General features: G+C 39.7%; 3 protein-coding genes and 1 pseudogene across 3 annotated transcripts; 3 read left to right on the forward strand and 1 right to left on the reverse strand.

Annotated features, from left to right (window-relative positions):
- Window positions 1–343: 343 nt before the first annotated feature.
- LOC141348532 (major histocompatibility complex class I-related gene protein-like) lies at window positions 344–28,151 on the forward strand. Its single transcript, XM_073852816.1, has 8 exons — window positions 344–440; window positions 2,835–2,984; window positions 3,162–3,437; window positions 3,566–3,853; window positions 3,957–4,079; window positions 4,235–4,245; window positions 14,448–14,564; window positions 28,137–28,151. Exons 1-8 carry the CDS (start codon window positions 344–346, stop codon window positions 28,149–28,151), a joined length of 1,077 nt encoding a protein of 358 aa, XP_073708917.1.
- Window positions 28,151–43,960, forward strand: LOC141348533 (DLA class I histocompatibility antigen, A9/A9 alpha chain-like). Its single transcript, XM_073852817.1, has 5 exons — window positions 28,151–28,394; window positions 28,577–28,852; window positions 28,963–29,253; window positions 29,643–29,765; window positions 43,872–43,960. The coding sequence occupies exons 1-5, from the start codon at window positions 28,151–28,153 to the stop codon at window positions 43,958–43,960; spliced, it is 1,023 nt and encodes a 340-aa protein (XP_073708918.1).
- Window positions 43,961–48,553: 4,593 nt separating this feature from the next.
- Window positions 48,554–56,883, forward strand: LOC141348534 (major histocompatibility complex class I-related gene protein-like; annotated as a pseudogene).
- On the reverse strand, window positions 56,438–60,478 carry LOC141283574 (major histocompatibility complex class I-related gene protein-like). Its single transcript, XM_073816874.1, has 7 exons — window positions 60,375–60,478; window positions 59,487–59,744; window positions 59,006–59,284; window positions 58,615–58,905; window positions 58,368–58,490; window positions 58,184–58,228; window positions 56,438–58,066 (listed from the first exon to the last, which is right to left on the reverse strand). The coding sequence occupies exons 1-7, from the start codon at window positions 60,421–60,423 to the stop codon at window positions 58,035–58,037; spliced, it is 1,077 nt and encodes a 358-aa protein (XP_073672975.1). The 5' UTR covers window positions 60,424–60,478; the 3' UTR covers window positions 56,438–58,034.
- Window positions 60,479–60,824: the final 346 nt, after the last annotated feature.

Raw genomic sequence — 60,824 nt, forward strand, 5'->3', positions numbered from 1 at the left:
AAGGATTTAGGTCTTGTCTTTTTTATTTGGAACTTAATTTTGAATTTCACTATTTTTACAAAATTTCATTCTTAAGATCTGATCTCAACTTACTGATATATCCATTTGGATGGCTACTTATCAGCTTAACCTAAACATTGACAACATTAAATTGCTTTCTTTCACACTTCACAGCATGCAAATCTCTCTCGATTTTCACTTCCTGAAAAAGTGGAAACTGTGCTGCTGACCTACACAAACCATATAGTTACTTTATACATATATAGTTTGTCTTAGTAGTAGAAGGATATCTCATATGGACACGTTGTGTATTCCTTGTGTATCCACAGATGTTCACTCATTGATGACATTTGTAACGCATATAGTTGGACAAACACCATTTCCTGAGTTCAGTGCTATGATGATGCTGGATGATGTGCAAATAGGATATTACGACTGTGGTGATTTGTGAACAGGTATTGTGATTGGCTGTTCTGTGTCTGGGTCCAGGGTTGCTCGACAACGGGGGCGGTTCCAGCTCAAGCAGGCTGACACAGAAGGTAGAGAGTTTGTCTATCAATGCATGCTTTAATAAAGTACAACTCTGAGTTCAACGAAGCAACGAACTGCTCTGTGTATCATGACATGGTGTCAGAATGAAAGTTCTCCACGCACTCCTATAATCTGAGAAGGAGGACGGAAGGAAAATGTCGAAGTTTCACACGCCCGGAGGTTTTGATTTCGCACAGCCATCAAGTTGGCCAGCGTGGAGGCAGCGTTTAGCATGATTCAGGATTGCAACGAAGCTTGACAAGGAAGACAAAGATGTACAGGTGAATTCACTGCTCTATGCAATGGGCAAGCAGGCTGAATCCATATTCAGCACATTTTCGTTCTCCTCAGAGGAGGAAAATGATTACTACAATGCAGTAGTTAAAAAGTTTGACGAACATTTCGTGCCCAAACGCAACGTGATTCGTGACCGTGCTTGTTTTCACAAACGGAGTCAACGGAATGGTGAAAGTGTCGAGGCATTCATCAGGAATCTATATGAGCTTGCAGAGTTTTGTGATTTCGGTGCTACTAAAGACGAGCAGATTCGCGATCGCATCGTGATCGGAAATGCAGATATCAATGTGTCTGAAAAGCTGCAGTTAGAGCCCGATTTGACGCTGGGGAAAGCGATACAGATTGCTCGCCAGTCGGAACTGATTAAAACTCAAAGTGCTGATATTCGAGGAGCAGGTGATGTAAGTGAAGTAGGCTACAAGTCTAAACATACGAGACAATTCAAGAAATACACAGGCGGTAAATTCAGAAATCCTGACACTAAACAAAGAAATGAAAGTAGTAAAGTGACCTGCTCAAGGTGTGCACGTTCGCACGAATATGGGGCCTGCCCTGCTCGGTGTAAATGATGCCGCAGGTGTAATAAAACTGGCCATTTCGAAGTCGCTTGTAAAACAAAAACTGTAAAAGAGGTGACCAGCGAAAAACAAGATGATGAAATCAAGGGAACGTGGACAAAGAAAAGGACAAAGTGTCAGTTTCTGGACTTACGTTGTTAAAGGCCCATACACCAACAACCTCCTCAGTCGTAAAACTGCCTGCGAAATGAAACTGGTTAGCAGAATTGATTCTGTTAACATGGAGGACTGTGTTTTCGGGGACTTTGGACTGTTAGATTGTGAGCCGATCAAAATTGAGCTCAGAAAGGATGCCATACCATACAGTCTTTCTTCCCCTCGTTGAGTCCCTTTTCCATTGCTGCCAAAAGTGGAAGAGGAGCTGCAGCGAATGCTAAAGTCAGGAATCATAGAAGAAGTCACGGAAGCCACAGACTGGTGTGCTCCAATGGTGCCTGTGATAAAGAAAAACGGCAAGATTAGAATTTGTGTTGACCTTAAGAAACTGAACGAAGCAGTAAAGCGTGAAAGATTCATTCTGCCTACACTTGAGGATATCTTACCACAACTGTCTGGTGCATGCATATTCTCCACATTAGACGCATCTAGTGGATTTTGGCAGATACCATTGGATTCAAGCTGCAGAAAACTCACCACTACTCACCTACTAATCTGACTGAACTGCGACAGGTCTTAGGGATGATAAATTACCTGGGCAAATTCCTTCCAGGTCTTTCGTCAGTTATTCATCCAATGACTGAGCTGCTGAAGGGTGACACTGAGTGGACCTGGAGCGAAGCACAGATGCAGGCATTTAACAGGGTGAAGAGCATGCTGACTTCAGCACCAGCGCTAGCGTTCTATGATGCAACCAAGACCACAGTAGTCAGCGCGGACGCAAGCAGTTATGGTCTAGGTGCTGCCCTGTTTCAGCAGCAGGAAGATGGACTGCGTCCGATTGCTTTCTACTCAAGGACTTTAACTGAGACTGAACGCCGTTACTCACAAATCGAGAAGGAGTGCCTAGCCAGTGTGTGGGCATGTGAGCGGTTCTCACGGTACTTGCAAGGTATGGACAAATTTGAACTCCAGACTGACCATAAGCCACTTGTGCCCTTGATTAACACATATGATGTTGACAAAGCTCCCTTAAGATGCCAACGGTTACTGATGCGCTTGATGAGATTTAATGTCAAAGCAGTGCATGTACCGGGCAAACAGCTCGTGGTGGCAGACACTCTTTCCAGAAATCTGGAACTCTTGTGAACAGGTATTGTGATTGGCTGTTCTGTGTCTGGGTCCAGGGTTGCTCGGCAACGGGGGCGGTTCCAGCTCAAGCAGGCTGACACAGAAGGCAGAGAGTTTGTCTATCAGTGCATGCTTTAATAAAGTACAACTCTGAGTTCAACGAAGCAACGAACTGCTTTGTGTATCATGACAACGACTCAGTCACATGGAAACCCGTCTATCGCACTAACAGTGCTGATTCCCAGTACCATGAAGAAGACCAAACGGATGCTGATACTCTATTTCGTGATATGTATAACATCTTCAAAGAAAGAGAAGTTTATCTTAAGGAGCACCAAAATCACACAGATGGTGAGTGCAAAGCAAAAGAATTGTAACAAAAGACTTAATAACAAATGTAACTTTTAAGTGCTTATGCAAACAGCATGTAAAACATTTGATGTAGAAGCAAGAAAGCTACATGTGCTAGAGAGAGTAACTCTAAAATAAATTAATAAGTCTTCATAATTTTTTCCTATTCATTTGAAGGTGTACGAGTTCACCAGAGAATTGCTGGATGTGAATTGTTAAATGATGATAAACCAGGTTTACTTCAGAGATGGGATGCTTTAGATGGACAAAATATAGAAGAGTTCATTTTTGACATAAAAAACAACAAAACCCAGACAAAAATGACATGGAGACCATGGAACCAGCAAAAATGGCTTCGTGTCAAGTATATGTATGAAAATGTTTATCATCCTCTTTGCACAAAAGTTTTGCGGAGGTATCTGTATATGGAAAAGAACAATGTGCTGAGAAAAGGTGAGAAAATCAAACAGATTAACAGAAACACCCAGAGAGCAGTGCTGACAAAAATGTGTTTCTCTAAATGCTTTATGAAGCATTACAAAAAATTTTGCAACAGTAACAGTACGCATTCTTCTCTGTAGTGTCACCCAGAGTCAGACTCATGAATAAGATGCTCCCAGACTCACAAGGGCTTCAGATCAGCTGTCTGGCCACTGGTTTTTACCCGCGTCACATTAACATGAGCCTGTTCAGAGATGGTCAGCCTGTGGATGATGATCAGATCACAGGAGGAGAGATTCTGCCCAACGGAGACGGAACTTACCAGATGAGGAAGAGTTTGGTGATCAGTGCAGAACTATGTGAGGGACATAAATACAACTGTACAGTGAAGCACCTCAGTTTCAAAGAAAAACTGGACATTACATTTGGTAAAGACCATTGCCACATTCATATTTATGCCAAACTGATTTCCTTGTAGCTTACTGTTATCAATTTTCTTTTTTTTTTCTTTTTTGTTCACCCTATTTTCAAATGTGAATGATTGTGACACAGGATCTTTCAGTCAGTCTGCAGTTCTCTGTGTGCTGGTGTTCATATGTGTAGCTGTTCTCATCATAACTGCACTGATCATATGGAGGAAGAGACGTGCTGCTGGTAAATGTTCTGTTCAGTCCAGTTCATTACATCTAATGATCAATTAGAAAAATATACCAGTCATCAGTTCCTTTAGAGACACTCTTTTAAAAATAATTGTACACAGTTTTATGTGTTACTCTCTATCATGGTTTAACTGTCTCATTCTTGTTTAGGACAAGGATCTGTAATGTCACAGACTAAATACTCTTCTACTTCATGTGAGTAAATTGTTTTTAAAGTAATATGAATTTAACAACATATTCCTCTTATGGTTATTTTTGTAAGCTTTCTAGAAATGACAACCAAAGTATTTTTTTTCTTAATTTCAGCTTCCATGCTTGATAAAACATGAAGAATTAGTCTTCTATATGACCCCATATTAGACAATACATTCAAAAATGTAAAAGTCGTAGCATTTTCTCTGTGGATGCTATTTAAGTTATGCTATGATGACCTTCAAATGAAATTAAAAAAGGACAAAGGAACGTAAAATAGGTAATGTATGACACAAACACACTGCTGTGAGCATTTAAAACAATTACCCGTAACAGATTAGTCTCAGCCTCAGACGTCACGCCCACGGAACGTTGGCTAAAAGTCTGATGCATATGGTACACTTAACTGGAAACACTTCAGAAATGTCGAAGCTGTCATCTGATTAGCTGAATTTGATCGGATTTCCGGGAGACGCGAGTGTCGCGTTTATTTTCGGTCCGCCGGAAACAAAGCCCAGACTGATTTACTCTGCATTTTGCTAAAATGTGCTTATGCAGACGCCATTGTTGTTATACACATTTGCGACGTTAACGAACAAATTACTGACTTACTGCTTGTTCTCCCTCTTCTTATTTAACGTTCAATGCTGGTTATTTCTATGACTGACTTGTTGCATGCCAGTCCGAAACGCACCGAAACGTGACGCTGAACGAAACGAACTGTGATTGGTTGTTTGACATGTCGGTCAAACGGCCTTATGGGCGGGCCTTGGCCAATGAAAGCTGGCATGAATTCCAGACCTTCAGCTGTCAGTCTGAAGGTCTGGCTATGCGAGACTAGTAACAGATTGATATAGAGATTTTCTAAAAACTCACTGCAATGCTGCTGAAAACCCTGACCAAGTGTTAAAATTTCAGGCAGCAAGCTCATTGGCTGCTGATACAACAGAAAACAATCATCTGTGCAATGTAGAGAACAATGTGATTGGTAGCAAATTGAATTAAGGGCCTATCAGTCTGCGTCATATTGAGTTTCAAGACAAAACTTTGTACTTCTGTCATGACAACTCTTTAAATGTTTGGCATGGTAATAGATTTAACAGTGTTTGTATTTGGCAGAATAGATCTGCTATATTGCTGCTGCTACTGCAGAGCAAGTACAGAGATACTGCCAATACATACACACACTGCTGTGCATTTAAGATGTACTGCTGCAGTTTAGAGGTGTGTTCTTAGTGATCTACAGATCTGGCCATTAAAAATGCGTCTATTTTCACGCGGCAGCCTGCAATTCGGCACGCGTGGGCACGCGTCCTGCCGCAGCGGCTTTTTTAGATTTTTTTACAACGTTGTTGCACTTCATATAATATCCACCAGGTGGCGCAAGGAACAACATTCTGTAGCCAAACACCATGGCCAGCTCTAGGGGGCGTTGGTCACAAATACCAGTACAATAGTTCAATGATTCCTCTTTACTGAAATTATGGTTCAAACCAATAGCAAAAAGATAGCCTATTCATAAGCAGGTGCAGTTGTATTGTTATTTTGTTTTCTTTCTTTGTTTTCCTGACGAACATTTATTAGACTGCATCGGAAACAGAAATGTTAATTTCGGTTATTTTATTTCTCCAACCGACAACTGACGTAAACCGCTAAATTCGTTTTCAGGGATTAATTATACACAAGCAAGAAGCAGCATAAACATCAGAACCTCATGTGCAGAGTTTATGCACAGAGAAAAACCCAATAAACCTATATATAATAATAAATAAAATAGGCCCACATAAGAAATATATGTTTTTCTTTTCTGAATGAATAATAATTTAACAAATTAATAAGTAGCAAGCCTATATGCAGAATTTTAGGCAATTTCTGTGATGCGCCCTTAAACCAGCATCTTGTTTCCATTTTTTTTTTTTTACAAATAGCCTACGCGTTTTTTTTTAATTTTTTTTTATTTTTATTGTGATTGTACACAAATAACAGAAATATGTAAAATATCATAGTTTTAAGCAATGCCGTACTCTTGAACGAGTATTGTAAGCTGTATCCACTTTATTAAGGGGAAAAAAATCAAGTGATCCTGACGGCGCCGCGGGCAGTTAAATTACTCGACAACTTTCACCTTCAGAATAAAATACATTAGGCTATATATTTCAGCGTTTTAAAGCAACATCAAATTAAGATATGCATGTTTAAGAGGTAGTTCGTCTTTTTCTTTTTCTAAGATACACAATTTTAGATACACTGACAATTAATTTGAGTAGAGACAGATAGAAATGGGAAGGATAAATAGAAACTACAGTATTTTTGCGATTTTGGTGCTTAGAAATTTATTCTAAGCGGGCCGCGGGCGAATAATATAGTTAATATAGCGCGGAGCGGGTGGATGCGGAATAAAACCTCGTGGAAGCGGGACTGGAAAAGCACTTTGTTATATCCTATAGACTATTTAGATACTTCATCATCAAGCAAAAATTTATTCATAAGCAGGAGCAGTTTTATTATTATTTTCTTTCATTTTTTTCCTGTTGAACTTTTATTAGACTGCATTGAAAATAGAAATGTTAATTTCTGTTTTTTTTTCCAAACGACAACCGACGCGTTTAGTTATTATTAACGACAAGATTGTGTTAAATTACATTTAAATTGAAACGTGGCTGTGACACATTAATAACAGTTAAATTCGTTTTGAGGGGTTAATTGTACACAAGCAAAAAGCAGCATAAACATCAGAACATCATGCGCAGATCTTATGCACAGAGAAAACCCAAAAAAGCTGTATGTAAAATAAATAAAAATGCCCATATGCGAAATATAAATTTCTTAATGAATAATAATTTAACAAAACGAAATAAAATAAAATTAATAAGTAGCAAGCCTATATGCAGAATTGTAGGCAATTTCTGTGACGCGCCCTTGAACCAGCATCTTGTTTACATTTTTTTTTTTTACAAATAGCATACACATCTGTTTTTTCGTTGTGATTGTACACAAATAACAGAAATATGTAAAATAGCATAGTTTTGAGCAATCCCTTACTCTTGAACGAGTATTGTAAGCTGTATCCACTTAATTAAAAGGGGAAAAAAACGTGATCCTGACGGCGCCGCAGGCAGTTAAATAACTGGACCACTTTCACCTTCAGAATAAAATACATTATATATTTCAGCGTTTTAAAGCAACATCAAATTAAGATATGCATGTTTAAGAGGTAGTTCCTCTTTTTCTTTTTCTAAGATACACAATTTTAGATACACTGACAATTAATTTGAGTAGAGAGGAATAGAAATGGAGAGGATAAATATAAACTACAGTTTTTATAGAGTTAAAAATTAATTAATTTATTTATTAGTATTATTACTATTATTATTTTGATTTGTTTTTGCGATTTTGGTGCTTAGAAATTTATTCTAAGCGGGCAGCGGGCGAATAATATAGTTAATATAGCGGGAGCGCGTGGATGCGGAATAAAACCTTGTGGAATCGGGACTGGAAAAGCACTTTATTGTTATATCCTGTAGACTATACTTCATCATCAAGCATGGGCGTCGGAAGCAAAATAAATGTGGGTGGGTCCTCCCCCAGAAAAATAAATACTTTAGTATATGCCATTTTCTGTAGTCTGGTGCCTTTTATTTAATGTTTTTACACAATGCAAATACTCCATATTTACAAATATTACAAAAGACGGCTATACTGCAACATTTTCAGTGGCGTTAGTGATAATACGAGTAACATATCGTTTTTGACGCGGGAGACCCGAGTTCGCATCCGCCTTTTGGTGAAATCATTTTCAAAATCGTCTCCCTTTTCACTTATATCATATCGGAAAGGCATTTGTTTATTAGTTAATTAATGAAATAATTGAAAAGTTGAAATAAAGTATCAACTAGGGTTAGGTCACCTACCGTAAGTGTATCTGAGCACTATACTGTACTTTTAGGAGTGTTAATAATTAATTTTATTATTATTATTGTTATTATTATTATTATTATTATTATTATTATTATTATTATTATTATTATTATTATTATTATTGTCTTTAGATTTGTTCTTACATTTTGATGCCGTACATTATTATGACGCACTGCCCATGCAGTTTTTTTTTTCTTTTTTCTTAAAAACTAATTGAAGTGAAAGGGAAGAAACCCATGTAGATTTGGCCTAATGTCCATAAATACTAGCCTAGTATTATATCCTAATATAGAAAATAATTTAGACAAATAAACAGAAGGCTCACTTTTCAAAACAATAAAGCTTAGCCTATATGACTGACAACGAATACAACAATTGTTAAGTATCAAAAGTGCTCCAGTGAGTTATGCAATTTTTTTCCACCTTTTTTTCTTTTTCTTTTTTTTTTAAGTGGAAAAGTAGTTCTTCTATTTCGGAGAAGTTCATTAAGTCTGTCTCTTAACAGCTTCCAGTCACGAACTGCGGGTTGAATCTCCGACCAACGATCAGTAAGTTTTTTTTTTTTTTCTTCATCTTTAAACAGCTCCGATTTACATCATTTTAGCCTGGAACTAGGCTTAAGTCTGTTCTGGGAAACCAAAGGGAAGTGTATTTTTTTTTTTTTCAGTTTTCTGAAAAGTAGCCGTTAATGAGGCATCAGAGTTAAGCGGCATGCAGTATAAAGAGCGAAATGTTTATGAATGGCAGAGTGGAGGTGGGGTGGGGTGTTGAATGCTGTCTGTTGCCTTGTTGTAATCAACATTTGGAGACTTGGGGGTGCTGGGGGCGGATTCCGACTGCATTCAGTTGCATTTCGAATTCAGCATTCAAATGCATGCCAGGGAGAAGGGGAAAGCTTTCCTCACACGCTCCACTTTTTTCAAAACATTAGTGTCCAACCTGACACGCGGGTCAGTGGATAAACAACCCGAACCCGACCGTTTTCAAATAACCCACCAGCAACTCGGACCGCAGAATAAAAAAAATAAATATTGTACCCGACCCGCCTCCTGACCCGTATGTTTAATACTAAAGTGATTAAGCTGTGGAGATGCAGTCTGAAATATCCCGACATCAGAAATCCATTGGTGTACAAGCTAAAAAATAAAATTAAAATAAAACAATGTGTCCTGTTGTAAAGTCGTTGCCGTATTGTTGTGTATGAAGTTCAGATGTTATTATTTTAAGAAATATATATGTTTTAGGATTCTCCTTATTTTTGTTTTAGACATCCATCAATTACGGTGAATAAAAAAAATTCCGCGCTGGTGGAAACAAGACTTTCGCTTCTACTTTTGAGACCGGTGTTCTGACGTTTTTCTAAAAAAAAAAAAATAAGAATTCAAAATTCAAAATGTATTGTCATAAAAACAGAAGGTGAATATAATTCAAAAATGTTAAGTATATGCTGATTAAAGAAAACATGAAGGATGCCGCTTAATATTTGGCTTTTACGTGAACTTTAAAGCTTATCCCTCATTCCATTTGTTTTCTTTGTTTTGTAATCTTTATATTATTTTCGTGAAATGTATTTTTGCTCAACATGCATTTCTCGTGGCCACGAGTTTAATGAATAAACCAACCTGTGTGACATTAGTAACCCAGAATTATTTGAGATATTTCGTTTTGAGTTAAGAAATTGTTTGCCTATATTAATTGTTATAGAAATTAATACAATATTAAATAATTATACAGGCGATGCTGTATATGCTAATGCTGTCTGTGCGCAATGTAGACAGCTTTCACAAGTGTTTACATGTATTACATGTTGGCCAACTTCAAATTAAATAGCCCTGCAAGAAACATTTCATGCATCCCACAATCTTGTCCATTGACTGACCTTCTTTTTTTCCCATTATATTTGTATTATTCGTTTGTATTCGTTATTTTTTCCTTCATTTTGATCTCGTTACATAACATTCTGAATGTAAATGATACTGTAAAGGTGCTATGACTGGGGTTTTTACTGGAATGCAGTTTAAAGGTTAAATTTAACATATATTGTATTTTATTTAGTCTAACTAATAGACAAATAACTGAAGAGTGAATCATTCACATAGTTTCATTTGGAAATAATTTATCGTCACACAGTAAAATAGGCCTACATTCCTTCTCTTAACTAAAGAATTGAACATATAAAATATGAATTGAACATATTTTATTTTGTTTAGTCTAATTAACAGACTAGACTATATAAATATTAAACTGTTTTACTGAGAAATGAATCATTCACGTAGTTTCATTTGTAAATGAAAACATCATGTATCGTCACACACGGGGATAAATACAATCAAAAAGTCAAAACGTAATTGGCATAATTGTCAGGCGTTAAAAATAAATAGCCCTAACCAGGTATTGAAATAATAATAACCTATAATAAGAATAAATAATAAGTGATTTAGAGCTATCTACTTTTTTCTTTATTGTGAATCGCTTAACCTAAATAACTTTATATATGCTATTTGGCATATATTTAGCAAATATTGTGAACTACAATTATGCCAATAAAGTTTTGACTTTATGATTGTATTAATGCCCGTGTGTGACCATACGATTTACAAATGGAACGTGAATGATTCACTCGACAATGAAACACTATATAGGTTATAATTAGACTAAAAATGAATATATGCCATATAGTATAATCAAAGCTTTCATGGCATGTCAGCATTTATCATTTAGATTCGGAATGTTAAGAGATCGAAATTAAGGGGGACATACTGAATATAAACGAATAATACATTTATTACAGAAAAAAAGGATCAATTAATGGATAAGACTTAAGGATGCATAAAATGTTTCTTGCAGGGCTATTTAATTTGAAGTACTTATATGTAATAAATTCTTGATAAACTTTTGAATGCTGTCTACATCGCGCACAGACATTCGCATATACAGCATTGCCTATTGTTAATATATAACTTAATATTGCATTAATTTCTATAACAATTAATAAAAACATTTCTTAACTCAAAATAAAAAATATTAATAAACCTATCTCTGATAATCCTGGGTTATGGTTACGCAGGTTTGTTTATGCATTAAACATAAGGATGTCATTACCTCGACAAAATAATCTTGTGGCCACGACATAATATGACATTCCCAGGAATTAATATCTCGTGGCAATGACAAAAAGTAATATGACGTTCCTACGAATTCATTTGTGTGGCCACGACAAACATAAGTGAACCGAAGGTGTCCCCTCCAGGTTACCGTACCTTTTAGTTTGCAGCAATGTTTTCAGCCTGCTCCAGTCCAGTGCGTTACATGACTGCCCCCTACTGATCATGTCTTTCCTATGTCATTGTATTTTCCGTGTTCCTTTGGAATACACCGGCGTCACGCGAGACCACTTTACTTCCCGCGCGCATTTTAAATGGCCAGATCTGTACCAGTGTGGTGTTAGCTACATATGTGCCTACATACCAGTGTGAGCATGCATGCCACTAAACTAAGAAGGTTTTGGGCTGCGTGTTTTAAAGCTTGTGAGCTATTGCTGTGTGTACCTGGGGTCACCTAATCAGATATCTTAAATCTACACTGTAAAGAGATATTGTCATTAACAGTATTAGTACTGTTCAGTTTATTGTCATTTTCTTTGCCTGTATAAAACAGTCCAATGATACAGCAGTAAACCATATAAGTATTTATATCTTAAATGCAACCACTTCGCTTTGAATAAAAGCATCTGGCAAATGCATGAATGTAAATTTAATGTAATATCAAATGCATTTTGGGTTACCTAATTTTGCATTTCAATTAAATGGATTATGCCCCTTTTTACAAAACGTAATAAAAGGTATCCCCAGAATGTGTCTGTTAAGTTTCAGTTCAAAATAACCCACACATCATTTGTTGAAAACGCTGTTTTCGTGCAAGACTCTTTAAATGCAAATGAGCAGAATATTGTGCCTTTACAGCTCATACTTCGGATATCCTGCTAAAAAAAAAAAAAAAACATCTGTTTGGTTTTGATTATGTTTTATTGTGCTGAAATCATGCATTTAAACCATATCAGTTTAAACTTCTGATATGCGGTTTTCTAAGTGCACATATCCGAAGAACACGCACAGAACGTGGCTGCCACACGGCATGTGAGTACTAAACTAAGTTCTCTTTCATGTCTATTTGCTCTTAAAATGTCAAATACACACAAATGTATGTTAAAAACACACAGGAGTTACAAAAACAGTTATGTCTGTGAAAGTTAACAGCTGGGAAAGAAACAGGGGTGCATATCTGCAAGTCATCTGTGTTAGATCCTGTTAGAATGCAGCAAACTTGCATGAAACTTTTACTTTCGCTTTGCACGTCAGGAAAGAAAACAAGGAAAGAAAAATGTATACCCAGAGCTCCTCCTTGTGGCCACCACATAAAATACAAGGAGGAACAAACCTACATGAGACACTACTTAAGAATTTAGCAGCTTTTAACAAAAGGGAAAAAGGGGTCATTTATATTAATTAATTAATATATGTGACCCTGGAGCACAAAACTAGTTATAGGTAGCATGCTGTAAAACCCAAAAGTTATGGTAACTCAAACCGTTTGAGGAAACCGATTGCCTTAAACCATTTAAGTTTTAAAACCAATAAATATGAGTACTATAAACTCATCTACATTGAGTTAAGTTAATTGATCTCAATCTAACAAGTTTGCACCCTTGAAGAAATCTCATGTTTATATTAGATCTGTGTGGCAGCAGCGTAATATACAGTAAATAAATCAATAAATCCACTGTTCTCTTGTCACCTCTGAGGCTGGGATTCGAAATAGTGTTCTTTGCCATGCCATTACCTCTGTACACCGTTGTCGCTTGCAAAAACAAAATGATGGCGCCGTGGGTAAAAACGTCCAAAAAAATCTGAGCGGCTTGGTTTTTTTTTTTTTTTTTTTTTTTTTTTACCTGATTGCAGAAAAAGGCTTACCTAAATAAAGTTGGTAAATATAAATAAAACTAGGTTGATTTCATGTTTTATAGGCTGGTAGATCCACTGATTGCCCGATTATAGCACTTAATTATGGAAAAAGTCCGATTTTCATGATGTGTCCAACAAAGGCTCCAACATAAACTCCAAACATAAAAAAACAACACAGTGAATAATGTGTTTTTTTGCTATTACATGTGAAAACATCTAAAAGTTGAGCATAAAACAAAAATATAATAATATTTTTGTTGAGTTGCTGGTACTACATAAATCTCTTGGATCTAAATGGATTTACAGTAGAGAAAAATTACAGTTGTGACCATATATCCCCTCCCCACCCCAATCCTTTTCTTTCACATTTTACAGTATTATTGTACACATTACAGTAAAAAGTACTGTTCAAAGGAAAAAACTCAGCTACAGTGTAGTTGCTTGACTTACAATGTGTATTTGGACTAGTTGTTGAGGTGATTGAGGAGGGGCTTTCATATGCCTTAGCGTCATGATCTCCGCTCCAAGTTTGTATATTTGTTGTTTTATTGTGTGTTTGTCCTGTGAAAGTTTCTGAGTTCTGTCTTTTCAAGGACTTATGCATCGCAGTAGTGTACATTGTGTAACATTTACAGATGTATCAGTTTTGTAGAGATATTTTTGTGTCCTGGTTATTCTTGGTGTAGGTTTTATTTCCATTCTGTTTACTTGTTATTCCTGCTGTGTAAAATCTGCTTGTGTTAAAAGTTTAGTGCCTTTTAAAAATAATACGATGGAAGAGTACCAGAACAGAAAATTTATCTTTTCTGTTTTCAGAAAATAGATTTACTAACAAATTATTAATATTTTGGTAGGCCTTTAAGGTTTAATTATAAATAATAATTATTAAATGCTGTAAAAAAATTGTAAGAAACTGAAAAAGCCACCTGTTTGATAAAAACAGTAAATGTTTTGTATGAGGATACTGAACAGTTATTCCATTCTCTAAAAATGACTGTTGTGCTTTGTACTTTTATGCCGAGGTAATGCAGTATGTGTGAATCTGACTTTGCCTGTCTCTGTTTGAAGAGAGATTTCAAATTTGAATTCTGTCATGCAACCTTTTTCTATAAACATAGCTCATGCCAGGCTGGCTCTGAATTCAGAATGGGTTGCAAGTGTTTGTTAGGTCGGTGTAAGAATTTGACAAGTTTGCACTGGTTCCCTCAAGATGTTGACAGATCTAGATTGTGGCTGCAGGCGATGGGTTGCCCATCATCTCCTGACACATCAAGAATGTTTGTGTGTGACAGACTTTTTTCATGGGAGAGCTTTTACATGAGGACATTGGCATTGCTCATGGAGGTAATATCCGGAGAGAAGACGCTGAACGAAGTCCCAAATATCTTTCCATCCCCACAGGGCAGCCAGTAAGTGTCTTAATAACCATTATCTTGTCGGTCTTGCTGTCCTTTGTTGTTTAAAGATCAGTAAGATTATTCAGTTTAATTATTAAAAATGAGATTATCATAGACCTGTTCGAATAAACAAAAACATTTTTTTTTTGTCTTTCAGTTTCACTTTAGCTGCTGGCTGAAAATACTGGAATTTTGCCCAGTGACTGCAAATGAAGGAGGAAGTCTTAATATGGTCATTGGTGAGATGAATTTATCGTGACGTCAAACAACATGCAGCAGTTACGTTTCCGGATTCTTCACACAGTCAGAGTAGAAATGGCTATAAATGTATTTCTAATCAAAGTTATAGTTATCTTAAGCATTTGTAACAATTGTAACAGTTTATGTTCAATAAATGTTATTAGAATGTGATACCTATGTTTTATAGTGAAGAAATGCACTTAGTTTTGAACTAAAAAAAAAAAATTAATTCAACAGTTATATTCAGTTGGTGAAGAACTACAGGAACCGTTTGACCTCTGTAATTTGTTAACAAAGGCTTCTGTACCAAATATTAAAATGTTTTGACTCAAGAGATCAAATACTTATTTGACACAGTAATTCACAAATAAATTGTTAAAAAATCATTCAATGTGATTTCCGGATTTTTATTTTTACATTCTGTCTCTCACAGTGGAAATGCACCTATGCTGAAAATTGTAGACCCCTTCATGATTTCTAAGTAAGAGAACTCACTGTATGTTGATGCATCAGATTACAATAATAAAAATACTATGATTGTTGCGAAATTTCACATGAATATTTTAATTCATATCTGGCATTCACAGAGGGTTTTTTAAAAATTGACTGATGCCCACAACTGGTCCAGAAATTATTTTAATGAGCCTAACATTGCAGATTCATGATGTGTGAAGACCTTCGTTCATCTTCAGAACATAAATTAACATATTTTTGATGAAATCCGAGAGCTCTCTGGCCCTCTTTAGACAGCAAGTGGTTCAATCATAATTGTGTCGTGAGTATTTGCAGTCTCTTAGCCATCGTAGAGGGTTTTTCCATGCCAACTGTTAGGGGTGCGTGCAAGACGAGACAAGACAATATTAACAATATATTTAATATAAATATCCAAGAGGAACAAGGCAGGAACAGGCAGGAACACTGAGAGCTTACACACACATCACATAACGTTAAAGACCGACAGGGAACTGAACTCAAAGACAGACTCTTAAAGACAAACTAATCAAGACACACAGGTGACATAGATGACTGATAATCAAACACAGGTGATGGGGATGACGATAAACGAGGGTTAAACCAAATCACACAGATCAACAGGGTGAAACCAAAGACACAAACTGACATAACTATGACATTACGCCCCCCTCCGGAAAGGCGCGTCCTCGCGCCGTGGAAAAAACAAGAAAAAAAACGAGAGGGGCGGAAAACCAGAAACAAAGTCCATGAGGGTGGGGGCTTCGGCGGAGGACGCAACCAAAGGAGGGGAACCAAAAGAAAAGTCCAAGTGACAGACACAACAGTCCAAGGGGGCGACAACGGTGGGAGGAGCCAGGGAGAAAACAGGAGGGACCTGAAGCAGGAGGAAATCAGCAGGACCCAGACCACAGCCATGATGACGGCCCACGGTGGAGCCGACGGAGGGAGGAGCCATGGTGGAGGAAGGACCGCCGACTCCATGGGGCCGACCGACAGAGGCGGAGCCCGAGGCAGAGACGGAGAGCCGCAGATCCAGGGTGACGCCGAGGATCCGGAGGGCCAAGGTGGAACAATAGGCTCTGGCGCCCGAGGCGGAGGCGGAGTTCCGGAGGTCCGCGGCGGAGCCGGAGCGACAGAGGATGGAGGAGTCCGAAGGAGCCGGTGGGATGGCGCGACGAGGCACAGCCGGAGGAGCAGAGTCCTGAGGTGACGGAGGGACGAAAACTGACCAGGGCGGAGCCGGAGAGACGATGGAGCCAGTGGAGCTGGTGGACCGACGGGCGACGGTGGAGAGGAGGGCGTCGAGAGCCGTGGTGGAACCGCAGGGTCGGAGGGCCGAGGCGGAGTCCTGGACTCGGAGGCTGGAGGCAGAGATGAGGGATCCTCCAGCCGAGACGCCGTTGGAGACTGGCAGCACCGCGGCGAGCCCACTGCACAGGTGCTGGGCTGAGGGTGAGCTGAGGGGCTGTCAGGGGACAGCGGTGGCCAGACAGACATGGCAGTGGATGACAGAGGGTGGGTGGGTGGGAATTCCGGGCAGACAGGAAAGTCAGGACAGACGGATATTTCAGAAAAAAAAATCAATGAGATCCCCAGAATGATACTCAAGCTCACCCCCAGTGGTGGTGCAGTGGGCAGGGCTCTCTATCGCCCTCTCTTGCTCCACGTCATACTCCACCGTCGCGGATGTTGAAGTCGGCTCTCGCACCTGGTCCGATGGGTCCAGCTCTGGCTCTGTCGCTCTCGGCTCTGGCTCTCCATCGTCCGTGGGCTCGGGCTGCAACTCCGCTTGTCGGGGTGATGTTGGGCTGGGTTCTGGGTCAGGTGTGAGGCTGGTGTCATCCTCCGCATCCAACAAAGATCTGCTGGACACCAGCACCCACACCCATGTAATCAGCGATGCTCTCTCGAGGACCTTCCCCGGACAGCTGCCTCTTGATGGTGTGACTCAGTCCCTTTCGGAAAAAGGTACATAGACAGCTGTCCGGGTAGTGCGTGTAAGGCACGAGGTGGATAAAGTCTCTGGTGTAGTCCTCAAGAGAGCGATCCCCCTGCTCCAGGAGAATGATGCTAACAGCAGGGTCCATGATGAAAAAACAGAAAAATAAACACTGGGAAAAACGGAAAAATAAAGCAGGGGAAACACGCTGGGAAACTGTTAAGGTCGGTCTTTCTGTTAGGGGTGCGTGCAAGACGAGACGAGACGAGACGATATTAACAATAACAATATATTTAATATAAATATCCAAGAGGAACAAGGCAGGAACAGGCAGGAACACTGAGAGCATACACACACATATCACATAACGTTAAAGACCGACAGGGAACTGAACTCAAAGATAGACTCTTAAAGACAAACTAATCAAGACACACAGGTGACATAGATGACTGATAATCAAACACAGGTGATGGGGATGACGATAAACGAGGGTTAAACCAAATCACACAGATCAACAGGGTGAAACCAAAGACACAAACTGACATAACTATGACACCAACTGGATTCAAGCTTTTTTTTTTGGCCAGTGCTCTGAGTGAGTTGGATACGAGGCAATGTTTGCCAGGGATAAATACTACTAGTACTCAGAGGAATCACTAAATTAAATATAAATTAATGTTAAAACACAATGCAATTTAATTAATAATTATTTAAGTAAAGTTTAAATTTTTATTACATTTTTTACATTTACATGTACAGTACATTTTTTATTTACTGTTTAGGTACAACGCATTTTAATTTAATCATTATTTACTTTTTTTATTGACCTGTTTGTCAGCACTGTGCAGTGTTAATGTTCAAACTGTCTATTTACAATATTAAAGTAGCTGACAACAATAAATATTCTTAATAGGAATAAAACTGCCACGCTTTTGAACTGTGCAGAGCTTTAGCTGAATAGTTAGGCTTACTTAGCTACTGTATTTTAATTCTGGTCATTTTGGTGGTACTTGGAGAGCCAAATAATTTCTGAGGTGGTACTTAGTATAAAAAGTTTGAGAACCACTGATTTAGGCCTATAGCTTTATTAAAGCAATAAAATGCAACCTTTCAGAACAAATAAACAGAATTAACTCTATTTTGCCATGTCAGCCACAGTGCTGATTGCCAACACTAAACAAATAAAACCCCTTAACCTATTCTACATCAAATTCTTGACCTATCCACCCTATTATTCAATGCAGAAGTAAGCCTATGGCTGAGACTTCTGGTTTATTATCCACTATAATGAGAATAATAACAAACTGTTATTCAGTTAAAACTGTGGTCATAATTAAGATAATACAATAAAATAATATGGTAAGACACACCAATTTGTAATATCAAGCAGCAAAACGAGCTGTTTATAGCTAAAAATAGCTGGACACGGATGAGACCGGAAGTCAGACCCATAAAATTACAAATGACAGCACCCGAAAAAGGTGGTTAGCAGGGGTGTCAAAATCCCAGGAGGGCGAGAGCCCTGCAGAGTTTTGCTCTAATCCTGCTCCAATACACATGCCATGTAGTTTTCAAATAAGCCTGAAGTACTTGATCAGTTGGATCAAGTGTGTTTAATTATGGTTCAATCTAAACTCTGTAGGGTTTTGGCCATCCAGGAATTGAGTTTGACACCCCTGACCTTTATTGATAGCACAGTTACCCAGCAGTCACACAACATCATAAGACATTGATATTTTTTTATTTTATTTAATCATTATTTAACCAGAAAAGTCTAGATTAAAAACCTCTTTCACAGGAGTATCCTGGATAATTCAGGATTATAATTCAATTGTGTATTATTTCTAAAAATAATCAAATTGATTTTACAGTTAGTATTAGTAGAACAGAAATTAAGAGTATTATTAAAAATAAATTAAAGAAACAATGGCAACAACAATGGGAAGAAAATAGGAAAGGACGATGGTTTCATAAGATTCAAAGGAGAGTGGGAGAAATAAGGTGTACAGGGAGGAATAGGCGAGAAGAGACAATAATATCAAGGCTTCGGTTTGGACACACGGGATTAAATGGAACATTACTGAAAATAGATAAGGCACAGGGAAATGTGAATATTGCGGGCATGAAGAAACAGTGGAACATGTCATATTAGAGTGCGGGAAACAGTGGCGGCTGGTGCTAAAAAATTTTAGGGGGGCGCACACAAAATGAATCACACTGTTAATACAGGTTTTATTATCAGTAAAGTAATTATTAAACATTTGTAATCATCCCAAAAAAAATTAGCCATTTATATTAATGTGATTCAGAGATAAAGGCCATAATACTAATGTTATCCACACGAGGGAGCCACAGGTTAAATCTCAAAGACAGAGAAAATAAATTGATTTGTAATAAAACATTGCATATAAATTAATTTTCATAGTTATATATAGTCCAATATAATAAGTAATTATAATGCTATTGACAATATATTTGTATGTCCAATTAAAGAAGGAACACTATATTATATATATCTATTTTAATATTGTGCTTATAATAATACTAACATAAACACTCACAATTTACTTGAAAAAAGACATCTACATAAGCCCTTGCTTGTACCCCGACGATTGAGTTAAACTGCATTGTTTTAGTTAACGTTACTTTCTGTGTAGTTGCCCACAACGCTTCGGTGACAGGACTTTGAAATAACAAACAATGAAAACAATAAAAGGCATGACTTACATCGCATCTAGCAAGCAAACTCTATCCAAGCTCCATGATTCGTAAGTTTATTTTATTTATTTTTTTCTTCATTTGAACGGCTTGTGAAAGATAAAATCAAATTTACTTTCATCTCGGAAAAGATATTGCACATATTTGACAGTCGAGAAAGGTCCAATCACATGAGGACAAAATATATAAAAACAAGATTGATTGGCTAAGATCTAAAGTGGGAGGGTCTGGGGCGCTGTGCTCTGCGCCCCGAGGACAATCTGAAACAAGCCAATCAGAGCTCAGCCTCAAGTCACATGCGTTTCAAAAATTTACAGACCATTTGGCCGGCGTCCCGCATACACAAACAAACGAAAAACAGTTTAGATTTTTTTTTATTTTTAACAGGTGCTAACATAACTACCAGTCGAATAGTATGTAAAAATAATGCAATTTCGTAATTATTTTGCAATATGTATTAAACTTATTTTTTAACATGTTAATAGTCTTCTTCCTTGGCTAACTTGAGGGGGGGCGGCGCCCCAGCGCCCCCTATGGACCAGCCGCCACTGGCGGGAAATATGAAACCGAAAAAAGACTGAATCAGAAATAACTGTGAACATTATTATCTTAAATAAATAACAATGAAATTCATTCATGTGTCGTCATAATTCATTCATGTGTCATAAATGTTTGTATTTATAAACAACTCTGATGTTTAACAACCCTTTTCTATTTATTAATTTAATAACATAAGGATAGTGGATACTCTTGCTGAGAATTTTCCACATTTATGTATCTTATTAACAGTTAAGACAATAATCAAAAAGTAAATAAACACCACTGGTTAACATTTTGATTTATAGTCACGGATTGCCAGAAATGGAATAACTAAACACCGGAAAAATGTCTTGCTTGTAAATGTATGTAACCTTGGACCACAAACCAGTCATAAGCGCACGTTTTTAAAAAAAAACCTAATTGAGATTTGTACACATCTGAAAGCTGAATAAATAAGCAAAGGATTCAGCGTTTATATAAAATGTATAATTCATAAGTATAGACCGATTATCTGTTTGTAAACATCCGGGATGCGCGCGCATCTTGGTTGCAGAAAACCCGGGAGACATAGCGTTTACGAATAGGAAATTACACGGATATGGTACAAAACAGTTCGATTCTAAATTATTATAGATTATTTTGATTAATGTTATTTAAAAAATGTTTACCGCATATTACAACAGCTTGTCACCCAACGATAAGAATGGTTATTCAACGAAATTAACGTTAGTGAGTGGGATTGCTCTGACAGATCCGTTTGTCATAGATGTAATCGTGTACCCAAATCAAGTCAAGTGCAAATTACATGTATAAAGCATGCCTCAACAGGCTTCACAACACAATGCAGACATACAAAAACGATCAATGTCTAACAAATTAATTTAAAAACACGATGTGACATTACTTGCCATAAATTCTCTGAATTTTGATGCCTGCAATTTAATCCCTCTTAGCAAATAAAGAGACAATATTTACCTCAAATATTTAAGTTTTGCTTTGCCTTTGTTTATTTCACACTGGGTTGAGTTGAGTAGGAAAAGACAGAAGTGACGAATGGATACCGATCTCCTGTACAAAAAGTGTATTCTAACGTTAGTGACTGACAGTAGGATAGTTCGCTATAACTTGTTAACGTTAGTAGCCAAGCTTACGAGACTAGCCGTGTAACTTTACCCACTGCACAATACAACATTTTCACGGTTGTCTTTCCTTCATTTTCTGATTTTTCTTTCGGGTTTTACGCTGCGTTCCAGGCAGGTTTTTAACTCGTTAATCAGGACTTCAAATCACGACTCACATCTTTGTAGCATTCCAGGCAAGTCACCCCAAACTGCCTGAGCGCATTTATTATTATTACATTATTATTAATTTGTTTGCAATGTTATATTGTCCTAAAGTCTATTTTTCACTGTGTACCTCTTGCATAAACACCGCACTCGTAGGTGCTGACATAGTGGTTTCGCGGGCTATGTCACGTCAGAACTCGGAACTGGGAGCACATCGATCTAGTACGAGTTCACGAGTGGGAAGTCACGGGTTTGACTGTCGTTTGGGTGCACTTTCACTGATAGAAGATCGGAAAAACACGAGTAACGGGTTGCCTGGAACGGGACATTATAGCGGTTTCCGGTCGTCTTTTGCAACCGACATGCGCAGTTGAACCAGCGTGACGCGTGTGTGATGTAGGCTGATAATTGGTCTATAGTTTCCAACTGCATTTCCTGTTGATCGTGGCAGCGACGTCAATCCATTTCACTAACCAAGGAGATGAGTTGTGGGAGGGATGTTGCGTCGACGTCATTAATTTACCTACAACCAATAAGAAGGAATGTGGGCGGGACGACACGTGCAGCCCCGCCCCAGATTCAGCCCCGCCTCGATCTGTAGGCTGCAGACAGGTGCACTTGAGATTTTCGCGCGATCGTTAAAACGAAACCAAAAGTAGGCTAAAACACTGAGGCGCATTCAAAAGCAATTTTAATGCCCTGCTTTTAGAGAGCGACTCCCCAATGCGCGCAAATTAGGCTACATAAAATATCTAGGCTGTTATTAGTATGTGGCCTATAATAAGTTGTGTATTAGCTCTGTATCATGCTGCAAAGATTCGGTCTCTATTTGCACTTTGAATATTGAAAGAGTAGTACTTTGATCATGCCAGATTTATGGACCAGCAGAGCAATGGAACCATATATGAGCATGACGATCAATTAACCCCTTAACTGTTACTCCCATTTTTGAACAGAGACGTGAAAATGAAGAATTGAAACTTAAATCTTTATAATTCATGGGCAAAAACATTTTGTAGTATGATTTTGATGTACATTGTCCATGTTAATGCAATGTCTGATTTTAAAATGGTTTCAAAGGATGAATTTTGAAATTAAGTTTTCATCTGATATATCATTTCTTATTATTTCTAAAGTGCAATAGGGAAAAGGGCAATGAGGAAGTTTGTTTGTTTAAAAGGTCAGAACTCTTGTTATGGAGTAGATTTTTGAGGTGCACTCTTGTCATAAAATAATCTATGACACTCTTGTCATAAATAATTTTTCCTACATAATTTGTAGCACAACAAAAAGTCAAATACTATTTAGGAGCCTTAGACCTTTCCAACGTTAGGATATGGTTTGTCATGATTAGATTAGAGTTTATTTGTAAAATGGTGAAGAAAACTTGGGCATCCCACAGAGTGGACGATGAAAGCCATAAAATGTTGATAGGCAAGTGTTTCTAGCTAAGAATCTTTAAATCTCTTTACTCTGACATAATACCTTTGTATGTTTGTTTTTTTATGTTTAATGGTGATTTTTCCCCCCTTACATTATTACATTATTTTTCATTAAATGTCTTTAAATTTAAAGCAAAGTTTATCATGTCTTATTTTACTGCTGTTTAAAAACCTAATGTTCAGGGGTAAATATTTAAAATAAAAAAATTCTCCAGAATCGTGACAGAATCATGATCTTTATTTTAAGCAAAAAAAAAATCATGATTCTCATTTTATTCTAATGAGAAGTGCCTCTGGAAGATCGGACATGACGTGAAGTGCCTCTGAAAGATCAGACTTGACATGACTTGATTTAGGAACAACAGCTGTGATGTAACTTGACCTTGAAGGTCACCTATGTCTTGACTTGACTCAGGCTGTGAAGCTCTGTCTAGACTTGACTCAGGAAGTGCTGCTGTATCTTGTCTTGACTCAGGAGGTGCTGCTGTATCTTGTCTTGATGTAGCTGCCATTTTAAGTACGCGCTCCGGCGTGTCCGCCATTTTGTGAGCGGGTTGCGCAGCCGGCATAGCAATAAACACACATGAATGTTCTGCGTCCGCTATTACCGCAATGTTGCGTTACTCCTCGGCAGAGCCGGACAGTAACGGAGTACATTTACTTGAGTACAGTACTTAAGTACAATTTTGAGGGATCTGTACTTTACTCGAGTATCATTTTTGGGGAGTACTCATGACTTTACTCAAGTACATTTGAGAGGCAGATATTTTACTCTTTACTCCACTACATTTCTATCCATAACCTTGAGTACCCATTACTTCTTCTAAAAAAAAGGAAAAAAAGAAAAATCTCGGAAACCCTCAATTTGTTGTTTCCCTCTCAAACGCGATTGGATTGTGCAGGCGCCACTGATTGGGACAGCCTATCAGCAATCACCTTCAGCTTTCCGCCAAAGTCAACTCCATAGTCAGATAATGATTTAGATAAGAGACGAAACCATGGACCAAACAATGGATGAAGACGCAGCAGGTCCATCCCGGGAACGTGCCAACCCGTGGCCCCAGTTCAGAGTTGTGTCAGAACATTGCTATATTGCCGTCTTTGCTGGTTTAGGTTTATTAATTTGATTGATGAAAAAACAGAGAAACTCACATGTACACACAATTGTTAGCTGAATTTTCTTTTCTGATATTACACATTAATGTAAGCTGAGCATTTGCTTTAATCTTCTTGAGTATGCGGTGTGTTTAACACAGTCAGGTTCAAATGTGGGTGCAAAAAATCCATTAAAACTCCAAGGTATTAACATTAACATTTTTTATATATATAACTCCATGTAGGACATTTCTGTACATAAATATAAGCACTGTGGCAGTAGTAATGCAATATTTAGAAAATGTACTCTTGATACTCAAGTACTTTTAAAAACAAGTACTTCAGTACTTTTACTTAAGTAGACATCTGACTGTAGTACTTTTACTTGTACTTGAGTAAAATTTAGCAAGGGGTATCTGTACTTTTACTCAAGTAATGAAGCTGTGTACTCTGTCCGCCTCTGCTACTCGGTGACACCCACAGTAAATGATGAGGCAACACAATAAAGCATAGTTCATAAATTCAACGAGTGATGAACGCGGGCCCTCACGTCTCGACTTAGTCCTTTGTGGTTTATTCATGTCATCACAAAAAAACATCAGTAAACAGTCCGGTAAATCTGAGTAACGAAAACAGAGCAATACACAGAGTAATCCAATAAACAGGCAAGGTCAAGAAGGCAAGCAGTGGGCGATCGGGAAGCGTGATAACAGTCCAGGTAGAAAACAGATAAACAAACAGGAAAACGCTCTGTATGTCTGCAGTGCAAAATATACTCGGCGATAAGAGGGAGGAAGTCCAGGGCTTAAATAGTGTGTGCGATAGGATGCAGCTGTGCCATGGGTGATGGGAGATGTAGTCTGTGGTGACATGTAAGAGTCTGTGTAGTGTAAGAGTCCATGTGGTGAAAGAGTGACATCTGGTGGTGAACGGACGGAAGGCCACAGACCAGATTCGAGACACTTTCCTAATGTTGGGATCAGAAGGAAGGCAGTGTAAAGACTGTGTTTTTCCACAACCTGGCACTGCACAGTGTCTGGTTGTATTTGGAGCAGCCTTTATCGTTTGGTTTATGCGTAGACCTGCGTTTGCCTCTTCTTATTTACACTACATGTGCAAATTGGCTGGGGCTAAACAGGCAGCAATGTAGAAGCAGGTTATTGCTCTATTTCTGCAGAGGCAGAGTTTAGCCACAATATTACATCATGGAGTGGCACATTCCACAACCTGTCATTCTGGAAGGTTGGCTTTAATGTAAGCTGTTTTTAGACTAACAAGAAAGTTTTGAGTTCAGAAACTTACAGAACATTTTTATAGTACAATAACCGCTTATATGGCAAAATATCAAGGGAATTTTGGTTTCTCATTCCATGATCCCTTTATTTCCCTCATTTCATGACACCAAAACAGGGAATATGCTTCATGCTGACCATTTAAGCCTAAACTTTTCTTGACAATTGACTGCGTCATTGAGTTATTAATTTACACCATAAATATGCACTGCACGCTGTTTGCACACCTGTACATAAAACAGACTGTCATTGGACTCCTCCTCTTTAGTAACTTCATCAACTGATCCTTCATCTCTGGATGTAAAATTGTCCAATGTAGCATAGTTTAGTGCATTGACATCACAAACACTGAGCAGATTGAAACGAGTAAGATTGTTTAAGTGAGCAGCTACAGTACTTTCATTATTTAAATGAAGGTTTTTATTCATGAAGGAAAAAAAATCCAAACCCACATGGCCCTACGTGAAAAAGTGTTTGTCCCCTCACCATTAAAACACAACTGTGGTTTATCACACCTGAAAGAAACAACACAAGAAATATTTCTGATCTGCTTCAGCTGTCCTTCTCCTTCAGTGTATATGTACAGTATGTCTTACTTAGTATAGCATTTAGTGACTGACAAATGAGAAAGAAAGGTTATAAAGCCATTTCTAAAGCTTTGGGACTCCAGCGAACCACAGTGAGAGCCATTATCCACAAATGGCAAAAACATGGAACAGTGGTGAACCTTCCCAGGAGAGGCCGGCCGACTAAGTTACCCCAAGAGCGCAGCGACGACTCATCCAAGAGGTCACTCCACCATCAGAAGGAGACTGGGCAAAAATGGCCTGCATGGCAGAGTTCCAAGATCCGCTGCTGAGCAAAAAGAACATAAAGGCTCGACTCAGTTTTGCCAGAAAACATCTTGATGATCCCCAAGACTTTTGGGAAAATACTCTGTGGACAGACGAGACAAAAGTTGAACTTTATGGAAGGTGTGTGTCCCATTACATCTGGCGTAAAAGTAACACAGCATTTTAGAAAAAGAACATCATACCAGCTTAATTGCATATGTCCACAGAGCTGCCCTGTGGTGTAAATCGGACTAGTTGTTTGTCTGTTTCGGTCCTCCTAAGAGGGGTCTTCCTGCCTCAAAGCTGTCCCTCAGTAGGTGGATTGTCGATGCTATTTCTTCGGCATATGAGTCCTCTGGCCTGCCCCCACCCCTGTGGTCAAGGCCCACTAAACTAGAGGTGTGGTGGCCTCCAAGGCCTTTTCTGCAGGTGTCCATATTCAGGACATCTGCAGTGCTGCTGGGTGGTTCACGCCCCTCACCCTTGTCAGGTTCTATGACCTAGATCTCCTAGCCGCTCCTGGCTCATCTGTTGTTCTGCCCTAGCTGTGACCTTCTACACTAGGCAGAGTTTTGCAAGTCTGGTGGCGTGGGCATCTCATTCCCATAGCGTTTTCGAATGCAGCTGGAGTTCCCAGAAGGGAACGTCCCATGCAGGTAACCCTGGTTCCCTGAGGGAACAAGACACTGCGTCTCGAGCCGTACTTCCGGCATCCCTGCAAGCGCTCGCTTCACTTTTGAAGCTGACGCCATTTGGCTTGCACATGATTTGATTGCTTCCTGGTCGCTTACGTCACCCACCCGTGACGTCTCGCCCTTCCGTTGGATTGATTACACATGTGATTCAGAGCGTGGTCTTGCTGCAGGTGTTCCCATTGCGTTTTCGGACGCATACGTAACCTGGGACGTTTTTTTTCTCAGCAAATACTGATAAATAATTATTTGCAACTAATTAGATTAGTTAATGAGTAAATCTAATTATTAAGATAAAAAAAATATTCACTGACAGTCCTAATTCCTACTCAGTGTGTTATATAATGACATATTGTAAATACAACTTACCCACTACCTGGTATTAACATCACTAAACATGAACTACAATTATTTTAACATACAATGTTTACTTAAACACTTTTTTTTTTTTTTAGATTTGTAACATTTAATAATAATAAAAAATCCCACAAAAATATTAATTGTATTTAAATTCTCATCACTGATTTTATACCTAATTTTGTGCATTCAGCTAATATATTACACAGCTAATTGCTCTATCAAAACAAATAATGAATAAACTTTTTGGGTGGAAAAAGCAATTTTGCTATGTCAGTATGCTTCCTCAGATTTGATGATGAAGTTTTGAAGCCAGACAATTATCTGATAAAAGTCATAACTCAGGTAGGAATGTGTGGGCTTAATGCATGAAAACAATGATCATTGATTGTCATGTCAGGCACGCACATTTGAGTTTCTGTTTACTATATTTAATGTATATTTAATGTAAATGCATAAGATAAAATAAAAATGTAATGTACTTTTCAAGATGAAATAAAGTTGTAAGTTGTAAAAAGTACTGTTTTTTGTTCAGAAATGTAAACAAGTAAAAGTATAAGTAGTCAGTTTAATTTGTACTTGAGTAATATACAAATCCCCCAAAATAATACTTAAGTACAGTAACCAAGTAAAATAAGTATTTTACACCTCTGTTTTTTTGTGTGTGTATTTACAGGTTCTCACTCTCTGATGGCTTTTGCAACATATATAGATGGACAAACACCATTTCCTGAGTTCAGTGTTGTGGTGATGCTGGATGATGTGCAAATAGGATACTATGACTCAGTCACATGGAGTTTTATACATCGGAGTCCGAGTGACTCAAAGTACCATAATGAAGAGAAAAGTGATGCTGATGTTGTATTTCTTGACATATATAACAGCATAAAATATCGGGCAGTTTATTATAAGGACCATCTAAATCAAACAAATAGTGAGTGCTAGCCAACACATTGATTATAACTTATATAACAAATGTAATGTGTAAGTGAGAAAACTACATGTGCTAGGGACAGTTATGATTAAAAGTATTTTCTGTCCACGTTGTGTATGTATACTGTCAGTGAAGACTTATGGGTCTTTTAAGAAACAAATTTTCTTTCTATTCATTTGAAGGTGCACATGTTCAACAGATGCTTTTTGGATGTGAACTGCTAAATGAGGATAAACCTGGTCTGCTGCAGAAATGGGATGCTTTTAATGGAAAAGAAATAGGAGAATACACCTTTGACACAGAAAAAAATAATTTCCAGACAAAAATAATATGGGGGCCATGGGGCCAAATAACAAAACTTCATATGAAGATTATGTGTGAAAATATTTTCCAACCCATTTGCATTAAGATTTTACGCAGGTACCTGCACTTAAATAAGAACAGTGTAATGAGAAAAGGTAAGAGCATCAACCCGATTAATATAAGAATAATTATTGATTCATGCAGTGAAGCCAGAAGTTTAATGTTAGCAGTTAAACAGTAAAACATCTTGTTTTTCTCTGTATAGTGAAACCCAGAGTCAGACTTATGAGGAAGATGCTCCCAAACTCTCAAGAGCTTCGGATCAGCTGTCTGGCCACTGGTTTTTACCCACGTCACATTAACATGACACTGTCCAGAGATGGTCAGCCTGTGGATGATGATCAGATCACAGGAGGAGAGATTCTGCCCAACGGAGATGGAACTTACCAGATGAGGAAGAGTTTGGTGATCAGGGAAGAAGAGCAACGTGAAGGACATAAATACAACTGCACAATGAAACAACTCAATCTGGACAACAAACTGGACATTACATTTGGTAAAGAAAAACTATATATATATTAATGGTAGGTTTATTTGAACAGTGAGAGACAGAATGACAACAAAAAATCCAGAAAAACTCATTTCAAAGAAGTTACAAAATTGATTTGCGTTTTAATGAGTGAAATTTGTATTTGACCCCTTTTGCAAAACATTACTTGGTTAGTGCATTAGTGCTTGGTGGCAAAACCCTTGCTAGCAATCATAGAGGTGAGACGTTTATTGTAGTTAGAGTCTAACTGTTAGACCACGAGTTTTGCTGCATTTCTATGTTAGTGGGAAAAACGTAAAATATCAGCAGTGGATCAAAAAAAAAAAAAATTCCCTCACTGTGGTTTCACTTGTTTTATTTTCTGTTATTACTTCTTTAATTTACCACATTTTCAGATGTGGCTGAATCTGACCCAGGATCATCCAGTCTGTCTGTAGTTGTCAGTATGCTGGCGTTGATGTGTGTAGCTGTTCTCATCATAACTGCACTCATCATATGGAGGAAGAGACGTGCTGCTGGTAAATGTTCTGTGCAATCCAGGTTTATTACATCTAATGCTCAATCGAGAAAAAAAAAAAAATCAGTTCCTTTAGAGACCAAAGTTTAAAGTTCACTGTTTTATGTTTCTGTGGTGTTATTCTGTATTCCGCATGGTTTAACTATATCATTCTTATTTAGGACAAGAATCAGAGAAGTCACAGAGTGATTACTCTCTTACTCCATGTGAGTACACTGTTTTATGAAGTGATATGAATGCAGTATGTTAATTCTATGGTTCATTTAGGAAACTTTATGGAAATGGCTACTCATTTTATTTTTCTTATTTCAGCTTCCACAAATGATTAAACATGACAAGTGAGTCTATGGCCCAACATTAAAGTCAAGAAAACATGCCAACCTTTGCAACATAAAAATGAAATCATATTATAATCAGATAATAAGAAATACTGTCTCATTCACTGACCATCAAATCTGCATTTTCACAAACAAATTGTTATTGTGTACTAAAATGCATAAAAAAAAAAAAAAAGAATTTAGGAACAACTGGGGGGCATTCCAGAAAGTGAATACTGTGAGTACTAAAATCTTGGTTGATTAACCCAAACCTTGGTTACTTGTTGGTTACAAACACCTGTGGAAAGTTAGTTCAGTCAACCTCCTATTAGTAACCCCAAGTTATTTAACACACACAATTACTTTCTTAGTGTATATCACCACCTACTGGGTTGTTGGAGAGTTGCTAGCTATTACATACCCTTAAGCTACCTCAGTTTTTAGAACTGAAAGTTGAGGTTATTGGTTTATTTTTTCAGAAACTTTCCTATGTCACATAACCTGCCTTCTGGGCAACGCTAAAAACATGTATACATAGTTATATAAAATGTGTTTGAAATTGTTTTGTGTAGTAAACTTGCTGTGCTTTGCAAAGAGCGCATTTAGGTAAAAGAATAGTGTGTGCTAATGCACTTAGGCCTACTTATGCATTATTCTATGCAATTTTTTAGTGTATGTAGTGTGATTAATGTGAAAATTCCAAAAAAGCCAAGATGATGCAGTTAAGTTATCAAAAATACAAAATGTATTGGACACTCAATGTTTTTAGTGATAAATGATAAGAATTATAGATAAAAAATAATCTAAAAGTAATCAATAAAGTAGTCTGATCATATTACCTAAAATGTGTAATGTAATGGATTGCATTACTAACTATTTTTCTCATATAATTTGGAAACAATAATGGACTATGGTTTTCTACATAATCTACATAGCACTGCATGTGGTTGTGGATTAGGAAAAAAAAATCAATAATAATAAAAAAGAAACAAATAATCCACACAATTACTAGTGGATGGGTTTTATTATCTTGTGCTATATTACAGTTTTTTCTTGTTGTTACAGAGTGATCTTTGGGGAATGGGATTACATTTTTTTTTTTTTGCTTGTAATAAAGACCATTTATGATCTCCATTCAATGTTTAGTTTGTTGTTTTTACTTTTTTGGTTGCAAAACATGTAAAACATAATTTTTTGTAGTCATATTTCTGGTGTGCTGGTTATTCTCTGTCATATATTTTATTCATTTTCTTTCGGTTCCCACAATCTAATAGGTAAATCTAATAACAGTTTGAAAACTGACATTTTGTATTTTCAGAAAACAGATCAGACAAATGATTAATATATTGATATCACTTATACAACACATTAATGCATTAAACAATGTTAATGAAATAAACCTTGTTGCTAAAGAAATATACAATAATGACTAAGCTATCACACAAAGCTTCAATAGTCCTGTTCAGCCCTGTAATAATAACCAGTTTCCTTCAGAGACAATGGGTAGCAACCACACAAATGAACAGAAAGGGAAAATAAGAGTCCATATCACACCTGTTTGAGAAACACAAGTGTGATGATAAACTGTTTTGTTTGTTATTGACTTTCATTTTCATTTATATTTCCTTGCAATGTTTTATTTATTTTATTCATTTTATTTATTTTTTCCTTTGGCAAAACTAGAACAACTACAATATATCTAATAAAAATGTAAAAATAAAAGAAAATATAATTTTAATTGCCTTGTTTGTGTGAAGTGTTTTGTAGCATTCTTATATGTAATTATAATTTCAGGCTTTCTGATATAATCTGTCTTTTCCTAAAAAATATATTTCTAAAAAAGTTTAAAAAAAAAAAAAAAAGCATCTCATCAATCACTTTGATTGTCAAGTTATAATACAGTATAGTCTAACAATGTCATGCAAGTGACCTTTACCTAGAAGTCTATGACTAGTCTGGCTCTACCAGTCTACTTTTTCATGTCATTATCAAAATATAGTATCAGCATCACTTTGCTCATCTAGATGGTACTTTGAATGACTCTCACTGTTATGCAAAACATAATAGTATTCGCATATCATGCAGCATCAGCACAGTACTGAACTCAATGGTGTTGTCCATCTATGTTGCCAAAGGCATTAGTGAGTGAGAAACTGTGGGCACAAGAACAAGCATATAATATTAGTACAGTGTCAAATTGGACAATGTTTATAATATTAAAAATACACATTTATATTTTACAAACATTTACATAAATATGCAATAATTGACTGGGAAATGAAGGAAAATCACCTATTGAGAAAGCCCTGACAGAGAGAACATGTAAACTCCACACAGAAAGACCTTGTCCCAACCGAGAAGCTTCTTGCTGTGAGGCCACTGTGACACCAATTACAAGACAAAGCAGTAGTCCATATACAGCACCTAGAGGACCATCTGTGATACAGTAGCCTACCTGTTTGTGGATTTAATTTTTACGTAATGTTTCTTTTTATATATATATATTTATGGTATGAAAGGCATGTATGTGCATTCATCTGACAGTATCTAACAATGTAAACAAATGGAGCCCTAGTTAAGTTTTGATCTAATTTATTATGTACAAAAGTTATTATTAGCCCCTTTCACACATACAGTCTTTACTGGTAAATTACCAGTAAATTACCATTAATAGATCATGTGTGAATAGGACCTTTTAAAAAATACTGGTAAATTTGTTCCGGCAATTTACCGGTAAGGGTAGTTGTAACATTACCAGTAAATTGCCGGAATGATGCTGTGTGTGAACGTGGAATGAAGATTACCGGTATGAGCATGTAGAACGTGCTGACGAAGTCTGCTTTGGTCCAAATTGACCAATCATAACGTTCTTATAGAGATGACGTGATTACTCTGAGCTGTTTACAAAGCTACGCTGCTTGTTTAAATGAGTTTTTCCTTTGTGAATATGCGCTTGATGGACATCTTTGACCATTGTGCCTTGTCTGACAGCTGTTTTAAGTGTTGCGCTCAAGACCCAGTCTTCTTTCTCATTCATCAACGCTGCGGCTCTGCAGTCAGATACTATTATGCGCATCTCAGGTTGATAAGAGCAAAAACCACATTATGTTTGATCATTCCCTTTTGCCGGTCACTATACTTTGTTGAGTGAAACTAAAGCATTTCTGCTGACATGACGGCATTTATCGGCATTTTGATGCTGTTGTGTGAATGGTCTCTTACCGTTAAAAAGCCAGAATGCTGTTGGCTGTGTGAACAGCATATTTCTGTATTTATTGGTAAAGTCGTACTGGTAATTTTCCGGCAATTTACCGGGATTGCATCCATTTGGATGCTGCAATAATACTAGTGGTGACTGAAATATTGACCATTACCCAGAGCCGGACAGTAACGGAGTAGGGCCTACTTTTACTTGAGTACAGTACTTAAGTACAATTTTGAGGGATCTGTACTTTACTCGAGTATCATTTTTGGGGAGTACTCATGACTTTACTCAAGTACATTTGAGAGGCAAATATTGTACTCTTTACTCCACTACATTTCTATCCATAACCGTGAGTAGCCTACCCATTACTTCAAAAAAAAAAAAAAAAAAAGGAAAAAAGCGATTGGATTGTGCAGGCGCCACTGATTGGGACAGCCTATGAGCAATTACCTTCAGCTTTCCGCCAAAGTTAACTCCATAGTCAGATAATGATTTAGATAAGAGACAAAACCATGGACGAAACAATGGATGAAGATGCAGCAGGTCCATCCCGGGAATGTGCCAACTTGTTGCCCCAGTTCAGAGTTGTGTCAGAACATTGCTATATTGCCTTCTTTGCTGGTTTAGGTTTATTGATTTGAATGATGAAAAAACAGAGAAACTCACATGTACACACAATTGTTAGCTGAATTTTCTTTTCTAATATTACACATTAATGTGAGCTGAGCATTTGCTTTAATCTCCTTGAGTATGCGGTGTGTTTAACACAGTCAGGTTCAAATGTGGGTGCAAAAAATCCATTAAAACTCCAAGGTATTAACATTAACATTTTTCATAACTCCATGTAGGACGTTTCTGTACATAAATGTAAGCACGGTGGCAGTAGTAATGCGATATTTAAAAAATGTACTCTTGATACTCAAGTACTTTTAAAAACAAGTACTTCAGTACTTTTACTTAAGTAGACATCTGACTCTAGTACTTTTACTTGTACTTGAGTAAAATTTAGCTAGGGGTATCTGTACTTTTACTCAAGTAATGAAGCTGTGTACTCTGTCCGCCTCTGCCATTACCCTTTGAAGTCAAATCAGTAACAAGTTCCTCAGTTTTGTTTGTGTAGAATAAAGACAAAGGAATATTTTACTACATAAACCTTACTACATACTACAAAAAACTATTTTATGCTAAAAACAAAAACATAATTTGCCAGTAATTGTAATATAAGACATTACAGTAATGTCTAAAACATCTTAAGACTTTATAGAAAGTTTTAGAAATGTATATAGAAAGATAGAAATGCATCCTATTTTAAGGTTGTTTATATAATTTTGTACTAATAAACAAGAAAAAAAATACTGGTTAGGAAAATGAAATTTGCAGTGGAAAATCATGCTGGTCATCAATATTTCAACAAGGTTAAAATGCACACATTCAAAATAATTGACTGAATAATGACTGTCAAATAATGACTGTCAGTGCAATTCAAAGTTCATTTGGGACATTCTCAGCAGCATAAAAAATAAAGAGTTTTTTTTATCTACTTATGGATTTTAAAAAATGTATAAATAAATGAATAAAAAGTCTTTGGGTGAGCCTGATTAAATCGTTGACAGTGGTTTGGAACTGAACTAAGCAAAGGCCAGTAAATGAGATCAATCAAACAACTCAGTTAAATCAATGTGAGTTCACCAATAGCCAGCAGCAGAACAAACTAGCCTGCTAAATTAAAATCTTCCTTTACACATTAAACATACGTTCTTGGCAGTAAGTGCAAGTATGAGAATGCCAGTCACTGCACTTACTCGGCTGGTATTTTCACAGTAAAGTGCCCAGGAAATACTTACCACAGTGGTAAACCCTTCAAGTGTGCTCGCAGTGGTAAAACTTCAACATTCAGTAACAAAGAATCCTTTAAACTTCAACAAAGCAGAACATTAAACAATTCTCATTCTTTTTTCACCTTGCTCCAGAAGACATAAAATATTGGATAATATTTAATATCCTGTGCAAGGCATGCTGGGAATTAGCAGTCTAATGCCCATTTTCAGTTGGCAACAAATGATTCACGTACCAATGAGAGAGAGAGAGGGTTTATTGACAAGACAGCAGACTAGACAAGAGATTGAGGTGAATAGTCCAAACAATAGGGAGGTACGAGGCACAATGACTGGCAGGCTGAGAGAGTGGCCACTGAGTCCAGCCCTGGAGGAAGGAGGGTCGGAGAACTGCAGAGGAATGGTAATGCAAGACAGCGAGGACCAGGCAGGATCACACAGAAGAGAACAGACTCTCTGGGCACAATCAGGCACTGCACCAATCTTGCTGCTTGGCAGGTAGAATAAGCACTCAATGATGCACAGCCTGCAGGACAGAGCTGGACAAGAGATGCTGCAGACAAGACAGATGGCGGAAAAGAAACGCTATGCAATGACTAGAGAAACTATACTAAAGTAGAAAACAAAACGAAAACTAAAGGAAATAAACATAGAGATGGGACATTTGACACATAGGCTCCGAAGCCTGTTTTACTCTATTGAAGCAGAAGCATTGAAGCATCACATGACCGATGATGTTTAAGGATTCAATCGTCACAACCAAACACCTAAAATTTGGTGACTGATTTGAATCTTTGGGGCAGCTTCATTCATTATAAAGAGATGCGAAATATGAAAGTGGCTGCTATAATTAGAGCTGACAACTAGATGTCACTGGTAGGGTATGTGTTTGAGGATTTGAAGCTTTGAATCTGTTTTGGTACAATCAGGGGAAAAGCCTCAAAAGCTTCACAAGGCTTCATCTGCCCATCTCTAAATAATCGTAAACAATAGCAAAGATACTCTAAAACAGTTGACTGGAAAAAAAAAAAAAAAAAAAACAAGACAAGAATAGCAGGTAGTGCTACAAGTAGCTTCCTCAATACTCTATAGCTCATTAGCAACAAAGAGGACCATAGAAGCACAATATATAGTAAGAAAACTGGCAAAAAAAGAGCAAAATATAAAGGGAGCAGAGAGCATGAGGAGCAGGTGCCAACACTAATAAAAACAAAGACTTAACAAGGACTAAACAAGGGGGCGTGGTAATTGGAAACAAGGAGGCAGAGCAAGAGGAGTGCATGGCCAACAACAACAAAGACAGAACCATGTGCTCAGATACAGCACAAACATAGACACACTGAACAGTGACAAGACAGGTAGCACTGTCAGAGGAGAACCCAGACATGAACATCTGTTTTACAAATTTAAGTGGATTGCACACAATAAAATTGTGAATTAGTAAATTAGAATTAAGAATTAGGTTTACAAATGTAACATGAGACACAGACATACATGTTCCTGTTTTCACAGCATCTCACTGAATGAACTGCAAATTCAGTGCTGTTCAAAAGCTTGGGATAAGTAGGATCTTATACTTATGAAGGTTGCAATTATTTAATCAAAAATACAGAGGATTTTTTTTTTTAATTATTCTATTATATATTATATATTTAATATTGTTAAATATTATTTCAGTTTAAAAATCTATCATGCCTTTAGAGCAGTCTCTGTGCGTGCTGCAGCAGTTTGTGTGAGACAACGCAAAACTTCATTCACCCCAATCGGAAGCATTTTTACACTTAATCATTCCCTACCCCCATTATAGTGCACTATGTGCCATTTATCATATAGAACAAGTGACTAATTTCAGTCACAGTAGCACTTGTCTATTTATAGTGGAGGGGGTGGGATGCTTCAGATTCTACAGAGCATTTGATTGGACAAAAAATCTAATAAGAAGCTGAAGAGCAGGGTAATGTCATATGCCTGTCACTTGAGAGGGGAGGTCCTTCATCAATGGAATTGGCCAAGCGGCTACCTCAGCATGGCAGCGTGTGTATAATCGTTCCCCATAGCGACCCCTAGAGGACGCAGTTCCCTATCTCAGGGAACGTACTCGGTTACTAACGTAACCTCGGTTCTCTCTAGAGAGGGAACGAGTACTGCGTAAGTATCTTACGCTGGGGGGGGGGGGAATCCTTTTCCGCGAGAGATATTGAAGCCAAAAAATTATCCTTAATTTTGTATTAATGTAAAACGCGTTGCAGCAGTGTACAGACATAGGCGAAACAGCTTGCGCGCCTATTGGCTGCTCTGCGGCAACTGCAGCAGCCTATTAGAGCGAGGCCTGACGCGACGCCAGATCCAATGGGGGCATTTCGCGCCCTTTGCGTCGCTTCGCGCCCTTTTCGTAGCTTCCCGCCTAAAAGGGCGTGGTCTAGACCTATATGGATCGCTCGTAGGCAACTATTATCTGGTTTTTCATCATCGAAGCAACCAGAGCGTGCGCATGCACGGCAAGATACGCAGTACTCGTTCCCTCTCTAGAGAGAACCGAGGTTACGTTAGTAACCGAGTACGTTCTCTTACGAGAGGTCTCTCGTACTGCGTAAGTATCTTACGCTAGGGGACCCCATGTAAAACGCCGTGCATGCTGAGATCTGACACCAAAGACCCAAGGGCGAAAGCCCGGGGTTCATACAGTTCATAATCACCTATAGAACTCACAGGGAGTCCGGGGAAGAGGGAGGGGCAACGCCGCACTCTTCCACATAGTGCAGCGTCACTCAGACGCTAAGTAAACGTACATACAGGACGGGGTTATGGCCTGAGCTGACGTAAGAATAAGGGTCTTCACACAGTTTGCCCAGACACATCTTGTGCTATTACTTTCACTGTCGACCCTAGAGCTGTGCTCAGTAGACGCAGCATCCCGAGCTGATAACATCAGGTCAGACAACACTGAACATCTAGACTGACAGCAATCTGGCCTGTAAGGCGGGAACCTCCAGGTTGTAAAACCTTATAAATGTAGACGGAGAGGCCCAGCCCGCCGCCGTACAAATATCTTGCAAGGCAATCCCACTCGACCAAGCCACGATGAGGCCACGCCCCTCGTGGAATGTGCTCTGACACCTAGCGGGCACTGCATGCCCTTGGAAGCATATGCCAACGCAATAGCATCAACTATCCATCTGGATAAGCTCTGTTTCGACGCGGCCAGTCCCTTGGGACGCCCGTAAAACGAAACAAAAAGCTGCTCTGTCTGTCTAAAAGCAGACGAGTGAGACACGTAAGCTCGTAATGCCCTGACTGGGCATAGGAGGCTCGCGTCCGTTTCCTCATCATTGACCGGTAGGGCTGACAGCGCGATGACCTGTGCCCTAAACGGTGTGTTGAGTGATTTTGGAACGTAACCATGTTTGGGTTTGAGTATGACTTTAGAGTCATTAGGTCCAAATTCCATGCACGTCGCGCTCACAGAGAGTGCGTGCAAATCCCCTATGCGCTTCACTGAAGCGAGAGCCAGCAGAAACACAGTCTTAAGAGACAGGTATTTCAAATCAATCGTCTGCAGAGGCTCGAATGGTCCACCTTTCATGGCCTCTAGTACCACAGAAAGGTCCCATACGGGGACTGAGGGAGGTCTGGGGGGATTTAGTCTTCTAGCTCCACTCAGGAAGCGAATAACTAAATCGTTCCTTCCTATTGACTGACCTAGCGTTGTGCTCGAAAACGCTGTTATGGCCGCCACATAGACTTTGAGCGTGGACGGGGTTCTGCCCTTGTCCAGCAGCTCTTGTAGAAAGGAAAGCACCTCATCACACCACAGTTAGTGGGTGACGAGCCGCGGGCTGCGCACCAGCCCGAAAACACTGACCATTTTGAGGAATAGAGCCGTCTCGTAGAAGGGGCTCTAGCCTGCGTGATCGTGTTTAATACTCCTTTAGGGAGTTCATCATATATTCGCTGGTGGCCCAGACATGAAGGGACCACAGCTCTGGGTGAGGATGCCAAATCGAGCCGCTGGCCTGAGAGAGAAGGTCTCTCCTCACTGGTATCGGCCACGGGGCAGTGCTCGTCAGCTGCATCAGCGCTGGGAACCAGGGCTGGTTTTCCCAAAACGGCGCTATCAGCAGTATTGAACATCCTTTTTCCCTGACCCTCTCTATCACCTGAGGTAGGAGAGAGACGGGGGGAAAAGCATAGAGATGACGGCGGGGCCATTCGTGGGCCAGCGCGTCTCTGCTTTTTGAGTAAAATTCCAGACAGTGAGCGTTGTTCGGAGACGCAAACAGGTCTACTTCCGCTCTGCCTAATTTTTTCCACAGTAGTTGTACTGTCTGTGGGTGTAGAGACCATTCGCCTGCTGGAACATTGTTCCTGGACAGTCTGTCTGGCCCTATGTTTAGAAGCCCCGGCACATGCGCTGCTTTCAGCGAGCGCAGGTTGCGCTGAGCCCATACCAGGAGGCGTTCTGCAAGTCTGTATAGGTTTTTGGACCTGAGACCGCCCTGGCGATTTATATAGGAAACCACTGACATGTTGTCCGAGCGGACTAGTACATGGTTTCCTTTTATTACACCTAACTGGTACCAGTCGATTGCTCTCCACGGTTTCAGGGCTGTGACACATTTCTGATTGACCGTGATACGAAGCCGACCGGACGCCCACGCTTGACGCGGGACGCGCGCTTTCAGCCAGAACTGCAGTGGGCGCATACATAGCAGACCCAGCTGCAGAACTGATGACCCTGAGGCCATGAGACCCAGCATTTTCTGAAATTTTTTGAGCGGGACAGACGCGCCGCAGCGGAACGAGCCCGCTGTGCGCTGAATGTCTGCTGCGCGCTGTGGTGACAGCCGCGCTATCATTGACAGCGAGTCCAATTCTGTGCCCAGGAAGGAAGTTTTCTGACTGGGGGACAGGGAGCTCTTCGCCCAATTGACTCTGAGACCCAAATTCTCGGGGTGATCGAGTAACATGGTCGTATGCTGTACAAGCACTGAGCGAGACTGCGCTAGAATCAGCCGATCGTCCAAATAGTTCAGTATGCGCACGCCTTTCAGTCTGAGAGAAACGAGCGCTGCGTCCATGCACTTCGTAAATGTACGGGGTGCCTGGGACAAACCGAACGGCAGGACTGTGTACTGATATGCCTGGCCCTCGAAGGCGAATCTCAAAAATCGCCTGTGACGTGACGCTATCTGTATTTGAAAATACGCGTCTTTCAGATCCACTGACACGAACCAGTCTCCTTGGCGAACTTGCGCGAGGATTTTTCTGGTCGTGAGCATCCTGAACCGACGCTTCACCAGCGCTTTGTTCAGTTGCCTTAGATCTAACATGGGTCTGTGACCATGTCTTTTTTTTTTTTTTTTTCTCGGTACCAGGAAATATCTGCTGTACAGCCCTCCATCGCTTTGAGCTTGAGAAAGGGGCTCTATGACCCCTTTGCTCAATAGTTTCGCCACTTCGGCTCGAAGCAGGTGTGCTGCTTCTGTCTGCATTGTGGTCTCGACGCGCGCTGTATAGCGGCGCGGGCTTCGGTGAAACTGTAGCGAATAGCCTCCTTTTATAATGTCCAGCACCCATTTCGAAACCCCTGGGAGCTTTTCCCATGCGTTTGCATGAATAGCTAGAGGTTGAATACGAAGCGCGCTCCGTTCTTTCAGTAACAGAGTGGTTTCGGTGTGCTGTGGCACCAGAGACGTGCTCGTGACATTCGGAGCGTGGGGCACGCTGATAGCGGGAACTATTATGTCTGTGTGTGGATGTGGTTGTGTGGCAACAGGCACATTTAACACACTGCAAACACCGTTCGCCTGCATGCACGTTAGTTTCGTTTTTACAGAAACCTTGGGGCGTGCATAATGTGATGTCTGTGGGCACTGAGAAGTGGGCACGTTTACCACATGTGAAGCGCAATCGATCTGAGTCAATTTTATGTGCGCTTGACTTCTGTGACAGGCTGTGCTTGTGCGTGTAGAGATGAGCACTAAGCAGTGGGCATTCTTACGACACGTGAAACACCATCGGCCGTGGCCGGGACTCCAGAAAATACACTCTGTTGAGAGTTTATCTGGGTAGCCGTGAAAACAACCTTTGTGTGCAGGCTATTAGCGGGCGACAGAACCGGCTTGCTGGCTGCAGAAAACACAGGAACAGTCACATTTTACACACTCCAAACATCGTTCGCTTGCATGGAGCGAATGCACGTTGATTTCATGCAAAACGTGCTCGTGACATTTGAGGCATGGGGCACGCTGATAGCGGGAACTATTATGTCTGTGTGTGTATGTGGCCGTGGGGCAGCGGGCACATTTAACACACTCCAAACAACGTTCGCTTGCATAGAGCGAATGCACTGTTGGTTTCGTTTTTACAGAAACCGTTTGACGTGCATAATGTGGTGTCTGTGAGCACTGTGAAGCGGGCACATTTAACACACTCCAAACAACGTTCGCCTGCATAGAGCGAATGCACTTTTGGTTTCGTTTTTACAGAAACCGGTTGACGTGCATAATGAGGTGTCTGTGAGCACTGTGAAGCGGGCACATTTAACACTCCAAACAACGTTCGCCTGCATAGAGCGAATGCACTCTTGGTTTCGTTTTTACAGAAACCGGTTGACGTGCATAATGAAGTGTCTGTGAGCACTGTGAAGCGGGCACATTTAACACTCCAAACAACGTTCGCCTGCATAGAGCGAATGCACTTTTGGTTTCGTTTATACAGAAACCGTTTGACGTGCATAATGTGGTGTCTGTGAGCACTGTGAAGCGGGCACATTTACCACGTGTGGCGCGCAATCGATCTGAGTCGATTTTATGTACGCTGTGCTTGTGTGTAGAGATGAGCACTATAGTGGGCATTCTTACGACACGTGAAACACCATCGGCCGTGGCCGGTTGTGAAACGCAATCGATCTGAATCGATTTTATGTGCGCTGTGTTTGTGTGTAGAAATGAGCACTGGGTAGTGGGCATATTCTTACGACACGTGAAACACCATCGGCCGTGGCCGGGACACCAGACAATACACTCTATTGGGGGTTTATCTGTGTAGCCGTGAGAACGACTTTTGTGTGCAGGCAAACGGGCGACGGAGCCGGTTTGTTGGCTGCAGAAAACACTGGAACAGTCACATTTTCTGGAACTGGACGAGCGAATAACTTTGGTGGGGGCCCGGCGTCAGCGGGACTCGTACACCGTCGTTTTCCTAGTTGTGCTAGGACGATTTCGGAGGCTCGGGTTTCAACTCAATCCTGGGCCGCGGGCCGCGTCTGACGGGGCGGCGGCCAGACGAGAAAAACGTCAGAAAGCATAAGCCACTGGTGCCTCTCAGCAACGGTGAGAGGCCATGTTATGCAGCGCTTACGCGGCTTGGCGGCGGCGAAAGCGCGGCGGAGCAGGTTTGACATCTGACGAAACGGAAATCCTCTTCCTTCTACATGGCCCCCTCGTCAGCGGCGTCGATTGAAGCGGTGGCAGACAGCGGCCGCTTTACGTCCGGAACTGAGGCTGATGAGGTCGATGAAGCAGGCGGGCGAACCGGCGAGCTTTGTCGGCTGGGGGAAGGATCCGGGGCCCGCTGGGCACGGCGCTTTTTGCGGCGCGACACCGCGGCGGGCGGGGGAGCAGTCTCAGTGAACAGTGCAAGGCAAGTCGTCAGAGTCGCCATTGGCATCTGCACGAGCCATATGAAGGCATCTTTGACGCTTTGCTCTTTTTAGAGAAACAGTGTGTATCGCAGCGGCGACACACACTGTAGATTATAAAGGATATAGGCGCCGGAAAGCGCAGCAGGAAGGCACGGAAGGCGGCGTGGCCAGCAGCTTCAGTGGCTCGTCCCGCTGAGATGCTTGCAGTCGACGGCGGCGGCTTCTTCTCCGGCTCCAGCGATGCGTGTGCTTCGCTTGAAGGATGAAAAATCAGATAATAGTTGCCTACGAGCGATCCTTATAGGTCTAGACCACGCCCTTTTAGGCGGGAAGCTACGAAAAGGGCGCGAAGCGACGCAAAGGGCGCGAAATGCCCCCATTGGATCTGGCTTCGCGTCAGGCCTCGCTCTAATAGGCTGCTGCAGTTGCCGCAGAGCAGCCAATAGGCGCGCAAACTGTTTCGCCTATGTCTGTACACTGCTGCAACGCGTTTTACATTAATACAAAATTAAGGATAATTTTTTGGCTTCAATATCTCTCGCGGAAAAGGATTTTCCCCCCCCTAGCGTAAGATACTTACGCAGTACGAGAGACCTCTCGTAAGAGAACCATGGTTACATTCATAACCTGAAATGTTTTTTGTTGTATTAAGGGAAGACACTGCAGGCAAAATCACTTTTTTTTCATGCACCTGTCAAGTTTGAATCTCCGCTTCAGTAGCACTTACACACACCAAACTTTACATTTTTATTCCTGTCTATATCCTGAAGTTTTTTTACAAAGGGATTTGTTCATATATAATTTGCTTGATTACATACAACATTTACTCCCCCAAAAATTGTGAAAATATGTTTTTATGTCTGTTCTAAGTATTTTCTAAATTATCGAGTATCAAAAATAAGATACCCAAATTCCCGAGACTATAGTTTTCTTTCATGATATCTAAATTATATCTAAATTATATATACAGTATCTCACAAAAGTGAGTACACCCCTTATATTTCAGCAACAACTTTAGTATATCTTCTCAAGGAACAATACTATAGAAATTAAACTTGAAATGCAACATACAGCACCATTGCACTCTGTGTGTCCTGTGTCCAAGAGGACCTGGCTGCAGACATACAGCGAGTGGAGCTCCACCGGAAATACGTCACCTCCACCCTCAAACCGGAAAGACGTCATCTCCACTAAAATCAAAATGGCGTCGCGCACTTTAATTCAGGTAATTTTATTTTTTATTGTAGCCTATTAATTTAGTAGTGATGGGAAAATGAAGCTTTTCGAAGCACTGAGGCTTTCCCCTTAAGTGTATCGTAAAAAGGTACATTACTCGAAGCTTTTCAACACGTTGCACACTAATGACATCTTGCGGTCAAAGGTGGAAAAAGTTGCTTTCGCGTCCCAGATGTCCAAGCGATTTTTACACAGTTTCATAAAATAATTCAATTTGTGCTACGAAAACCATAAGAAATAAACAAATAGAATTTTAATTTTACTTACACAAGGTATAAATGAATTAATCTGTAAATAAACTTATAAAAGTAGCTATAAGCATGGTTCATGTATGCATATGATCAAAATAAATTAAGAATATTGACTAATAATTTTATTAATTATAAGTGCTTGTGAAGCGGGGATTACTACAAAATGACCATGCGCAAAACTACTATTTATTCATATTATGGTAAATGACACTTAAAACCTGCCCAAGAGGTTTGCCTTCTTTGAATCAGAATACGAAGCAGTCACTATAATTTAGCATCGCTACATTAGCGAGTTACAACGAGGTTATCATATCATAACAAAACTACTTGTGAAATTTCAATGTTAGTTTTGTGAAAGTTTACATAGGCGCAATGCTGCCTTGCAGACAACTTGAAATTAGGATTTTTCCTGCTTCCCAATTAGAAATAATGCATGATTTAAAGATGGATTTCTCGGCTTCGACACCACCTGTAAGGCGGCAATATACCTATGGTTTGGTAGGCTATAAAATAATATTTACGCTTTGTTAAGGATTAAAATATTTGCAATTGTATGTGTCTATTTAATAATTCTAGAAATTAAATTACATTTTTTCTAAGTAACCCTTAAATTAAGTGATCCTAAGTACTTCTGGTATCGAAAGTGTTGGCATGAATGTTTGTGTGTTTTTCAAAGGTTTTGATGTATGTGTATTTTATGTTTGTATTATCTTATGTATTATCTATATTTTGTTACTTTTGTTGATATGGACCTAAGAGTCTGAAATAAAGGAATTAAATTAAACATTGTGGAAAACATTATTTTACTGTGATATGTACATGTTGTTATTTTGTTTAAAATACAAATTGTGATTAAGATGTTTAATAAATTAACTTTCTAAAATATATAATTATATACATATATAATTTGCCACGGTAAACGTTTTAACGATAAAATGTACAGAAAATGTAAATATTACGTGCATGTATATGTAACTATAAATAATACAAAACGAAAGATTAAACAATAATAAAGTAATTTGCGTCGGAAGTGGAGGTGACGTATTTCCGCTCTTGAGTGGAGCTCCACTCGCATCCACGGTCTGCAGCCAGACCCTTCTCTCTGTGTTCGAATCCCGACTCGAGGACCTTTCCCTATCCTGCCCCTATCTCTCTCCCACTTCGCTTCCTGTCATTTCTGATCTGTCCTATCACAATAAAAGGCAAAAATGCCAAAAATAAATCTGTATAAAAAGAAATGAAACTTGGGTATATTTTAGAGTAGTCAATGTGCAGCTTTGACCTATAGTGAACGTTGCAACGTTGTATGTCAATTAAATGTCAATGTCAAATTCTATGTCAATTCAATGTCTAATGTCAATGTTTTTTTTTTTTGTTTTTTTTTTATAATGCTTTATTTCGAACATAAACATAAAACAAGTAACAAGAAATTAAACTGAGAGAAAATAAGAAAGTAAAAAGACAAACAAACCAAACAATTTATAATAATAATATGAAACCAATATGTCCAAAAAGGAGTAGGATGAAGCTTAAGCTTATTAAAACCTACCCCTTCTCCATTATTCAATAACAATCAGTTTTCCCTAATACACATATTTACATAATACCTATCTACAAAACATAAAACATGAATAAATTAAGAAAACAAATACAATAATTATTTACAAAAAAACACCCGATTGCTCAATCCCTTCCTCCTCCCTGTACCTTGTGAAAACCATGTGTTTGTACCGCTTCTTAAACTGGATCATGCTTGGACACTGCTTGAGCTCCACACCCAAACTGTTCCACAGCCTCACTCCACAAACAGAAACACAAAAACCTTTTATTGTTGTACGTACCCGCTGATGTTTAAAATTTAACTCCCCTCTCAGATTATAACCCCCCTCTCTTTGAAAAAATAGTTTTTGTATATTTCCAGGAAGTTGTTTATGTATTGCTCTATACATGATTTGTGCTGTTTGAAAATGAACCAGGTCAATAAATTTTAATGTTTTTGATTTTAAGAAAAGTAAATTTGTGTGATCTTTGTAACCAGTATTATGAATTATTCTTATAGCTCTTTTCTGCAATATGCATAATGATTGTATTGAACATTTATAAGTATTGCCCCAAACCTCTGCACAATAATTTAAATATGGTAAAATCAATGAACAATAAAGAATGTGGAGTGATTTGTGGTCCAGAATGTGTCTTGCTTTACTAAGGACAAAAATACTCCTTGACAATTTGCTGTGAACATGTTTTATATGTGACTTCCAGTTTAATTTATCATCAATTATTACCCCAAGAAACTTGTTTTCATTTACTCTTTCAATGCCCACCCCATCTATTTGTATCTGTACCTGTATATTCTTATTGCATTTACTAAATAATATAAATTTGGTTTTACTTAAGTTTAATGATAATTTATTTCTATCAAACCACATTTTTAGTTTGCACATTTCAGAAGAAATCCTCCCAAGTAGTTCATGTAAATCTCCCCCAGAACAGAAAATACTAGTGTCATCTGCAAATAATACTATTCTTAATGTTTTTGAAATGTTGCATATATCATTGATATACAGTAAAAACAGTTTTGGACCCAATACTGACCCCTGGGGGACACCACAAGCAATGTCCAAATGTTAATTTGATGTCCAATATCGACATCAGCTGTCATTGATATTTTGTTGTTTTTAGGCTGTGTAACCAAAATCCAACATTAAACTGATGTCAAACACTGACGTCAACCCGATTTTCATTTTCAACCAAAATGCAACAACTGTCCAACATCATGTCCAACGTCAACCTGGTGTTATACTGACATCCAGCGTCTTCAGGTAGCATCAGTACCCCTGCTCCATATACACAGACTTTGTGTAGTGCACCAAAGGGGCACCATCTCATTTTCACTGGGACTCCAAATGTGGAGGCCACCGTTAAATAGTCTGTCATGATTGCATCCATCCATGATTTTCTTAAATCATTTCATATTTTTTGTAATACAGATTTTATTACAAAAAATATGAAATGATTAAACATAAACATAAACAGCTAAAATTATTATTTAAAATGTAGGCTACAACAATGAGATATTGAGCATATCTCACTTGTTTAACCTAGACTGGAAAGACCGGCAAGACCAGCAAAGAATTCCAAACATTAGCTCAAGTGACTACTTTGATTTGTAGTTGGAAGGCTGTAAACCTCAACAAGATCATACCCAATCTACATACGCTAAAGTGCAGGGATTCATTTACTGAGAGAATGCAGTCTCTTGTGTGTCTTTTGTCATATTTGACAGCTGTTAATGCAGGTAAGTCAGTTTACCACTATTCTTGTGATCATGATGTGTATGGCCCCCATGCTATTCTGGGGCACGAGAGGTTATCTTGGGCAACTTTATTTCAGTCTCTAGCTAGATTCCATAAACTAAATGTCTCAATAGCAAATCAAATGAAAGTTTCAGTGATATCTTTATTTACTAAAAACTTTGTTTGTTCCAACATGTTTAGTACATATTTAATCTGAATATGGTCAGTTTATAGTTTTTTTATGCATACAAAAAAGGGAACTAAGTTTTAAGGAATGTTTAGCTTAAGAACATATTTTTAAAAAGTTTTACAGTGATGTTTTTATTTAAATTTTTATTATTTTTTTTATTTAACAATTATTCAACCAAGACTCTCCCAGAGTAAAAATCTATTTCACAGGAGTGTCCTGGATAATTCAGGATTATAATTCGATTATTTATTATTTCTATATACTCCTAGCATTCTGTTCTGGGGAGCATATTTTTGTTTTGGATTTTTTATTGTTTATCTACAATTGCATTAATCTAAGCAGTTTTAGAACATGCAGCAGAAAAGACTGACGGAACCAAACTATTTTTGGAAGGGTAGGTACTACCACTTGTAGTACACTTGAGCCCACTATGGTATGAAAGATGGGTTCAAGTGTACAAGTGGTAACTAAATACTTTTTTTTTTTTTTTTTTAAATCAAACCCTTCTTCTATGCAGTATTCGACACAGCTCCTCAACCAAACTCTTGTAATTTCCAGCCTTCTGCAATTTTCTATTGGTGTGGCTTTGAGTCAGTTGTGACGGGATTCCCAATTGTAGCTAGGATTAAATTTAAGGTTTTGCCTCTGGCTTTCAGGACTGCCACTGGAACAGGACTAGAGCTGAGAACTGGGGACCCGAAATGAGCAGTTCTAATCAATCATATGCAAAATGAGCAAATCATGTAGTTAGTAAGTTGTAATTTGTCTGTTTAGTCAGAAAATTGTACCCTTATGTGTTCTCACAGGTTCTCATTCACTGATGGTTTTCGCCACATACATTGCTGGACAGACAGAGTTTCCTGAGTTCACTCTTGTGCTGATGTTAGATGATGTGCAAGTGATGTACTATGACTGAGTATCATTGAAAGCTGTCCACCGCAGTCAGAGTAATTCAAGCGATGACAATGGTGCTGGTAGTATATTCAGTGATGTATACGACTTAATGAAAGATCGAACATTTTATCTCAAGGACCACCAAAATTGCACAGATGGTAAGTGCAACCCTATAAATTTTGTTTTTACCAGCAATCAAAAATGTAAGATTAAGAGATTCCTTTATGTGTTTTTGGTGCATCCTCTCATTTTTGCCAACACAAGCTCCTTTTATAAGCTGAATTTTGACCCAGGACCACAAAACAGTCATAAGGGTCAATTTTTTTTCAAATTGAGAATCATACACTACATGAAAGATTAATAAATAAGCTTTCCATTGATGTATGGCTTGTTAGTATACAGTAGGACAATATTAAGTATAGGCCAAGAGACAACTATCTGAAAATCTTAGTTCTTAGTTCTTTGAAGTTCTTAGCAATGCATATTACCAATTAAAAATTAAGTTTTGATATATTTACTGTAAGAAATAATAAAATACCTTCATGGAACATGATCTTTACTTAATATTATTTTGGCATAAAAGAAAAATCAATCGTTTTGACCCATACAATATATTTTTTGTCTATTGTTACAAATATTTCAGTACTTCTTTGTCACAAGCTGGGCTTGAACCCGGGTCTCTGGTGTGGTGGTTGAGGATGCTACCACAGAGCCACAGGAGTGATGATGTTGGACCCAAACGAAACACTCGAGGCAGTATTCCAGGAAACGAAGATTTATTTTTTAAAAAAAAAAGTCTTTGCAAGAATAGTACAACAAAAGTTCTTCTCGGGCCGAGGTATAAACAACAGTCAAAACAAAGAAAAACTCACAAGAGAAAAATAAAGACTCCACGAGGGGAGAAAACAAAATCAGAGAACAATAGTAACTCAGGACACCTTACTTGGGACAGCTTGGAAGGCTATAGCCAGACAGGGCTGGAAACACAGGGCAGGGACTCAAAAACCGAGTGAGAAAGCAGGGGAAAATAGTCAGCTTAAATACTCTAGAGGAAACAAGGCACAGGTGATCTGGATAGCACTAACAAGGACCCACAAAGAAGAACTAAGGCAGTGGGGAACATAGGGGACCTCTAGAGGCATGGAGACAAACTACAAGAGGGCAGGATGCTGACAGGACCCCCTCCTCTAGGAACGGCTCCTGACGTTCCTTCCAGGACACCCAGGCCTCCGGGTGCGAAACTCCCGGATCAAACTTGGGTCCAGGATGTCTTTGGCTGGAACCCAGGAGCGCTCCTCCGGCCCGTAGCCCTCCCAGTCCACCAGATACTGCAGTGAATTCTGGACCCTCCTGGAGTCCAGTATCCGGTGGACCGTGTAGGCCGGCTGGCCGTCGATGATCCTGGGAGGTGGAGGGGGTCTGCGTGGGGGAGCAAAGGGAGAAGACAAGACAGGTTTTAATAATGAGACATGAAACGTGGGGTTAATTCTAAGGGAACGGGGAAGAAACAAACGATAGGAAACAGGATTGACTTTCCTTGCAATGCGGAATGGGCCGATGAATTTCTGGGAGAGCTTCTTTGATTCGACCCGGAGGGGCAAGTTCTTGGTGGCTAACCAGACTCTTTGACCGGCTCGGAAATTAGGGGCCGTCCGGCGGCGGCGATTAGCCTGACGTTGATATCTCTGGGAGGTCTGAAGAAGAGTACGCCTAGCCTTCCTCCAGGTCTGCCGACAGCGTTGGATGAAACGCTGGGCCGAGGGAACACCAACCTGTGTCTCTTCCTCAGGAAACAATGGGGGGGCATACCCGAACTGGCATTCGAAGGGGGATAATCCAGTGGCTGAGGACTTGAGGGTGTTGTGGGCATATTCAGCCCACATGATGTAGGTAGCCCAAGAGGTGGGGTTGTTGGCCGCCATACACCGCAGGGTGGTTTCCAGATCCTGATTGATCCGTTCCGTCTGACCATTAGACTCAGGATGGAACCCGGATGATAGGCTGGCAGTGGCCCCAATAAGCTTGCAGAAGGCTCCCCAGAACCTGGATGAAAATTGGGGCCCTCGATCAGAGACAATATCCAGGGGAATTCCAAATACACGGAAGACATGGTTAATGAGAAGCTCAGCTGTCTCCTTAGCTGAAGGCAGCTTGGACAGGGGAATGAACTGGGCGGCCTTAGAAAACCGGTCCACAACCACTAGGATGGCAGTATTGCCCTGGGACGGTGGGAGTCCCGTGACAAAGTCTAAAGAAAGGTGAGACCATGGCCTACAGGGAACAGGTAAGGGATGGAGCAGTCCCTGATGTATAGACTTTCCCTGATTGCACACGGGGCAGGCCTCCACATAGCCCTTAACATCTTCCTTGATGGAAGGCCACCAAAACCGCCGCTGGAGAAAATCAAGAGTGCGAGCAGTACCCGGATGGCACGTCAAGGGAGACTCATGACCCCACTGCAAGACCCGGGCCCGGGCAGATAGAGGTACATACAGGCATCCCGCAGGACCGTTTCCTGGGTCAGGATCTTGGGCTTGAGCCTCTCGCACCACCCTCTCCAATTCCCACTGAAGGGGTGCGACGATCCTAGACCTCGGAATAATAGATTCCAAAGATTTCTCCTGTGTCTCGGGGGAGTAGGCTCGGGACAGGGCATCCGGCTTGACATTCTTGGTGCCGGGTCTGTAAGACAGAAGAAAGTGGAAACGATTAAAAAACAAGGACCATCGAGCCTGCCGAGGGTTCAGACGTTTGGCCTGCTGGAGATATTCCAGGTTCTTGTGGTCCGTGAGAACCTGGAAAGGGTGCTGAGCCCCCTCAAGCCAATGGCGCCACTCCTCCAAGGCGAGTTTTACCGCAAGCAACTCTCGATCCCCCACGTGGTAGTTGCGCTCGGCATCTGACAGGCGACGAGACATAAAAGCACAAGGGTGTAATTTCCCATCCTCACCCCTTTGTGATAGGATGGCTCCTACGCCCACGTCCGAGGCGTCCACCTCCACCATGAAAGGTCTTTCTGGGTCAGGGATCGAGAGAATTGGAGCGGAAGTGAAGCGACGCTTGAGATCCTGGAAGGCTCCCGCTGCTTCCGGACCCCAGTGGATCTTGATTCCTCCTCCCTTGGTCAGCGCAGTCAATGGGGCCACCACAGAGCTGAAGCTTTCAATGAACTTCCTATAAAAGTTAGCAAAGCCGATGAAGCGCTGAACCTCTTTAACCGTAGAGGGAACGGGCCAGTTGAGAACGGCCTCGACTTTCTTAGGGTCCATCTCCACATGGCCGGGAGTGATGATAAACCCGAGAAACTGAGCCTGGGTAACATGAAACTCACATTTCTCGGGTTTCACGTAGAGATGGTTATCAAGAAGTCTCTGGAGGACCCTGCTGACATGACCTTCATGCTCCTCCAATGATCCCGAGAAAATGAGTATATTGTCAAGATATACGAAGACGAAGAGATTGAGCATGTCCTGTAGAACATCATTAATCAGTGCCTGGAATACAGCAGGGGCGTTGGTGAGCCCGAACGGCATCACCAGATACTCATAATGGCCTGTGGGGGTGTTGAAGGCCGTCTTCCATTCGTTCCCCTGCCGGATCCGCACGAGATGGTAAGCGTTGCGTAGATCCAGTTTAGTAAAAATGGAAGCCCCTTGTAACAGTTCGAAGGCAGTGGCCATGAGAGGAAGGGGGTACCGATTCCGAACTGTGATTTTGTTAAGACCTCGGTAATCAATACATGGCCTAAGGCCCCCATCTTTCTTTCCTACAAAGAAGAAGCCTGCTCCAGCCGGAGAAGTAGAGGCACGAATGATGCCGGCTGCCAAGGATTCCTTAATGTAGGTATCCATTGCAGTGCGCTCGGGGGAAGACAAGGAGAAGATACGGCCCCTAGGAGGGCAGGAACCAGGGAGGAGGTCAATGGCACAATCGTAAGAGCGGTGAGGTGGTAAGGAGGTGGCCCGGGACTTGCTGAACACTGCCTTGAACTGATGATAGGTTCTGGGGATTCGAGATAGGTCGACAGACTCTTGAAATACGGAACTAGGGGCTGAGGGACTCTGAAGTAGGCAGGTGAGATGGCAGGGTGAACCCCAGCTCAGAATGGTGCCGGTGGACCAGTCGATCTGAGGATTATGTCTGCACAGCCAGGGGTGGCCCAGGATAACAGGATACTCGGGAGAGTCAATCAGATAGAAGGTCTCCTCCTGCTGGTGTTGAAGGATAGTAAGTTGCAGGGACTGAGTGGCCTCTGTTACTCTCCCTGGTTCCAGAGGTCTGCCATCCAGTGCTGTAACTGCCTGGGGATGAGGAAGTAGTTGGGTAGGGATCCCAAGTTTCTTAGCCAAAGATAGATCCAAGAAGTCACCTGCAGCGCCAGAATCGATCATGGCCTGGACCGGATGCTGGTGGCCCTCCCAGGACAGAGTGGCTGGAACAGCTAAGACAGCATTAGCAGGAGGAGCTCTAATTTTCCCCATCACAGTCCTCCTGTAGCTGAGCGGGGGCATCCGTTTCCCGAGAGCTCGGGACAAGTGGAGCGAAAGTGGCCGGAAGCACCACAGTAGAGGCAACGGCGCTCCCTCATGCGACGTTCCCTCTCGTTAGGAGAGAGCCTGGAACGACCCAACTGCATGTCCTCCTGGGAATCAGAGGGCTGTTCAGGGGCTGGAGAAGCCCTGGATGCAGGAAGGCGGACTGGGGAAACAGACCTGCTCAAAGGAACTTGGGATTGAGACGCCTTGCGCCGAGCCACTCTCCGCTCTCTCAGGCGATTGTCCAAGCGGATGGCCATAGCAATGAGGGACTCGAGATCAGTAGCTGGTTCTCGGGTGGCTAATTCATCTTGAAGAGGCTCGGACAACCCTCCCTGAAAGCAGACCATCAGTGCCTCATTGTTCCATCCACTCCCTGCCGCGATGGTCCGAAACTCAATGGCGAAGTCTGCAGTGCTGCGGGAACCCTGATGGAGGGTAAGTAGGCGCTTGGAAGCTTCCCGACCACTGACTGGATGATCAAAGACTCGCTTGAACTCCTCTTCAAAGGCCGCGTAGGACTCACAACAGGCATCCTTAGATTGCCACACCGCCGAGGCCCAGGAGAGCGCCTTATCTGAGAGAAGGGTAATTATGTAAGCAATCTTGGAGCGGTCTGTAGGAAAACTTGAGGGCTGGAGCTCGAAGGTCAGGGAGCATTGGGTGAGGAAACCCTGGCAGGAACTAGGATCCCCAGCGAAGGGCTTAGGAGGAGGTAGTCGGGGCTCCGCAACTGAAGTAGGCCTGTTGCAACTCGTGGGTGAAGCAGAGGAAGGTGAAGCAGAGGAAGGTGAAGCACCAGGGAGCCGTTCAAAAAGCTGACGGATGGAAGCCATCACATCGGCTAGAATTTGAGAGTGTTTGCCCATCAGCTCCTCTTGACGACTGAGAACGGCTTCATGGCGCTGATAAGATGACTCGTGCTGGGCAATCACCGCCAACAGGTCCTTGGAGCTGAGGGTCTCTGGGTCCATGAGTGACTCGTTTTTTCTGTCACAAGCTGGGCTTGAACCCGGGTCTCTGGTGTGGTGGTTGAGGATGCTACCACAGAGCCACAGGAGTGATGATGTTGGACCCAAACGAAACACTCGAGGCAGTATTCCAGGAAACGAAGATTTATTTTTTTTAAAAAAAGTCTTTGCAAGAATAGTACAACAGAAGTTCTTCTCGGGCCGAGGTATAAACAACAGTCAAAACAAAGAAAAACTCACAAGAGAAAAATAAAGACTCCACGAGGGGAGAAAACAAAATCAGAGAACAATAGTAACTCAGGACACCTTACTTGGGACAGCTTGGAAGGCTATAGCCAGACAGGGCTGGAAACACAGGGCAGGGACTCAAAAACCGAGTGAGAAAGCAGGGGAAAATAGTCAGCTTAAATACTCTAGAGGAAACAAGGCACAGGTGATCTGGATAGCACTAACAAGGACCCACAAAGAAGAACTAAGGCAGTGGGGAACATAGGGGACCTCTAGAGGCATGGAGACAAACTACAAGAGGGCAGGATGCTGACATTCTTGTGGTCCAGGGTCACAGTTATGATTGAAGAAGCAACGTATGCTATTGTATAATCATGAAACGTGTTTAATTCTATATTTCAATGAAGACTAATATGTTTTCTTTCCATCTATTTTAAGGTTTACATGTTTATCAGAAACGTGTTGGATGTGAATTGCTTGACAATGATCAGCCAGGTTTGTTTCTTTCATGGGATGCTTTTAATGGACAAAATACTGAAGAGTTCACCTTTGATGTGGTAAAAAGAACTATGCAAATTAATTTACCATGGATGAGAATAAAAGGCATGGGTCAGATGGAATGGCTTCATGTGAAGTTTCTGTATGAACATGTTTATCATCCTGTTTGCATGAAGACTTTGCGGACATTCCTGGAAAGAGAAAAGAACACTGTGATGCGAAAATGTAAGTCAGCATTAGTTTAAATAAAAATAATAGTTCACCTAAAAATCAAGATTCTGGGAGAAGTTTATCAGATTGTCCCAACTTTCTTTTCCATACAATCAAAAATAATTCCAGATTTAACTTTTTATTTAAGATATAACCGAGAAACATGAAGTAACTCAAAAATGTTTAGGACTCATATTACCATATATAAAATAACTGATGCATAAAATCCAGCAGTTTTGTCAGAGTAATACTGTCTACTGTTTCTAACCTTCCTTTCTAAAGTGAAACCCAAGGTCAGACTCTTTAGGAAGCCTCTAACAGACTCTCAAGGGCTTCAGATCAGCTGTCTGGCCACTGGTTTTTACCCACGTCACATTAACCTGACCCTGTTCAGAGATGGTCAGCCTGTAGATGATGGTCAGATCACAGGAGGAGAGATTCTGCCCAATGGAGACGGAACTTACCAGATGAGGAAGAGTTTGGTGATCAGTGAAGAAGAGCTACGTGAGGAACATAATTACAAATGCACAGCAAACTACCTAAACCTGGACAACAAACTGGACATTGCGTTTGGTGAAGAAAACTAACAAACAATCATTAGAACATAATTTTTAAATATATAGACAACATACTGAACTCCAGCTGTAACATTCTAAATCTGTTAGGGTTGTTTCTTCATATGAGTCAAATTAAATTAAAATCAAATCTAAATTTTATAAGTTTAAACATTTGTTGGCTGATTTTCTTGGTTTTTACCACAGATGAGGATCTGGAAAAATCTGACTTTGGATCTTCTGCTCTGTCTATAATTATCGGTGTGCTGGTGTCCATGTGTGTAGCTGTTCTCATCATAACTGCACTCATCAAATGGAGAAAGAGATGTACTGCTGGTAAATGTTCTGTAGAAAGTTTTATTTTTTAATTTGTTTAGAGAAAAGCAACATAGTAATATTAACCTTTATGCTGGTATAACTTTTATTCAAAAGTAGGCTCCAGTTACTTCACATCAAAGTGGATATTCACCTACTTCATGTAAGTTCCACAGTTTAACAGAAATCAAAAGAATTTGCCATACAATATTAGTCTTTTTTCATGTTTAACAACAAAACTATTTAAAATTACAGTATAATATCTGAACTTTAAATTGTTTCTCTTTTCAGCTTCAGAACAAGAAACAACATGAAAGATGAGTCCATTTATGGCCCCGAAACACAATCTTGTTATAGAACACTATTTCCTGCTATTACCGATTTAGACAGGCCATTTAAGTGGGTTATGCCATGGTAGCAACCACCTGTATCTCAAGATGTATTTAATTACAGTTCCAGAGAATGTAATATATAGTTCTAAAAGACTTTTAGCTATTTTCATGACTGCATTATACATGTCATATTAAATACAATTGCATTTTTTATTTCCATTAAATAATTTCACTGGCATGGATATCACTTTAAAAGCGGATAAAGATGACAATATTTTTCTTCATTCATCTCAGAAACCTAAAATCTTAACAGAGCCTGTAAACCTTTTTTTCATAGCTACTGTATTTGTAGGACACATTTATGCATAACTAACTAATGGCAATAGAGAGATAATATTTTTTTGAAACAGTATTGAATTAACATAAAGTTTTAATGGGAGAACCAGTGTACAGTAAGAAGTATGAAAAAATTGCAAACACACAGGACAATAGTTTTAGCCATTTGCAAAAAAATGTATAACTGTGCACCCTTTCTGTTTTGTGATGGCTTTCATTTTCACTGTCAGGGGAAACTCTTAGCAGGAGTGTAGATCTGGACCAAATGTAGGTCTATTTTCAAGGACATCAGTTTTACTCGGCATATATATATATATATATATTGTGGAGGCAATAAAATTATTACATTGGCAGGAAAAGGAATAAAAAAACTACAATTATTACTACAGGATTGATACAACTGCTAACTGTATGTTATACAGTGTGGAAAGGAAAGACATTATCTTATTCACATCTTTATTCAAGTTTTATACATTTTTTTAGGAAGTCTGTGTCTCTTTTTGTGGCGTTGTGGGTCGAACAGTCTCTAGTTGAATGTGGCATACTGGGGGATTCATTCTCCATATTACAGTACACACTGTTACATTGTTGATAAGTGTCTCCTTTCTGAATCTTTTTACACTGTTATTAAACAGTTTCTCAAGACTCTGATAATAGAATCAACAGACTGTACGAGTTTACAATAGTGCAGGAGTTTAGGGAGCAAAGGCCACTAGAGGGCCTCAGCAAACTTCCAAAGAAGCAAAATGACTTAACATTAGGATTATATACATATAATATTAACTTAATTACAATTCTACAAAACCAAGATAAAATTGACATTTACATTTGAACAAAAAGTGGCATGTCCAAAATTATTCATACCCTTTGCAAACTGTCACAGTCTATGAGGAAATCCAAAGTGATACCATTCCAAATAGTCCAAGCTATTCTAAAGCGTCCTAATTATCCCGATTCATTGGGAACAGCTGTTTTAATCAACTCAACAGGTGAAAAACAGAAGCTCTCTGCTGTTGGTTTGTGGACAGTCATGGCTAAGACAGAAGCTCACTGAGGACCTGCGGCTGCACATTGTGGCTGCTCACAAGTCAGGAAAGGGCTATAAGACCATATCTAAATGTTTTGAAGTTCCAGTGGCTACAGTGCAAAGTACTATTAAAAAATAAAAGATGTTCCGCACTTTGAAAAATCTCGGAAGCCAAAAGTGACACCTGTGCTGGCCAGGAGGATAGTGGGAGAGGTAAAAAAAGAATCCAAGGATCACCACCAAGGCCATCCTGATGAATCTGGGCTCTGCTGGTGGCAACCTCTCAAGGCAGACAGTCCAACAGACACTGCACACCGCTGGGTTCCACGAACGCAGACCAAGGAGGACACCACTTCTCCAGAAAATGGTAAGTTTTGTAAATTGTCCTGGACTTTTTAATTGGATGCCTTTTCATCATGTGCAGAAGCTAAAATGAATAAAACATTGCTTTGATTTCATTTCTATATATATTTTTAAGTAACCTTAAGTGAACACGCTTTTATATGCTGACTTCATGTAAAACATAATAACATAATGTACTCACATGGAGTAAGGGAGTAATTACTCTGTGACGCCTCAGAGCCTCGTTCTAAATAAGAATGACACAATTAAACAGGGATACATAGAAAGTTACAGAAACATGAAGTGTGTCTAAAGGAACTGATATTTGGTTTTATTTTCTTATTGAGCATTAGATGTAATGAACTGGACTGTACAGAACATATTACCAGCAGCACATCTCCTCTTCCATACGATGAGTGCAGTCATAATGAGAACAGCCACACACATGAACACCAGCACACTGACAACTACAGACAGACTGAAGGATCCGGGGTTAGATTCATCCATATCTGAAATTAAGGTGAGTTGACAATAAACAACAACAAGAAAAGAAAGCTTCAGGCCACAGACAGATATTGGAATAGTGGCCACTGATTTGTGCTGTGTTTAAAAAGGGAGTTTTGTTTTCTTTACCAAATGTAATGTCCAGTTTGTTGTCCAGATCGAGGTGCTTCATTGTGCAGTTGTATTTATGTCCCTCACGTAGCTCTTTTTCACTGATCACCAAACTTTTCCTCATCTGGTAAGTTCCGTCTCCATTGGACAAAATCTCTCCTCCTGTGATCTGATCATCATCCACAAGCTGACCATCTCTGAACAGGGTCAGGTTAATGTGACGGGGGTAAAAACCAGTGGCCAGACAGCTGATCTGAAGCCCTTGTGAGTCTGGGAGCATCTTCCTAATGAGTCTAACTCTGGGTTTCACTAGAAAGGATGAGAAGTGTTACTGCTGTAAAACTTTTTGCATCAGTCATGAATTGTCAGTTTGGGTTTTATCTATTTATTCTTCTAGTAATTCTCTCACCTTTTCTCATCACATTGTTCTTTTTCAAATTCAGATATCGCCTCAGAACTTTAATGCAAATAGGATGGTAAATATTTTCATACATAAACCTTAAACGAAGCCATTTTAGTTGGTCCCATGTTACCACCCATGGCATTTTTATCTCAATATCAGGTTTTTTCATGTCAAAAGTGAACTCCTCCATATTTTGTCCATGGAAACCATCCCAGAAATGAAGTGGACCTGGTTTATCATCGTTCAACAATTCACATCCAACAAGTCTCTGAAGAACTTGTACACCTTTATAAGAATGGAAAGAACTTAAGACACATTATCATATTCACATTATTTATACAACAGATTATCATAAAAGATTATTCTTTTTAGTACATGTAGCTTTCTTGCTTCTACATGTAAATTGTTCAAGGAAATAACAATAGAACCTACATCTGTTATTAAATGTTGTGTGTTTTAATACTGATATGTAGACTATCTCTCTCACCTTCTGTGTGATTTAAGTGTTCCTTAATATAAAATGCTCGCTTTTTCATTCCGTAATACATATCACGAAAAACAGTATCACCATCACTTTGCTCTTCATCATGGTACTTTGGATCCCTCACACTGCGATGTAAAACACTCCATGTGATTGAGTCATAATATCCTATTTGCACATCATCCAACATTAGGACAGCACTGAACTCAGGAAATGGTGTCTGTCCAACTATATATGTTGCAAAAAGTGTCAGTGAGTGAGAACCTGTGGATACACAAGGACAAGAACACAATATAGGGTCTTAAATTAGACAATTTCTAGAATATTCAAAATTAATATCTAGATTTAACAAGCATTTATTCATTCATTCATAAGTCACAAACATTATTATAAACCTGAGCTGTTCTCATTTAATATTTCTCCTTTTCTGTTGAATGTCACACTGTTTTCACTTTTTCTAAACCTATTCAAAATCTGGAAACAAGCAAAGTTAGCTATTACTTAAGACATAATATGAAAATGAAGTTAAAACTAATAGTTCTGTTTGTGTAAGATGAATTCAAAGACAAGTCATAAAGACAAGAGTTTTTAACCAAGATGAACTACATACATCATCAGCAAACTTATGCTTAAGAAAATGGGGTATGAAAAAAAAAGTACAACAAGATAATGTATACAGTTGTGTCAAAACATCTTAAGATTCTAGATATATAAATATACATATATATTTTTTACTGATAAACGAGACGAAATACGGATTAAGAAAATTATATTTGAAATTCATAGAAAAAATATGCTGGCCTAAGTTGCTTTAACTCATTTGTGATCATTACACATGTATCAATGGACTTATTCATAAAACAAAAACAATAGAAAAACAGTAAATTAACTTGCCTGCATTGACGACTGCCGTAAATGCCAAAAGATACACAAGCAAGAGCATTTTAGTTAATTAATCCTGGTCTACAGACGTCTTTCTTTGACTTCGTTGAGGTTCACTTGACAATAATGTTCAAAGTTCATTTGGCACAATCTCAGCACTTGAGGAATTCAACAGGGTGTGAGACAGAACAAGAAATACAGCCTAAACAATAATAAGATACATTTTATTAATGAACAAATAAAAAATAAAAATACAAAAGTTTTTAACTGAGCCTAATTACATTGTTGAGAGTGCTTCTACCTGAATTGAGCAAACCACAGTAAAGTGGTCAATAGCTGAGATCACCAATAGCCAGCAGAGGGACACACTAGCCTGATAATGCAAATCTTCTTTATAATACACTGAACGCAGGAAGTGCAAATATGAGGATGTCAGTCACTGTGCTTACTAGGCTGATATTT

The sequence above is a fragment of the Garra rufa genome, chromosome 13 (assembly GCF_049309525.1).
Source record: "Garra rufa chromosome 13, GarRuf1.0, whole genome shotgun sequence".
Classification (NCBI taxonomy): Eukaryota; Metazoa; Chordata; class Actinopteri; order Cypriniformes; family Cyprinidae; genus Garra; species Garra rufa.

Excerpts from the sequence above, each read along its gene's own strand:
- LOC141283574 (XM_073816874.1), bottom strand. The coding sequence starts at position 60,423 with ATGCTCTTGCTTGTGTATCTTTTGGCATTTACGGCAGTCGTCAATGCA. Across the intron at positions 58,906-59,005 it reads GAACAATGTGATGAGAAAAG|TGAAACCCAGAGTTAGACTC; the intron begins GTGAGAGAATTA and ends CATCCTTTCTAG. Across the intron at positions 58,229-58,367 it reads GAAGAGGAGATGTGCTGCTG|AACGAGGCTCTGAGGCGTCA; the intron begins GTAATATGTTCT and ends ATTCTTATTTAG.
- LOC141348532 (XM_073852816.1), top strand. The coding sequence starts at position 344 with ATGACATTTGTAACGCATATAGTTGGACAAACACCATTTCCTGAGTTC. Across the intron at positions 441-2,834 it reads AATAGGATATTACGACTGTG|TCACATGGAAACCCGTCTAT; the intron begins GTGATTTGTGAA and ends ACAACGACTCAG. Across the intron at positions 3,438-3,565 it reads GAACAATGTGCTGAGAAAAG|TGTCACCCAGAGTCAGACTC; the intron begins GTGAGAAAATCA and ends TCTTCTCTGTAG.
- LOC141348533 (XM_073852817.1), top strand. The coding sequence starts at position 28,151 with ATGGCTTTTGCAACATATATAGATGGACAAACACCATTTCCTGAGTTC. Across the intron at positions 28,853-28,962 it reads GAACAGTGTAATGAGAAAAG|TGAAACCCAGAGTCAGACTT; the intron begins GTAAGAGCATCA and ends TTCTCTGTATAG. Across the intron at positions 29,254-29,642 it reads CAAACTGGACATTACATTTG|ATGTGGCTGAATCTGACCCA; the intron begins GTAAAGAAAAAC and ends CCACATTTTCAG.